The sequence below is a fragment of the Triticum aestivum genome, chromosome 6D (genome assembly GCF_018294505.1).
Source record: "Triticum aestivum cultivar Chinese Spring chromosome 6D, IWGSC CS RefSeq v2.1, whole genome shotgun sequence".
Taxonomy (NCBI): Eukaryota; Viridiplantae; Streptophyta; class Magnoliopsida; order Poales; family Poaceae; genus Triticum; species Triticum aestivum.
Window position 1 is genome coordinate 486,659,005 of NC_057811.1, and position 72,089 is coordinate 486,731,093.

The 72,089-nt window shown below is 43.0% G+C and overlaps 2 protein-coding genes across 3 annotated transcripts; one reads left to right on the forward strand and one right to left on the reverse strand.

Annotated features, from left to right (window-relative positions):
- The first annotated feature begins 21,446 nt into the window (after nucleotides 1-21,446).
- Nucleotides 21,447-28,062, forward strand: LOC123146265 (phosphatidylinositol 4-phosphate 5-kinase 9). 2 transcript variants are annotated; one of them, XM_044565884.1, is made up of 9 exons: nucleotides 21,447-21,719; nucleotides 23,178-24,454; nucleotides 24,806-24,973; nucleotides 25,189-25,354; nucleotides 25,485-25,595; nucleotides 25,697-25,884; nucleotides 26,347-26,504; nucleotides 27,083-27,248; nucleotides 27,352-28,062. In XM_044565884.1, the coding sequence occupies exons 2-9, from the start codon at nucleotides 23,235-23,237 to the stop codon at nucleotides 27,617-27,619; spliced, it is 2,445 nt and encodes an 814-aa protein (XP_044421819.1). In that variant the 5' UTR covers nucleotides 21,447-21,719; nucleotides 23,178-23,234; the 3' UTR covers nucleotides 27,620-28,062. The 2 variants fall into 2 exon arrangements, with proteins under 2 accessions (XP_044421819.1, XP_044421820.1); XM_044565885.1 differs by having other exon boundaries at nucleotides 21,447-21,714.
- An 893-nt stretch (nucleotides 28,063-28,955) lies between these two features.
- LOC123146267 (NAC domain-containing protein 78) lies at nucleotides 28,956-33,719 on the reverse strand. The gene is made up of 5 exons (XM_044565886.1): nucleotides 33,108-33,719; nucleotides 31,138-31,368; nucleotides 30,018-30,755; nucleotides 29,832-29,907; nucleotides 28,956-29,722 (listed from the first exon to the last, which is right to left on the reverse strand). Exons 1-5 carry the CDS (start codon nucleotides 33,573-33,575, stop codon nucleotides 29,307-29,309), a joined length of 1,929 nt encoding a protein of 642 aa, XP_044421821.1. The 5' UTR covers nucleotides 33,576-33,719; the 3' UTR covers nucleotides 28,956-29,306.
- Nucleotides 33,720-72,089: the final 38,370 nt, after the last annotated feature.

Genomic DNA, 72,089 nt, shown 5'->3' on the forward strand with positions numbered 1-72,089 from the left:
TTGGTAACTTGAGATCAATCTGAACAGCCTAACAACCGAATCCTCTTGTACCCTATGCAGAGGCATGCGCTTTAAGCCATCTTTTATGGTATTCAGAGCCAATTCCTGTTCCACATCTTCTCCGCCATGGCTAGCTCCAACTCCACCAACGTTGTGCCCACGCTCATCCCCATTGCTGACAAGCTTCACCACGGGAACATCCTGATATGGCGCGCCCAGACCATAGTCACCATATGTGGCACTCAGTTGGTCGTTTTTCTTCCCGAAGGTGTTGTCCTCTGTGCTCGCGGCGTCCTCGGTGTTAGACTTGTGGTTGTCAGACTTTACGTTGGTCTTGACTGCCTCTCTAGTTAGTTGATTTAGCTATGTCGTTTGCTTGTTCGGGCCAAGAACCCCTTATCTCTTCTTTCGCCGATTAAGGCATCCTGTTCACCCCATCTTGTGTTCGTGCATCTTCTACCAATGAAAGATACGTAAGCTTTGCGTATTTACGGAAAAATAAATTATGTTCCCATAGTCTAATGTTGTCCAATATTTTCAAAGATAACGAGAATTCCTTATGTTGCTATTTACAGTCTAAAAACACCAGCCCCATCCTCCGCGTCGTCTCCAAAGGCGACACGAGAGGATCCCAGATCTAGCATCGCCACTACTCTCCTCGTCCTCCCGCCTTCCCACGCTGTCGGGCTGAGCTTGGACGGCGAATGGCGGTCGCGGGATCCTCTACTTAATCGCGTCAGGATCCCTAGTGGGGGAGGCTCGTCCCATCCAATGGTGCGGTGCAGCGGCTTGGCTTCCTGGCAGGGCCTCCGGCGGGTAGTGACCGTGGTGTCTTTGTCGTTGGGGATCTGGAGCGGTGGCCCATTGGTCCTGCTCGGCGCATCGGGGTGGGGTGGCATCCTATCTCCGTCAGCTCTTCCCCATCCGAGATGGCTAAGCGCAGCCGATGGTGGCCGCCGCGTCGGTGCTGCAGCGGTGGGCGCTGGATATGGCCATTTTCGCTCGGTTTTGGCCTAACCCATCTGCAATGGCTGGTGATGAGGGGGCGGTGGCATTGCGTGACGATGGCGTGTTTGCCACAATGGAGGTGTGCGGACCAGTGGAGCGCTTTGCATGGGGGTGGTGGTTGTGTCTCTTCCAGGCGTAAACCTTGCCGACGTTTCATGGCCAGCGGCGGTGGCGACCGTGGGCATCACTATCCTTCTTCGTGGCGTCGCCGAGGAGATTTATGCTTCTTCAACTCTCGGGTCTAGATCTTCAGACGAAAGCCATGATCCTATTGTAGGTTTTGGTGGGCGGAGTCTCCAGCGTCTTATTCCCTCTTTGAGGCTCCATCTTTGAGATCTTGGTCCCCTTTGTGCTACGTGTAGGTTGGATGTGCACGACATCGTGCCCAACTGGCGGCGCGGTTGGTGTGCCGTTGCGGCTCATGTGGCAACGATGATGATGGCAAGTGGAGCAGGATCACGACATGTTCTTCGTCGTCAACCGTTTTGAACGTCCCTGAGCCTAAAATTGGGATTTTAAGCAATCCACTCCAAGATAGAGCAGAACGCTAGCGGTTGAACAACGCACTTACAGGTACCGTTAGTCAAACTTTTTACAACATTGAGTATGAATATCATCGTAGTTATCCGGATTGGAAATTTATAAATTACGGTTTGGTTTGTATTGAAGCTATTTATATAATACTATCTTCATTCCTAAATATAAGTCTTTTTAGATATTTCAATATGAACTATATACGAAGCAAAATGAGTGAAGCAATATAAACTATGTAATCCGTATTAAAATCTCTAAAAATATATAATTTTTTTTGTGGGAAAAAAGACATATATTTATAAATGGATGGAGTATCTTTGTATGTATTCTATGTATATTGATATTGCAGTATAGGACACTGGCCAAAAGTTAAACATCGTGCACAAAACGTTCCCTATCTGTATGACGGGTAGGGAGTAATTAGCTTGTTTGATGGATGGATCGATCTCACCAAACTGACGTATTGTTTACTGTACTTGCTAGTTGTACTACGATAGAGATGGGCTGGATCTCGTCTCGTGTGGATGATGATTGACTAGGAAGAGGGTGGAGAGGCAGCATGCAGCAACACGCGCGGCACGTGATGGAATAATGCCTGCCTTATGGGATGCACTGCCGTCTCCCCCACTGAAAACTGTCTGCCGGCGACGCTGTCAACCGAGATATATATATATGTGAACGCCGGCCGGATTCTTTGAAATCTACGCACCGGCAGAGACCGACGGGTCGCCTACGATACGGTCCACGAGAACCTTTGCATGCGTGCAAGCGATGGAAAGAAAAAAGGGCCAAACTCGACTGAGGAAAAGTTGTAGTGCCTAGATGGACCCATTTGGCTTCATTCCTTTGACACTCACGTACGTATGTACTCCTACCAAGTACCATCACCAAAGGTGGCAAAGTACATATATATGTTAGCGTGCGTGGGGTGTCGGTGGGTTGGTGCAGGAGACAACACTGCATGCCCACTGGCTACCTGATTTAGCAAGATGCATCATTGTTTTCCCGTTTAGGAAAAGGTGGCTAGCCACATGCTCCCTCCGTTCCATATGCGGTTCGTTAATGCTTCGATTTTTCGTTAAGCCTTCTTCACTGAAGTTGTGGATGGCTCGAGAACACGTACGTGATCTCAATGACAGTCGACAGCCGACTCAGCAGGAGGCCGGGTCAGCATGCAGCATGCATGCACGTGTGTGCCACGCAATGGAATAGTGTGCACTGCGGCTGCTCTCTCACTGAAACTATCGACGGCGACGCTGGCATCCGGTCATCCCACTAGTAGAAAAGGGGGCTTTTGTCCCGGTTGGTAAGGGCCTTTAGTCCCGGTTTTTGAACCGGGACTAAAGTGTCGTTACTAATGCCTCCCTCTTTAGTCCCGGTTCTTACATGAACCGGGACTAAAGGCCGTCCACGTGGACGCAGCCTGGAGCTCCACCTTTAGTCCCGGTTGGTGTTACCAACCGGGACTAAAGGAAATTTTATGATATTTTTTTTGAAATTTTTGATTTTTTTTAAAAAAAATTGATTTTCAAATTTCTGAATTATTTTAACCTCTAATCTCTAATCACCACCCCTCATCACTGCTCAATTTATCCTCTAATCTCTAATCACCCCTCATCATTTCAAATCATCTAACTTCCCGGATGATCACCCATCCTCTCACTACTCCAGCCTGAGCACGCTTAACTTCCGGGTTCTACTCTCCCTCGTTTCCAAGTCTGCACTTGTTGTTTTCCTGACAATAGTAAGATGTCAATTCTATTAACCCTCAGGAATTTAGCTTGAGCATGAAGTGACACATTTCACTGTTTGAGTTTGAAACTATTGTTTTAAAAAACAATAATTATTTAGTAACACTAATATTTCTGGAATAATTAGTTTGACCATTGTTTGACCATAGTTTGACCACAGTTTGACCACAGTTTGACCAAATTTGACCAAAATTCAAAAAACTGAAATAATTATTTAGTAACACTAATATTCTAGAATAATTAGTTTGACCATTGTTTGACCACAGTTTGACCACAATTTGAAATTTTTTGAATTTTTTTGCCTCTCCAGATCTTAAAAGCCCCGTATCTTTTTTTCTGTTAGGTTTCTGAGGATTTTGAAAATGGTTAACGGGGTTCCCCCGATTAAATTCGGATGTAACTTTTCGAGTAGATGATTTTTCATATAAAAAACTTTTTCATCCGAATTCGTATGCAAAAGTTATGCCCATTTTAAGAAATTCCAGAGAGATTTTGCAAATAAAGTCGAAATTCATATTTGTTAATTTTCCCAACAACTAGACCACATATCACATGGGAAACTTATTTTATTTTATTTTTTGACGTTTCCATCATTTTCTTTTGTTTTTTCTAAAACTGAAAAGGCGGTCCACCGGGGGGGTAGAGTTTGAAAATGGGCCCTTTAGTACCGGTTCATGCATGAACCGGTACTAATGCCTCAAAGCCCATTAGTACTGGTTGGTGGCTCGAACCGGTACTAAAGGTTAGACCTTTAGTTCCGGTTGGTGCCACCAACCGGTACTAATGGCATCGCACCCTTTAGTCCCGGTTCGTGACACCAACCGGGACTAATGCCTTAGCCGCACGAACCGGGACCAATACTCACATTAGTCCCGGTTCGTGACTGAACCGGGACTAATGTAAAAATTGCCCTGTGACGAAAGCCCTGTTTTGTACTAGTGTCCGGACGCCGGCCGGGGAAGCCGCATATTTTCCCAGTTGCATTTGACCCGCCAGCGTATGGGTTTTTGCTTTTCTTTTTCGAACACTCATATGAGTTTGCTTAAAAGGTGTACCACGATCGATGAGAACCTTCCATGCATGCATGGGAAATAAATAAATAAAAAGGAGCCACGTATCATCATGCAGATCAGTCGACTTAGAAAAGGGTGTAGCACTGCTAGCTAGCCCTGTTGGGTTAGTTTCTTGACACGTATACTATCGGCAAAAGCGTTCCACTTTTGCCGTTTTCGGTGCTCCACTCCACTCTTGCATATCGGCAGTTGTGGGTAGGTGTAGGTGACTAGCGCAACCACCATGGATCGGATATCATCTTTTCCTAGAGAAAGCAAGCCAGATATTGTCCTTCTCGCCACCATCACGCAAGGTAACTAAACATGGCAATGTCCTTCAGAGGGCTGTGTGCATTATTTATCATTCAATAATGCCCTCCTTAGCCTACCAAAAATTAATTCGTTGTTTTGGTTACTGATAAGATTTCTAAAAATGCAAATTAGGATCGACAATTCCTTTTGTTACGGTACGTATACTTATAAGATCCCAACGAAATCACACGTTGTGAAATTTGCTTTCATTTCTGAGAAGTTTCACAAATAAGATTTCAATTGATTGTTTTGCAAAGATATTTACACTAGAAGCTTTAAAAAGATGTAAAGAGGAAGGGCCATGCATGTAAAGTATCTGAATGGCACGCGCCTATGTGCACTAGTTTCATGTCGTGTGTGCTACAAGATACGTCATGCAACGTACAACGGTACGAACGATCAAGACAAATCTAAGCATATGTGCTTGTTCCATTTGTCTCCGAAAGTGTCACGGATAGCGTCTTCTCTGTATAAAAAGCAAAATAGATATTCTCCTTTAGTTTGTAGATATTGCCCTAGTACCCCCCCCCCCCCCCCCCCAATTGGGCCAACTTGGCTCCTAAAGTATGTGAGATCAATGCCTTTTGCACATCCATTTCAACATACCGCATTTGATTTGATTGATTAATTCATGTGCTGGCACTACTCCGAGTAAACAAGAAATCAAAACCTTAATGAAGATGTGAAGTGCATATCAAGATAACATAGGAATATGTCAGTTGTTTACGCATGCCTTATTACAAGCACTTTGTTTATGTATCCTTGTCTCGGTTTTTGTTGCTTAGGTGCGTCACATATATTCCTTCCCTCCTACGCAATTCCTTTGCCATTTAAATGTAGTAGCTCAACAATTAATTAAACCCATAATCAATTTATTCATTACTTAACCAGATATTGTATATAAACAATTTGCAAAGAGTCGTGCTATGCGAACGACAAAACGGCACACGATACCTTCATGACGATAAAACCCAGTCGGTCATGCGTAGGATTGAAAGGGCACCGATTGCTGGATTTGCTAGTCGTGCAAAAATTGTGCATTAAAGTGTCATGTGTGGAGCAGTTTCGTTTTGCAAAAGATATTGTTTGAACTAACCAACAAATGGCAACTGCTCAACTGATAAATTTAACCATCGATTAAGAATTTCATTGTCGAGATTGATAGTTATCAGTCCGTGACTAAGCAATAACTATAGTATGAAAACTTAAATCGCATCCTTATTATGCTTTGTAAGGCAACATCCAGGACATACTCTAGGGCGGCATGCATTTAAATCATATCCTTAGTTAGCAAAAGTGGGGACCACTTCTGCCGTCCCATTTTTGTTGTTCTTGGCCCATGTCAAACATGCGTATGATCACTACGTGTTGGTGCAGGCGACATCACTGCATACGCACTAGCTACTTGATTAAGCAAGTTATAATATGTTCCAGCCCCACGCATATATAGGGAAAGGTAGCCATCATGGCAGAGATCCTCAAAAGGGCATTTTGTGTTGCTACAGTGTGCTCGTATGATCCAAGCAAAATCGCCATTCATGAATATTGCTACGTCTTCCCAAAAAGTTTCACACTTATGATTTCGATTTATCGAATGTTTTGCAAAAGAAATTATAATCAGCTTTAAAGGAAATGAAGAGAAAATCCTACATGCCTCCCCGGATGACGTGTGCACGTAGGAATATGTGCACCAACTATGTGTTAACTGTGTTGCAAGATGCCCCATGAAACAAACAAGGGTATGATCGATCGAGGCAAACCCAAGCATATGTGCCTCTTCTATTTGTTTCTCTGAAAGTGCAGCGGATAACATAGTTTAGTCAAGAGAAGATATTCTTCTTTCATTTTCGAATGATGCCCTACTCACTAAACAATTTTAGATAGGTAGACATGTATTATTCTCCACATGGGAAACTTGACCAGTAAAGTATATGAGATCGATGCTTTGCATCTTCCTTTCCCAACAAGTCGTATTTGATTTGATTGATTAACCATGTAATGCCAGCACTCCAAGTAAGCAACAAACCTTAATTAATATGTGAAGCACTATCAAGATAACCAAGGAATATTTCAGTTGTTTATGTGTGTCTTATTCGATCCACTTTATTTATGTAGACTTGTTTCATTTTTGGTTGCTTGTTGCTTCATAGATTTTCCGACCCTCGTAGCCAATTCCTTTTCCCTATAACCTTAGTAGTTCAATAGTTAATTAAACCCATTTATTCATCCAATCGTTAGTTAACCAACCAAGTAATAATTTTTTGATGCATTTAATATATCAAACTACCAATTTATTTCATCCAATCATCAACTAATTAAATCCATTAATTAACCCATTAAACATAGTACAAAAGATATTATTTCCAATAACAAGCAAATGCCAGCTGCCCAACTGATAAATTTAACCATCGATTAGGATTGTCGTTGTCAAGATGGGTAGTATAGTCTATGACTAAGCGATTACTACTGTAGTATAGAAAATTTAAATAAAATCATTATTATGCTTTGTACAAGCAACATCGATGACATAGTTTAGTGTGGCATGCATTTTTTTTCTTAATTCTCATCACGTACGATAGTGCTAGCAGTTGGATATTGCTAAATTGATGAATTATGAGAAAGAAGCTTTGATCGTTTTGAACTTTTTCCATCTCACAACCAATGTTTGGAATGAAATATTAATCAAATTAATATTGTATCCAGCACACAGTTTTGAAATTTTATGTTTTCAATCACACTCTAGCCTAACAAGATTATGAAGTGTTCTAGAGAAATTTACATACACATCCTTTGTGGTCCACTAAATCTGAATATTCATAATGTAGTAAACAATCAAAGATCACAAACTTCTCAAATTAATTTCTACATGATTTCAATGGGTAAATATAAATAGTAAAAAAAATAACTATTGGTAGTACATGTACTGAACCATTTCAAGCTAGATGGTTGGAAGATTGTTATCACTATGGAATCTAGGATTTGAAGCATATACTCCTACAAACAAAATATCTTCACCCGATGTATGTTGTTGTCATCGAGATAACTTCCTTTTTCTTAGGTTGAACCCCCGGCCTCTGCATCATTGTGTTACACACGGCCATTGTTATTAATTATTAATCAGAGTACACAACAACGGCACTTATAGCGGAACCATTACAAGAAAACAGGGCCGGCTCTGGCCCTAGGCGAACATGGGCGACGCCCAAGGGCCCATGTTTGGGGGGGGGGGGCATCACCACATATGTGTATGTATACCTCCTGCTTTTATACGGGCTGAAAAAAGGTTTGTGCTAAAGGGCCCAGCGGAAAAGGCCCCTGATCGGGAGAGGAAAAGGTACAGTATCGATCGACCAGGCACGCGGACGTCTCGCCTCCTGGTTCGCTTGTCTGTTCGACTTCGACGCCTCGCCTCGGCCGCCTGCCTGCGTCGCTGCGCGGTTGCGCCTCCGGCCCTGACCCTCGAGATCCTGCAGTGGAGATCGCCCAGGCCGTGAATCCGTCTCCCTAATCGCCCATTCACCCTGCTCTGCTTTGCTCAAGGAGACAAGGAGTCAAGGTAATCTGAAGTTTTGAACACTGCGTACATACATATTTGACTAGTGCCCTAGTCCTCTTAGATCAGCTGATCTGATTATTCTTTAAAATCTTAGGTGTTACAATGCCACCAAGACAAAAGTCCGGTGCCGAGAAAAGAAAAGAAAAAAAACGAGAGAATCAACTCATTGAAAAACAAAGAGGTTCTTTAAATATGTTCTTTCCAGTGGTAACTAGTGTTGATAATCAAAGGCAAGAATCTGAACCGGGACAAGATGATGATCATAATTCAAATGATGATCCTGAAGTCAACGAACATTCCTTGGATGACAGTAAGTAACTAACTAGCGTCGATTTTTGTAGAAGTGAGTAAGTAAGTGACAACATATTGTTGTATTTAAATGCAGATATTGATGCTGATGTTAATGAGGACAACACGGGAAAGGAAAATTCGCAGCCTTCACCTGATGCTCGGAATGGTGATGAACAAGATGATTCTCTTTTATCTATATATGATCCTAGGACATGGGATAATCTTGATAATCGGAAAAGGGACATTTTAATTGAAAAGGGGCCGGTGAGAGAATTGGGCTTGGAGTTCCCTGCCCGCCCTGATGATGTCGAAGGTAGACGTTTTTCATATGCTTACTATTCCAGAAAATTAGCTAATAAAGAGGTTATGGACAGAAAGTGGTTGGTTTACTCTAAAGAGTTGGACAAAGTTTTTTGTTTTGCCTGCAAGTTGTTCAAATCAAACCAGAGCAGGTCTTTGCTAGCGTCTGATGGATTAAGGGACTGGAAGCGTCTCAGTGGAAGACTCCAAGAACATGAGAGCAGTGTTGAGCATTTAACAAACATGAACACATGGAATGATCTAAGGTTGAGGTTAAGCAAAAATCAAACAAGTGATGAGGACATGCAGCGGGAGATTGCAAAGGAAAAGGAGCGGTGGAGACAAGTTTTGCTAAGAATAATTTCTGCAGTGAAGTTTCTTGCAAAACGTAATTTGGCATTTCGAGGAACAAAGGGGAAGTTGTATGAAGATAATAATGGTAATTTTTTGGGCACGGTTGAAATGATTGCTGAATTCGATCATGTGATGCAAGAACATATTAGGCGCATTCAAAGTAATGAAATACATCATCATTATCTTGGCCACACTATTCAGAATGAGTTGATTTCTCTCCTTGCTGATGCCGTGAAAAAGGTTATCTTACGCACCATCAAGGATGCCAAGTATTTCTCTGTTATATTGGACTGTACCCCGGATGTGAGCCATGAAGAGCAAATGACGCTAATTGTGCGTTGTGTCAATATGTCAAGTAACATTCCGAGAGTGGAGGAGTTTTTCCTAGAGTTCTTAAAGGTTGGTGACACATCAGGATTGGGTCTTTTTAATGTACTGATGGATACATTGGATTCTTTTGATTTGAATGTCGCCGATGTGAGAGGGCAAGGTTATGACAATGGCTCCAACATGAAGGGAAAAAATCAAGGTGTTCAGACTCGATTGCTCAAAGTTAACCCCAAAGCATTATACATGCCATGTGCATGTCATAGTTTGAATCTCACTCTTTGCGACATGGCGAAATCTTGCGAACAAGCTATTTCATTTTTTGGCATTATACAACGTATATACGTATTGTTTGCACGTTCTACTAAAAGGTGGAAGATTTTGCTTGATAATGTTCCAAATCTGACTCTCAAACCTTTATCTAATACTCGTTGGGAGAGTAGAATAAAGAGTGTGCAACCTATAAGGTACCAAACTCAGCAAGTAAGATCAGCTTTGAAGGAACTAGAGAAGTCTTCTACTGATGATCCAGCTGCAGTAAGTGATGCTCAATCTTTGTTCAGTGCACTTGGGAAATTTGAGACTTTGGTTGGTATGGTTATTTGGCATGATATTTTATTTTCTGTCAATATGGTGAGCAAAAAGTTACAGGAAAAAATTGTGTGCATCGATGCTACTCTCAAACACATTGAAGGGGTCATTTCATATTTTGAGAAGTATAGAGATGAAGGCTTCTATTCTAGTATTGAGAGTGCCAAACTCATTGCAGCGAATATGGACATAGAGCCAAAATTTCGTACAAAACGTCAAAGTAAAAGGAAGAGGCATTTTGATGAAATCAATGATGTAGATGAAGATCCACAACTGTCAGCTATTGAATCCTTCAGAGTTACTTACTTTCTTGTCATTGTTGACACTGCAATTGCTTCATTGAATAGTCGATTTGAGTAGCTGAAGGCATTTGAAAAGGTGTTTGGTTTCTTATTCAACTCAAATAAGTTGAAGTCATTGGACGATAGTAATCTACGAAAATCTTGCACTATTTTTGCACAAACTTTTACTCATGAAAAGTCACATGATGTTGACCTTGATGATTTTTTCTCTGAGTTAAAAGTGTTGAAGGTAACTTTGCCAGATGATTTGATGTCAGCACCTGAGATTCTTCAATTTGTTACAGCTGTCGGTTGCTATCCAAATGTGTCAGTTGCTTATCGGATCCTCTTGACTATACCGGTGACTGTAGCCTCAGCTGAAAGAAGTTTCTCTAAGCTGAAACTACTGAAAAATTGTTTGAGGTCAACTATGTTACAAGAGAGATTGAATGGCTTCGCTACATGTTGTATTGAGAAGGATATCTTGGACAGAATTGATCTTGATACTCTCATCAATGATTTTGCATCTCGAAATGCTCGAAGAAGTTTTTTTGTGAAAAACTGATGTATTATTGTCGATGAACTCAAGTACTTGGTTCTTATTTGAGGTAATCAAACTAGCAGCGAAAAGTATTTGTTATATTTTGCTACTCTTTTATTCCTTCTGCCATGATATGACATAACTTAAGCGCTTATCAGTTACTTATAGACGTCTCTAAATAAGAATGTGTGGTTAGATGTAAACTTTAATATTTTGCGCCTATATATCTATAGATGTGTACATATATTATCAGTGTAGGGGCCTATTTTTAACTTCGCCCTAGGGCCCCGCAAAATATAGAGCCGGCCATGCAAGAAAATTGAATAAAACACCTACGACTAAGTCAACTTCTTTCGCATCAACGTCTTCAAGGAGGGGCACACGCCCTCACGCCATCGTTGCCACGTCCGACATAGATAGATGAATAAATCACAAAATTGTCCAATTCCAATTTCCAATGGAGTGGGTGGTGATGTTTGTCGACGCCTACGCGGCTAGACACCCTGAAATCCTTTTTTGTGGCCGGAATTACCTAAAAAGCAATATGTATTGACTTAATCTTGCTGGATATATACTTATTTAATCTCTACATGATGAAATAAGACTTTTCTACTATGTGCAAGCCAAATTAATCTCATCCTTGGACAGTTGCCAAAATATCTGGAAGCCTTTTGCATGAAGAAAAGACACATGTGTGCATGCATAAGATATTTATCCATCGATGATAGCCTTAATCGCTGGACCATGTCCTAATCATGTACTAGCATTAGTGGCATTGTTAACCTGATCGTAAACCCTATCTAAGCCTTAATCTAATCCCTCTGTTGGCCAATGATATGATGCCGACCCTTGCTTGGGATATGAATTAATGTGTTGGCTCTTGCACTACGTCCACTAGCATGTGGGCCCCATTGTTCTGATCTTTTCGTTGAAAGAGGTGTTTTGACTCATGATGGGTTGAGCCAAGTTGACCCACTGAATGCCAATAAGATGCATCGAACGGGATAAACAAAGTCAAGATATGTGTAACACTAGAAGCAAGCCAGTAGTCAAACAACAACGTGCACGTACCTAGTACCTAGTCAAGGTGTGTGTATCTTCACAGAATGGAAAATTCATCGGTGAGTAGTATCATAGATGGTCCCGTGTTAGTTTTCATGCCGCAATATGATTTACCATTGTAGCTAGGCTGCAAAAAAAAACTGGCATGCCAACGCTATTTTCTCAAATTTATTTCATTTATCTTGCCAACATTGATTAAACAGGGACAACCAAAGTATTTGCTAGCCAAAGTTTCGATGGGTTGGTTTATACTCAAAATAAAATACTGATTAACCTTGCAAGAATATAGACGGGCTTGGGCCTACATACCTTGTCTCCGGCCACCATGTTTTCTCCGAAGGGTGAAGGCGGGGCGTCTCCCAAGATAAACAAATAAAATATTAGTTCATGTAGATCTAGGCAGGAGCTAGTTAGCAAATACTATTACAGCAAATCTGGGTTCATCTGAATCAGTGGCCGTAGAGTTCACCGCCAGTTAATTGATAACAGTAAAGTCCCTCCCGCAAAAAAAAACAAAAAAAAAAACAGTAAAGCCCCAATCCCATCATCTACTAGCTAATTAGGTTCTGGTCCTGAGGAAACTATCCAGCTAGCTGCTGATGATTGTAATTCTATGAGTTGAGTAATACAAGTTATTCACCCGCAAAAAAAAAGATTACTCCAGTTCGCATGAAAACTGCAAAAATTCAGGGCAACCATTGATCGATCGAAGACACTGCACGGATGACGTATGATCAATCGGTCGATAACAACCTTTCATACCATGTACAGGTTGATTGCTTGTTGACACTAGTCCTGGCCATCTCCGGCCCGGCCATGTCGGCCCACCCAGGCCCGGTCCTAAAATCCAGGGCCTAGGCCCGATGGGCTTGCCCGTGGGCCAGGCTTGGGCCTGAGTTTTGAGCCCACCAGCAGGGCCTAGACGGGCTTGGGCTTGGCATATTGGCATTTTAAGGAAGAGGCCCAGCCCGCGGCCCTAAGCACTAAGGGCTTTTCAGGGCTTTTTACCAGATGGGCCGGGCTTGGGCTTGAAAAGTAGGCCCGATGGGAGGGCCTGGGCCTCAGTTTTCTGCCGTGGGCTTTTTTAGGCCCGGCCCAAGCCCGGCCCATGGCCAGGTATAGTTGACACATACTTAAGTACCATCAGCAAAAGTGCTCTATGTACGTACTCCTGCCGTTTAATTTCCATCGGTGTAGGTTACACTACCGCATGTGCACTTGCTACCTATCATCTTTTTCGATCTAGTTAGGGAAAGTTATCAGCCAGATCGATATTCTTTTCCGGCACTATCATGTTACTACTCCATCCAATTCCACAACAAGTGAATCTTTAAAAAAATGCTGTAGTTTTGACATGTCGTTTCTACCGCGGTATATGCATATGAAATTCTTGAAAATGGCAAGGTTTTAAAATTTTGACCGGGGATATCTCAATAGTGCCACTTATTTATAGACGGAAGGAAGAACATTATAGCAATCTCCACTACTATAGAAGGGCGAGTTTAATGGATCCAAATAATCTCCACCATCGAGAGCCCTTGATCTAACGTTCAATATCGCTCTACTGATGTATGATGTGCTCAAAACATTTAGCGCCTAGTGCTTCACAATTACTGGACCATTACTGCCGTAATTACTACCTAGCAGCATTTGGATTAATTTCTTGACACGTATGTACCATTAGCAAAAGTGTTCCCTCCACTTTAGAGGTGTTCATTGGTGGCAATATCAGTATGCCAGTGTAGTTGTCTAGGTTGGTGCAAGTGACAGCACTATATGCGCACTAGCTACCAGATTAAGCAAGATATCATCCTTTTTCGGTTTTCCCTTCTAGGAAAAGGTAGCTAGCGAGATATTGTAGCATGTGCCCTTTCCACCAAATAGCCAAACATGGAGGTGATCCTGAAAAGGGATGTGCATGCCTTATATTTTTTTTTTACTAAAATGTACTTACTCCTTGGTCCCTCAAAGTTCAATTCTTCGTTTTATCGTTGACATGATCCTCCAAACATAACTTTGGTCAACAAATCGTGTTGCTATAATATACTAACATGTTCTTTTTGTGGAAACTGTACATGATATTCACGAATGTAGTACTTTCTTTTCCAAAAAGTTTCACATGTACGATTTAAATCAATTGTTATGCAAAAGTACTCATGATCAATTTGTTTAAAAAGTGAAGAGAAAAAAGGTTGTGTGCTTACGTGGATGGTGTGCACACCTTGGAATATGTGCTCCATCTACGTGTTGTGTCTGCTGCAAGATGCCCCATGAAACGGACAAGGGTACAATCGATCGAGGCAAACCTGCGCATATGTGCCTCTTCCATTTCTTTCTCCGAAAGTGCAGTGGATAGCGTCTTTTCAATATGAAATACAAAAAATACACTCTCCTCTCGTTTCTAAACACTTTCCTATATAGTTATAGGTCTGAATTATTCTCGAGACGGGGCAACTGGCCCATAAAAGTATATGAGATCGAGGCTTTTGCACTTCCCTTCCCAACAAATCACATTGATTGATCCCGGTGGCGCCGCCACCCTAATTAAACAACAGATCAAAATCTTTTTTTTAGAATCAGCAGATCAAAATCTTAATTAGGATGCCAAGCAGATAACAAGGTATCAAATGAATATTTTAATATGACACCTTTTTTGGATCAAAAGACCTCCAGTTCCATTTCCTTGAAATGAGGAGTTTCTCAACTATACAAGGATTAATGATTGCATGGCCAGAAACAGCACGGACAAAAACTGGGTTAATCCCTCACAAATTAGTGACCACATACAAAGATTGATCATTATACGGGCCAGAGTTATGCATTTGCCAAACCATCTGATCAGGCCACAGATAAGTTATCAAAACCTTAATAAAACAATAATTATACATTCTAATCATGAATATCTTAGACATGCTAGAAGCCAAGCAAAACTAAATCATGGGCGTTCTAATAGGTGAGTTGAGTTCATTGGGTTTTTCACCTATGCCAATGATCGCAAAAAGGGTGTAATTAATAATGTTATTTCAACGCTTTGTCTCGTCGTTGCACCGTACTTTCACGACTTAATTTGAGGGCATGTTTCGATTGACATCCATAGTGTGCCACGCTTCTCTACTTAGATTGTCATAATCACATACCTCGCTTGTTATAGACTGAATTGCTATCCAATTTTGCCACAAATGTGATTACCAATTTGATCATCACAGAAACTGTGGCATGCTACCCTTATTATGACACAAAAGTGTAACAAAACGTGGAGGGCGACCAAATATGCCCTTAATAATTGAAAGGACAGGTAGAGATGGCTTGGAAGCATGATCTCAATGACAATCGACCATCGATCCACAGAACACGCGCGCGGGCTGGGTCAGCACGCAGCATTAGTGGCAGTGCATCACGTGTGCCGCGCGATCGAATAGTGCGCGCCCTGATGATAGGATGTACAGCCCTCTCCCACTGAAACTGTCGACGGTGACGCTGGCAAAATATATATCCGGCCGGGCGTCCGGGCTGGCACCATGAACCGACGGACGCGTGGATCGCACGTGTACCTATGGCCGTACGCCGGCCGGGCAAGCCGCGCATTTTCCCGGTTGCATTTTCTGGATCATGCATGCTTACCAGTGTGTGGGCTGCTGCAGACGACACCACTGCATGCGCGCTAGCTGAGCTACCATGGATATCACATTTTTTTTTCCTGGAAAAAGCAATCCAAATATTATGCTTTCCGCTACTATCACGCAGCGTAACCAAACATGGCAATGATCTTCAAATGGTTGTGTACGTGCATTTTTTTTTTTGCTACTAAATACACTCCTTGGTTTCCAAAGCTTACTCCGTTGTTGTTTCGATCGTTGATAGTATGATCTTCAAAGCGCAACTTTTTTAAAACAAATTTTGCTGTTACAGTATAGGTATATACATTTCTAAGACGCGGACAAAATCACACGCCATGAAAGGTACTTTTCCAAGAAGTTTCACACGAAAGATTTAAGTCAACTGATTTGCAAAAGATATTTACAATTGAAGCTTCAAAAAGAACTGAATACTGAACAGATAGAGACCACTTATGTAAAGTACTAGTGGATGGCGCACGCCTGGAATATGTGCACCAGCTACGTGTTAAGTGTGCTGGAGGATGCCCCATGAGACAGACAAGGGTATGATCGATCAAGACAAACCTAAGCATATGTGTGCTTCTTTCATTTCTTTCTTCAAAAGTGCAGCGAATAGCGTCTTCTCGGTATGAAAAGCAAAAAAGATATTCTCCTTTTGTTTGTAAATATTGCCCTACTGCCATACACAACTTTAGATAGGTAGACATGTATTATTCTTCGAAAATGGGACAACTTGACCCGTAAAATGTATGAGATCGATGCCTCTTGCATCTCCCTTTCCTAACTAATCGTATTTTATTTGATTGATTGACAGGCGATGATGCCGCCGCTCCAAGAAAGCAACAACAATTCAAAATATTAATTAAGATTCCAAGTACATTGCAAGATAACAAAGGAATATTTGAGTTATCTGTGCTCCAAGCACTTTGTTTTATGTATACTTGTTTCCAGTTTGTTGCTCACATGCGTCACGTATATTCCTTTCTCCTACTCAATTCCTCTAGCCTTAACATACAATTAAAAAAATTAATTAATCCCTTTATCCTACTCAATTCCTTTGGCCATAAGATACGGTTAAATAATTAATTAATTTGTGTCTCCTAGTCAATTCCTCTAGCCTTTAGATACAGTTAAATAACTAATTAAATCATTAAGTTTCTAGCCATTTCATGATTGTATATATGTATGTTTGCACTAATTAGTTGTTCAACAAGAGGTGGATGGACAACCGAGGAAGTTAGTTTAACTGTTCATATAGTAACATCGTCGTAGCGGCGGGTTGCTATAGTTCGTAACTAACTAAGCAATTACTTTAGTAGTATCGGAAAATTAAAATCGTCTCATTATTCTGCTACTAAAGTAACATACATATACGTACAATTCCGTGGTATGTATTTTTTTTCTTAGTTATCATCATGTATGGTTGTGCTAGCAAGTTGACAAATTTACACAAATTTTGGGCGTCCGAGAGGAATATTCATAAGACGGTAAGTAGACAAACTTCAAATTAATATATACATGACTTTTAATGCACTGATTGAATTAAATATTAAAAGATACACCTATAACCAATGGTAATAAAACTAGTGAACCAACATGTCAATCTAGATGGCTGGAATTGTTTCCACGATGGAATCTATTGGGGGTCCGAAGCATATACTAACACTAGCAAAAATATCTTCACCCAGTGTCCGTTGTTGTCCATACTCTACAATATTTTATAAGTCTAAGAAGAGTCGCTAAGATGCGAGTACGATTTTAAATTTCGCGTCGTCATTGTTTTACCCCTTAATGACTATGCACAACTAATTTAGTGCAGAGTAGTTAAGAAGAACATACGGACCAACACGAGTCATCAAGAGACACATGAAGAACCGGTCCAATTGTCTAAATTCCTTCAAGATGGGTAGTTATGCATGAGCGATGATGACTGATACATAAGCGCCATAAAATGCTTGCTCCTGATCTTTTTTATTCTTCTTCTACATAACTCTCGTAAGCAATATGCAAATCATTAATATTGCTTGTTGATGAATCATAAGCTTTCTTAATCGGGTTGGCGCGGTGTGCCATGATTTTGGTACTATGTGCAATCCAAATTAATTTCCTACTTCGACAAGGGAGAGAAGATACTTATGTGTGCATGCATGAGACCATATCCTAATCATGTGGTATTAATGGCGTTGTTAACTTCATCCTAAACCCTAACCTTAATTTAACCAGCCAATCCCTCTGTTGGCCAAATATATGATGTTGACCTTTGTTTGGAATACCAATTATCTTGTTATCTCTTGTGCTACGTCCACTGGCATGTGGGCCCCATGATTCTAATCTTTTCGTTGAAAGAGGAGTTTTGACTCTTGATGGGGTGTGGCAAGTTGATGACCCAATAGGATGCATCGAACGAGATAAAAAAAGTGAGATATGCATAGTATATTAGAAACGGGCTAGTTGTCAAACAACAAGATGTGCGTACCTAGTCATAGATGCGTGTATCTCCGCACAAAGGAAAATTGTTTGGGGTGGGGGTGGGGGGTATTATCACAGATTGTCTCGTATTAGTTTTTAGGCCGCGATATGATTTACTCTTGTAGCTAGGTTGCCAAATTTTTGGCAATGCCAATGCTCTTTTTTCAATTTTAGTCCATTTTTCTTACGAACATTGGTTAATCATGGGCAGCCATTAACCAAAAAATTGCTAGCCAAAGTTTTAAAGCTTTATAGTAAAAACTTTATAAGCAGGGCTCTCTCTATGTTGAAAACAACAACTTGTAAGGTTCGAGGGAGTATAAGAAAACACCAACACCTACCCATGATTCCAAAAGGTGCAAAAGAGAAATCTTGTATGGTGTGAGCGCTTCGGCATATGTTCACCAGCTACGTGTCATGTATGCTGCAAAATGCCCACGAAAAGGACAAAGTATGACCAATCGAAGCAGATCCAAAGAGTATTATCTCTTCCATTCTTTTTCTCCGAAAGTGCAACAGATAGTGACTTTTCTGTATAAAAAATAAAATAAAATCTTCTTCTTTCCTAAGTCCTGCCATACTTAACTTTAGATAGATATATATTTTTTGTGTGGAGCAACTTGACCCGTAAAGTATATGAGATCGATGCCTTTTGATTACTCACATTTGATTAATCCAGGTGTTGCCACCACTCCAATATAAGCAACAAATCAGGACGTTAATTAACTCGGCAATCGAAGTGCAGAATTGATGCGATGTAATTACAGATTGATGAATGTTTAACTCTGAAAAGAGATCGACGAACATAATTTATTTTGGTTGATTAGTTCCTTTTTTTTGCAAGGATGGTTGATTAGTTCCTTACACTTGTTTCGGTTTTGTTACCTGTGTACGTTTGCATATGTATTCATTTTCTCCTGCTCAATCCTTTGGTAAATTAGATGTATTTTAAGTAACCATGAACTACCACAAGTTGGTCTAATCTGTTAGGTAGCTAACCAGCAACGAATGCAAATTTCTTGTTGGTAGCTAACCAGGCTCACCGTTTGGTGTTTACCATCCAAGTGCCATCTGTGGTTCCTAGCTAATGTTAATTGTACGCCATTGTGCACAGTGCACACATCTGCAAAAACAAAAAATTGTTTGGCCTAATTTAAATCTTGGTTGGTAGCGCACAAGTGGCAGGATGGCCGACGGAGAAATTAGCAGCCATTGATTGGAATATCGCGGTCGCCATGCACCAGTAACCAGATAACTACTTATTCTAATTTAATATTTCCTCCGCCCCATAATATAAGATTGCAAAACGATATTATATTATGAGACAGAGGGGGTAAAAATTAAAGTGTATCATTGCACGGCTCTGTGGTTGCTAAATTCAATTTTTAGAAGAAAAAAACTCACCGGTACTATTTAAACTAATGAATTAGGCATAAAGCTTTATCTGTTTCAGGTTTTTCGGTTGATCTGTCATTTCGTAAAAAGCGTATACGTACGTACTCCTGCCAGCAAATTATCTTTGGAGATGATGTCTACTGATGTCTACCATGTATGTATTCAAAGGTAACAAAAGTGGTCCTTGAGATGCCGGCAATATAATATCTTACAGTTCATGTCATCTGCTTTGTTTTTCATTACCAAAGCACATATACATAATTTAACCGCCTATCAACAACACAGTAACCAACGCAAGAGGTCTATTGAGACATACGAACAACCGAGCCAACTAATTAAGCTCCATTCCAAACTCCAATGAGATAACGGTGGCGGTGGTGATAACGACGATGACCATGGCGATTAATATAATCAACAGACGGTAATTTACATGCCATGAAATATGAGCCACGTCCTTTTCTTCTCCTCTGTTGCTCTTTGTTACCTAATATAGCAAGCTTTGCTTCCTTAATCTTGCCTGTTTGTTAACGATAGTATCTCTTGATTAAGTCTGAGTTTGCGGCGTACCACGATTGGTTTTTCCGCGACTCGTGGCAAAACATTTCTTCTTTGATATTGCACAAAAACTCTACATGGCTCCGCGTTAAGACAAGGAGAATACAATTAAGATTACCGTCGAGGAACATAAAAATGAATATTGCTACATGCATGCATGAGATTTATGTCCATCCATCAATCGGAATGGTGTCGATAATTTACTGTTAATGATGCAAGTATTAGTACCAATAGTTTTTGCGAATATTAGTGTCAATAGTTAACTTGGTCCTAAACCCGATCTAACGGGTTAATGAAGCCAGTGTTGGGCAGTGATATGATGTCGACACATGCGTCCATTCCAACCACTTGCATGTGGGCAGTGGCGAGGGAAGGAGCTGTGGACATCTTTTTCTGTTGAAGGGGATGGTTTGACTCATGATGAGTGGATGCAAGTTGACCTGCTGAGTGCCAATAGGATATACAGTGTGCCTCGAACGGGGTACTGCACGCAACAAATTTAAGTTTATAATACTCCTCATAACTTTCCGTTATAGTGTTATATGGTACTTGGTCCCATCCGTGACAGTTAGTTGTACTGTTTGTCAAAGAAATTTTATGGCCATCCTTGTAGAAGGCATAACTTTTCTCCAAAAAATCCAGCACGAGCACTGACTAATTGTTTCGAAAGTAGAAACGTGTAGTATAAACAGTTAAAGTATGTAAGGAAAACATGTTGTCGCGAAGAACATTGTAGGTAGAAACCGTGCGGAATGTAAACTGCTCACACCAGCGTTCAGATCGCGATGCATCGTTGCTCTTTACTGCTGAATGATATCTCTTCACGAACTATATATAGCCCAAACACGGGCTTCCTCCGTCCCTGATTTAATTGACGCCATCGTAATTTTGACCGTAGATTTCACTAGTAAAATAGTACAAGTCATGTTCACAAAAAAAAATCATTATATGGCTGGATTTATGTCCAGCAGAAGTTTTGAATGATACAATTTGGCATGACATATAGCATTTTGTTGTTAATTAAATTTATAATTAAAATTTGACATGGATGCAAGAGGACTAAATAATAAACCAGGACGACGCAAGTAGACTTGTACTAGTCCTCCCTCGGATCCTAGTTTAGTGGGTTGGGCGGTGTGTGGAGGGTAAAAAAATAATAGCCCTCGTCCCTGCTGTGCTGCTGGCCCGACTGATGGATCCTGGCAGGAGGTAGCTGACAGATCCTGGCAGGATCATCGACCAAAGGCAAAGCCAAAGCCAAAGTAAATCTACCACAGTGCACTAGTACTAATATTGAATAAGCAAGTCCCAGTCACTAGTTAATCATGCAGGCGGGCTAGTTAATTAAGCCGGGCGGGCGGGCCTAAAAGATCCAGCCAGCAACAGCGGCGGGCGGGCAGGAGCGCAGCGAGGAAGGACTAGTACTAGTACTAGTACAACAGCAGTAGGAGTAGTACTTTAGGCCTTTAGGGAAGGAGCCACATTTCACACTCACGTCGTCATTCCCTTCCGCCCGCGGCCTCCCTCCGACTCCACTCGATCGATCAGCCGCCCCCTCCCCTCCTCCTCCCCACGCTCACGCGTCGTCGTCGTCGTCGTCGTCCGCGCTCGGAATCCCCACCCCATCCCCGGTTGGTGCCCCGAATCGCTCGCGCGCGGCCGCCGCCCCTGTCCTGCAACCAACGCGGCAACCGCCCGCTGATCCCCGCTACGCTACGGTACGGTACGACAACCCCCTCTCCCCGCTTGCTCACGCCTCGATCCGCTTTTGCCTCCTACGCGCCCAACGGAACGGGGCCTCGTCGTGGCGGCTGGATTCGTCCAATCCCCTCCCCGCCCGGCCGGTCGCGTCTCGCGGGGGTCCGTCTCCGTCGGTTTCTGTTCCATCATCCGCGACCACGGCGGGCAAGCAAAGGTAGCCAATCGTGTGTTGATTTGGTGCGGATATCGATTGATCCCCTGTGCTGGACTGGACTGGACTGGATTGGATTGGCGGCGGGCGTCTACTCTGATGAACCCCCTCCCCGTCACTTGCCTCTGTTTTATTTACTATTTATTTAGACTAGTTTTTAACCACTTATTTGCTTCTGTCCCCCCTGGGGTGGGATTTGTTCGTTCGTGGATGACCACTGGTAATACGCTTTTTTTACCGGATAATCATGTTTTCGCACGGACGGATATCAAACAAACAAGTATCGGTTGGTCCAGTCCGGTGATACAAGATCGGCGGTGGGCCTATGGTCCTCCACCAGTTCGCTCCATGTCTATTCCGTCCATGGGGGTTTGTTTCTGAACAAGCACTGATAATCCACTTTACTGTACTATGCATGATCCAATGATGGATTGCTGGGTGGGTGGGTGGCCCTACGCCTACGGTCATCAATCACTTCGCCTTGTTTCTAGTCTAGCTATTTGTTTATGGACATACATAAGCACTAGTAGTAGTATAGTAGTAATACACTTTGATGTTTTGGGACTCTTTCTGGTACGGATATAATATGATCCAATGATAGATAGATAGATAGATAGATAGATAGATTGGTGGGTGGTGGACCTCTGATCCTCAATTCAGTTGAAATAAGCTCTGTTTTATCTCTAGCTATTTGGTTTCGTCTTCTGCCCGTGCTCTGAATTTGATTCATTCTCTCGCTCCAGCGTCAGTCCGGCTTCTTAGCTTGGATCTAAAACCGTGCCAATTGAGCCGGCTTCCACACGCAGCAGGGGCTGATTGCCACCACTCCGTGTGAAGATAATATAAGGGCCTCTGCCCACTTTGACTAGCATATTCAGGTGGAGGGACTCCTCCCCCGTGATTTCTCAAAAAAAAGAAAAAAAAGGCCTCTCCTCTCCATGGTTTTGTGCCACATCTTTCACTCATGTTTTTATGCTGGATTGTGCTCTGGGGGCTGGGGCCCTATGTCTTGGTTCGACGAATTGGATATGTTTCAGTTCGGAATTCAGGGGACAGTGTGTGTGCGATTCAGAATTCAGACATGCGTGCTGTCATGTTGTACAGCTTTGGCTGTGGGTTTCGGTGCCTGCTTTGCATCATCCATGTACCCTGAAGTTTCACCCTATGACTATCTCTACTCTCGTGAGAATAACTTCTGAAAATCTTAAACAGTTCGCTTCACTGGACAGATGTTAAGTTACTGATGTATCTTGTCTAACTTCTGTGCAGATTGTGGTCTGAATATATCTCCTCCGTTTCTGTGGGCGAGTCCTGCTCTGGGTATGCATGACACCTCCAGTGGCCCTCCGGAACGAGCTACAGGGGGTCTCCAGTTCCGCAAGGGCTGATCTGTTCCGGGGCGCCAGTTGCAACATCGAGAGTGAGGTGCTGGCAACTTTGGCAAATGGCCAGGACCCACATGCTTCAGGAACAAACACCGGTTTCAGAGTCAGACACATTAGGCTCCCCAGCGGGGACACCTACTCCGGTACATTGTTGGGAAGCACGCCAGAAGGTTCAGGGCGGTATACCTGGTCAGATGGTACTATTTATGATGGCGAGTGGAGGACGGGGATGAGGCATGGGCAAGGAAAGACGCTGTGGCCTTCCGGAGCCAGCTATGAGGGCGAGTATGCCGGTGGGTACATATATGGTGAAGGCACGTACACTGGACAGGATAACATCGTCTACAAGGGACGGTGGAAGCTGAACCGTAAGCATGGTCTCGGATGCCAGACGTATCCTAATGGGGACATGTTCCAAGGTTCTTGGATTCAGGGAGAAATACAAGGTCACGGGAAATACACATGGGAAAATGGAAACACGTACACCGGCAATATGAAAAATGGCAAGATGTCCGGAAAGGGAACATTTACTTGGAAAAATGGTGATTCGTACGAAGGCAACTGGTTAGATGGCATGATGCATGGGTATGGTATCTATACATGGAGTGATTGCGGGTACTATGTCGGAACCTGGACCAGGGGATTGAAGGACGGGAAAGGTACATTATATCCTAGTGGTTGCAGAGTGCCTGCTGGTGATGAGCTTTATATAAAAAATCTAAGGAACAGAGGTGTGCTGCCTGACCCTAGAAGGCAGAATCATGGTTCACGCATACTTCACTCTTCCTCAGTTGACATGGGAAATATGAAGGTTGGCATAAATCGGGACTCTGCCTCGTCTAGAAGGAACTCAAGTGATTCAAGAAATGTGTCCTTGGAAAGAAGGTGGAGTCTTGAGGTAGCTATTGAGAAATTCATTGGAAATGAGAATAGTGAAACCTCTGAAAACATTGACGATTCTGAGTTGCCTATACTTGAAAGGGAATACATGCAAGGTGTTCTAATCAGCGAGGTAGTACTTGACAGGAGTTTTTCGGGCTCATCCAAGAAGGCAAAGCGCCGGCAGAAGAAGACGGTGAGAGAGACTAAAAAACCCGGAGAGGCAATAATTAAGGGTCATAGAAGCTATGATCTAATGCTAAGCTTGCAGCTTGGAATCAGGTAATGCCTCCAGTGCTGCTCCTCTCATTGAATGTATGATTTGAAGCGTTGATAAATAGCTCGCTTTTCATGTACTGCCTGGTAAATGAGTCTAGTCATCTACCTTGTAATTGCATTTATAGTGCGATTCTAGCAAAAGTTTGACAACAAATTATTAGTGCAAGACTTCGCTGTGCTAGCTGGTGGTCCTTACCAGATCTCTAGTCCAGCAGCTTTGCAACCAGCAGCTTTTATTGCCTCTTAGGAACTGATGGAACATATGCATTTTAAATTGATAACAGAGCATGATGTTGAAACATCTGGCATTCACAAGTATATGTTCTGTAATGTTCATTCTGCTATTGTGTTTAGGTACACAGTTGGAAAGATAACACCCATTCAAAAACGTGAAGTTCGTGCTTCAGATTTTGGTCCAAGAGCAAGTTTCTGGATGAACTTCCCAAAGGAAGGATCACGACTTACTCCTTCGCATCCTGCAGAGGATTTTAAATGGAAGGACTATTGTCCCATGGTTTTCAGGTTCGTCATACTGATTGACCTTTCATGCCTGTATGTATATCTGAGTGAGGAGCGCTTATTCATGCAGTCATTTAAATTTTTGTTTACTTACCTAACATAATTTTTTAATTTGGACATCTAAATTCCCTTGCGAAGTATATCTTCTCATTATTTTCTAATTCATATACTTTTCTGCTGCATTCCTCAACTATAAAAGTCTCATTTCATTTATGTAGAAACTTGAGGGAGATGTTCAAGATTGATGCTGCAGATTATATGATCTCCATATGTGGGAATTCTGCACTTAGGGAGCTATCTTCTCCTGGAAAGAGTGGAAGTGTATTCTTCCTATCGCAAGATGATCGGTTCATGATTAAGACTCTCCGAAAATCTGAAGTCCAGGTACCTTTTTCTATCTGGACTTCTCATAATTTTGGTAGGAATTATGTATTTAGCTTGTTCAGTGCTTTACTGATTTATATATCATGTAGTAGTAGTGTAATTTGAATGTTTCATGACTCTGATTCTGCAGGTTCTTTTACGAATGCTTCCAAACTATTATAATCATGTCCATACTTACGAGAACACACTCATAACTAAGTTTTTTGGCCTGCACAGGGTAAAACCTTCTAGTGGTCAAAAGGTAATATCATCAACTTATGCACACATCTCTTTTGAGATTTTCCTTGTTCACGTTCCTATTTATGGAGTAACAAACCTTGTTTATTGTTTGCAAATTTGCAGTTCCGTTTTGTTGTAATGGGAAATATGTTCTGCACAGAATTGAGAATTCACCGCAGATTTGATTTGAAAGGTTCATCCTTAGGCCGTTCTACTGACAAAATTGAAATCGACGAGAACACAACTCTGAAGGATTTGGATCTGAACTACTCCTTTTATCTGGAACCTTCCTGGCGAGAGGCTCTACTTAAGTGAGCGCGGTTACTCTGAAAATCGTCTTTTCTTACTAAGATATGGTTTTGTGGCATAACTGCATTGTATTTGGTGATGTGTTTCCCGTTGCGTTGTTGTTCAGCTAGTATATAATAAATATAGATGTTGAAATTAAGTGTATTGTTACTTGCTGAAATATGTCATCACCTTGTTAGCAAAGATAGAGATGATAGATATAAAAAATATTATGAAGAGATTTCTCTTAAAATATGCAGTTAACGTCCAGTACAGTGTGTGTTGTAGTCATTTTTCAGATTTCTGTGCAGAATTTGCCTAAAAGTATTTTTGCACCAATTGACCAAGAAATGTGCAATGTTTCTGCTCTCATTTTGTATCATAGCATTATTGTGTTTGCTTTTCTCCCTGAGAGCACTTATGCAGTATGATCAAGTTTCACCTCATTATAGTGTTTCATGCGTTGTCGTTCTTCTTCTTTTCAGGCAGATAAAGACCGACAGCGAATTTCTGAAGTCACAACGGATAATGGATTACAGTCTACTGCTTGGTGTCCATTACAGAGCTCCTCAGCATCTACGAACACGTGCTTCATATCGTCGAACCATGACAGCAGAGAGATTGACAGTTCTTTCAGAGGAAGGTAAAACACACCTTTACCTGCCGGTTAATGGGTTCTATCAACATGTTACTACTTCTATGGGATATATGTTATTTTTTTAAGTTCCAGTGATCTTCTTTGCGGGTATAATAACATTGCAGCTATTCATAGTACTAACCCATTTGCTTTAGAGTAGATCCGCCAGTGGGTGTCATAGTGTCACTACCCGATCATAGCATGTTTTGTGCCCATTCGTCGTGTCACTGGGTTTTTCAGCAGGCCGTCACTGGTGTTCTGGATGAGAGTGCTTTCATTGAGCTGTGCATGTGGTTCATGATCCTAACCGCCCATAAAAATAACCCAACAGACCCGTGCGCGAACTTTGTACCCGTTGTCCGTGGATAGATCTCGTTGAGTCAGGTTGCTGTCAGTTGTGTCTTCCAAGGGATACATGCTGAGACGCACAAATTAATCTGATACTTGCTCCTTCATGTGATATGCCATGTTCTTTTTCTTTTTTCTGTTGTATATTTACTGCCTGCAGTTCTATGCTCAATTCTTGTTAATGATATGACCGGGAGAACATATTTTCATCGTCCACAATGATCTTTCTTGTACAGATGCCCAGGAGGATGATGCTTTTAACTACCCAGAAGGATTGGTTCTGGTTCAAAGAGCAAACGACGAGAACAGTGTGGTCGTTGGGCCTCACATAAGGGGAAGCCGATTGCGGTCCTCGGCTGCTGGATTTGGGGAAGTAGATCTCCTGCTTCCTGGCACAGCTAGGTGAGGGTCATTTCTATCACTACTCCTGTAACAGATATGGCTCTGAACCAACACACACAGAGTGGGAGCTTTTGGTGACTGGGCACCTCCCTTTTTTTGGCAGGGTTCAGATCCAGCTGGGGGTGAACATGCCGGCGAGGGCGGAGCAGATCCCCAAGGAGGATGACAGCAAGTCGTTCTACGAGGTGTATGACGTGGTGCTCTACCTGGGCATCATCGACATCCTGCAGGAGTACAACATCACCAAGAAGATCGAGCACGCCGTCAAGTCGATGCAGTACGACTCGGTCTCCATCTCCGCGGTCGACCCCGAGTTCTACTCGGAGCGCTTCCTCAAGTTCATCCAGACCGTCTTCCCCGAGAACTCGTAGCGCCTCGGCCAACCATTATCAACCGTCACTCCAGTGAACGCTCCAGCCCCTGCCATGGCATGCCTGATCTTCCGCCACTGGCGGGCCTGTGTACAGAATGAGGAATGAGGGCATCCGCAGAGAGTCTTCTGGGGAGCTGGATTTTTTTCAAGCATAAGCACAAACCATGTCTTTATTCTGGGAATAAAGGTGGCATGGCTGGGGTTATGGAGCATGGAGAATCCACCGACGTCCTGCTGTGGAAGAGAAGATGAGCATCCGACTTTCTGCGCGAATATATGTGTCCGTCGAGATCAGGAGCGATGTGGTGGGCATCTGGAAGAATAGATCCTTGGTCTACTTTTGTTGTTCGTTTCTTTGAAAGCAGCTTTGCTACTAGTGTTCACTAGGGACACACCTGTATAAAGAACCACTACCCAAAGATGAAAACTGAATTTCCAACACGATTGCTGCCACCGGAAATGCTCTACCGTTCTTGCAAGAGGCAGGGTTTGGACTCCAGACTGCCTCCCTACATGCTTCCTTGCCACGACGGCAGGAAGAACTTGAGCTGTTCTGTAAGCACCCAAAACTAAATAACATGGCAAGATATGAAAGCAGATTTGTAGCACCCGGGTGCTCCACACCCTTATACGAACATTAAATTTAAAAAAATACCAAGAAATTAAAAAAAAATCTGAGATTTTGGGATAGAGAACCTGGGGTCCCGATCTACTTCCGTGTGACATTTCGTTAAAAAAATACCAGGAAACGTATTCGTGGCAAAAATAACAAAAAAATTCAATGTATAGAACAAAACTGTTTGGATGGATTTTTGTTCGGACAATATTTCCTTCGCCACGGATACGTTTCCTGGTAATTTTTCACAAAATTTCACACAGGAGCAGATTGAGAACCCACGTTTCATATCCCCAAATTTTAGATTCTTTTTAAAAAAAATTCGTTTTTTAGATTAATATTCGTATAGGGGTGTGGAGCACCCAGGAGCTCCTGTATATTTTCCAGCAAGATATGACCTACATCGGCAATCTCTAAAACAGAGCTCCGCCCTGCCATGTCATCGTAGGAGCAATGGACTCAAAAGGAAGCAAGGAGACGAGAGGAACAACGTTCATGCAAAAACTCCCCATCATTTCCCTCTTCCATGGCCTTCATGGCGATCTATATGTCAACAGGTAACCACAAGATCGGATGCCGATCTATATACCGACAGGTAACCACAAGATCGGATGCTTCCATGCAAAAACGAACATCTACAATCTTTCGTTGTTGTGAATGCAGACAACACTGGTAAAAAGCCAACTGCATCCAGCATTGGTGCCTAAGAGACAGAAAATCAACACGCCAAACAACCAAGAGATACCATGGTTTATAATCAATGTTACATCGTTCGGGTTTCCAAACACTCTGAGCAGCGACCAAATAAACAGAACAAATTACAGGTCCTAGGATGAATCACAAAGGTCCCAGCACCGAGCGCGTGCAAAGCGACCGTGCTTTCTCCAGTTCGAGAGATTATTTGCTTTTACTATACCTTTCACCAAGTCAGGATCATATGACATGACAAACTAAGTGCGTAAAAGTAAAACTGTCCTCGAGTCGTTTGCTCCCACGCCGTCGTCGAGGGGGCGCCATGTATAGTTCCGCTAAACAAGAATAAGAACGGCCCCGAGGGCGGGCTCTTAACTTACCTGCTGTAGATGCAGGACCCTACTTTGAAACTCAACATGAGGATCATGGCCGAGACAAAGAAGAGGTATAGGCCGCCGCGCAGCACCGTCGGCACGGCGCTCACCCGTGTGGTGGCTGGCTCGTCGCCAAAACTAATGGACTTCGTTGACACGTTGCTCTCCACGGTGAAAGAAAGGAGCAGGTTGAAGACTCCGTTCTTCTGCAGTGGCCAGCTGCCCTCGTTGCCGGTGAAACTGTGGTCGCCGAGCTGGACAATGCCCGCCGTGACACGAATCTGACTAGGCCCGCTGAGCGCAGCGATGGATTTTCCTGTGGTTGGCGGGAATTCCGAAGCCATTGCAGGTGGGGCTGGGTATGAACCCAGCATGTTTGTGAAGTATCTTTTGCCAGCATTGTCATCCATTGGCACATCTGGAGCAACAAAATACACAGAATTTCATAAATGGTGAGTTTGTCCAGTGTGTATTCACCGATTGCCCAAGAATCTGGAGGCACAGAACTGAATATCTTAAAACTGTACCTGGAACCATGGTGTCTGGATAAAGGTTCTCACGGGAAGCAGACGAAGACGCGCCATATTGAGCCTTTGCTTCATCCTGCAGAGAAGTAGCACCATAGGTGATCACCAGCAACTAATTATTAGCCTAGACTTTTTGTTTAGTAGGAATATAAAGTAAGAGAAACTTGTTACTGTTCTGAAGCATACCTTTTGGTCAAAGTTCGATGCTGCTGGAAGTTGAGAATTAGAGCCGTCAACTGGGCCCAAAAGATCTAAACTGAAATCGTTATCTGAGGCATTTAAGAGAGCCATGATATCATCATCCTCAAAGAGAGAAATGTCATCCACATTTACATAATCATCCTTCCCATTTTCCCATTTGTGATCGCTTGATGCCTCATAAAACGGCGCATTGTCGTCCAATTGCTGTGGAAATGGCAGACCATTGGTTGGCAAATACAAGTTCTGCTCATCTGAAGGACAAGCTTGCTGCAGTCCTGAATACAAGTTCTGGTCATCTGAAGGACAAGCTTGCTGCTGCCCTGAATACGCATTGGTACCATTTCCTGTGTCGGAGAACTCCTCAGCACTAAGAGCCCGATAGGCATGGTTTCGATTACCATAAGTTCTCATAGGATAATATGCCTGATCACCATTTGATGGGTCACTAAACATGATAGGGCCAGCCTGACGTACATATCCATCATCTTGATTTGGGCATCCAGACAAATCCGCAAGACTGAAATGATCATCAAGGGGACTCTGCTCTTCACGTTCACCTGTATTGTCAACACTGACATCTGACACAGGCTCCTGCAAAATCTCGTCCAGAGGAACATCACCGTCAGCATGGCTGACCATGCCAGTCTCATTAAAATCTTGAGCTTGGGGAGGAGCGATTGCTTGGAGAGGAGCAATTTCTTGTGGGATGAGCACTTCTGGGGTCTGAATGATGGAAAACAGTAACAAAGTAAATATTGGTGTGTTCAAACACAAACAACAGAAAATGGTTCACAGAGCACTGGATAGTTGGTAACAGGAACAATTTCCACACAATAGGCGGAATGGTACCTATGCACAGGAAAATGTCAATAATGAAAAATAGAAGAATTTGTATGATATATGCAACCTAATTAGTTTTCAGTGTCAACTTGAGTGAAGACTGGGTTCAGCAGCCAACTAAAGAGGCATACATGTAATATAGTTAATTAGCTATAAACTATTATCGTTCGGTGGTAAACAGACACGGTCACATGTGAACTGGGCTCTAGTTTCCGAGCCTAGCAAACTAATATCTCACAGAAGGATAACAAAGACATGATCTTACTTGCACAAGCTCATTAATTCCAGAAAATATGTGCTCATCTTCCACATTCGATTCCGCACTAGCAGTATCTGTGATCGCAAGCATTTCAGTGGATGTACCACTGGTAGGTGTATTCTCAATTGCATCATCCTCGTCTTCCCATTCCTCCTCCATGTATGGTGCACCATACTGTGCTCCATTCTGAGGCCCAGATCCAACCTTCTGGAAGATTCTACACACCACATGCATATCCTGCACACCCAGAAGGGGAATAAACATCATAACATCAGAGAAATTCTGCATTTTAACCGCACACAAAATGGGAAAGCTCCCAGAAACATGTGACAATAGCATGCGCACAATAATGCGTGCTACAAAGTTATTGTTCGAGAACCAAAGAGAAGGACAAACATTGTTTCAGATCAATGTTGTCAAGTACAAGGAATATGTACAGTGAGTTGATCGCATTAAGTAGCTTAAAGAAAACTAATCAATATCATCATGACATAACATTAAGCAAGAGAAGCAATTAACTGCGTGCAAAGCATGTTCCGAGCCATCTAACCAGGTAAAACCAAATTTGTCATCTGCAAAGATCATCTCCTTCATTATGATACTACTGATGCTACAGAACTGGAACAAGAAAACTGACGCAAAAGACCTCCTCTACACTTTCATGCTTTAGTGAGGGGTCTTCACCTAAGAATTGAGATTTCAGGAAATACCACTTTGATGAGTGATATTTGCTGAATTCCCCTCCCATGGTGAGGCTCCACTCCATGCAAGATAGAGCTAGATACAAGGTTTTTGAGTCGCCGACTAATCGCCGACTAATCGCCAAGTCGTTGGAGCGAGGTTGGCTTGCGCAGGCGACTTGGCTTGAGGAGCGAGTCGCGCAGCTGGTAGGCTAGTCGACGACTAGTCGGGCGACTAGGACCTCAGAGGAGGGCGGCTTGCTTCAGCAAGGCCAAGGGAGGGAAGACTGGGAAGGTGAGGAGGCCAGAGTTCGAGGGAGGGGAGGAGGAGACGAAGCTGGAGAGTGCGCCGCCTGTACGAGGAGAAGCACGGAAGAGACGAAGGAGAAAGGCACATGGGAGAGCAGATGCACGGTCCAGATTAGAGCATATGGACGGTTGGGATTTTATTTGGAAGCTAGGGTTACATAATGGGCCTATTGGGCCAGCTCTCTAGCACGAAACAGAGGAGGAGCAAGACGCGTGCTCCCATCCCACATCAGAATCGCCGCCTCCATTGATCCTACGAGCTGCTGCTGCCTTCTCCGAACTGAAGTATCCTCCAAGCAGCTGCCTTCCCCCTCCTCCGCCTGCAACAGCACCTCTTCCCCCTCCTCCTCCTCCTCTTAACACCTGGGGCGACTTGGGGCGATTAATCACGACGAGTCGCAGACTAATCGCAGCGAGCCACTAGTCGGAGGCATGGCGACTCGACTTGGCTAGGCGACTCAAAAACCTTGGCTAGATAGTGAATCATCAAACTAAAACCCACTCTAGCAATTATACAAGATCCATCCTCTGAAAAACACAACCTTCTGGTCAAGAATTACTAAGATTGCAGAGCTAGGCTGTTGAAAATCAAAGCATAGCCAACTCTGGTAAGCATATCAGGTCCATCCTCATCACTAATAACACCAAGACCAGCCGCACATCACAAACACAACCTTCTGGTCAAGAATTACTAAGATTTTAGAGCTAGACAGTCCATCCTCATGGCTACTAACACCGAGACTGTCAAATTCAGTGTGGATTCACATTGCAGGCTACAGCAAACTTAACACAGCATCCCCTGCTTTCTCAGGGGATGATTATCTAGGAAACGATTGCTAAATCTGTAAACTTTAGATTGTCAACTAACCACCCACGACCCACTATAGCAAGTAAATCAATCAGGTTCATCCTCAGACAGGGCTGCATGACAACAAACTTAGCAGCGGCAACAGGAGGAGATTGGGGGGGGGGGGGCGACGGAGGCACCTGGGGCCCGTCGTTGTCGAGGAGGCGGTACTCGTGCATGACCCAGTTGGTGCGGTCGCCCTTGGGGGCGCGGCCGGCGTGGAAGACGAGCGTCTTCTTCATGCCGACGGCGCGGCCGCGGTGGAACACCTCGCGGTCCTTGCCGGTGGTCTTCCAGTACCCGCGCGGGGTGGCGCGGTTGGTGCGGTTGCCGGGGCCCCCGCGGCCGCCGGCGCCGGCGCCGGCCACCTTGCGGTCGAGGCGCGCGAAGAAGTACCACTGCGCGTCGCGGCTGCGGATGCGCGAGAGCGGGGGCAGGTCCCAGGGCTCGAGCCGGTAGAGGTCGACCTCGGCGATGGCGTCGATCCGGAGGCGGCGGCCGAGGACGCGGCGGCGCAGGTAGTAGGAGACGAGCTCCTCGTCCGTCGGGTGGAAGCGGAAGCCCGGCGCCATCGGCACCTCCTCTGCTGGCGGCGGCGAGCCGGCCATCGGATCCAGTGATCGACCGGTCGGCGGGGAATTTGGGTCGGGGGCTTAGGATCGATCTAGGGTTTGGTTTGGGTTGGTTGGAGGTGGAGGGGAGCACGAGGAGGCAGGGAGGAAAGAAGAAGAGGAAGAAAAGTCGGCCTCTTTGGTTGGGAAGGAGGCGTGGAAGAAAAGGGGACGCGTCCTCTCCCCCTTTTTTTTCTTTTCTTTTTTTTTGATGATGAAAATTTACGTCTGGTGCTTGTTGTTCTGGAAGGCTCTCGTGCGTTTTACTAGTACGGTTTGGTTTGATTGGAACGTGATACTGTCTTCGATTTGGATGAGGACTGACCTGTTTTGTTTATGTGTCCTTTTATATGTGATATATAAATATAAACACTGAGCAGATATTACTCCCTCCGTCTCACAATATAGTGCGCCCGCGCTTCCCAAGATTTAAATTTGACCGTAAATTTAACCAACGAGACCGACTGCGGCGGGAGCAAAAATTATACCACTTTTGTTCCCGCCGCGGCCGGTCTTGTTGGTTAAATTTAAAAGCACTAAGAACACATCATAAAGCACTACTCCCTCCGTCCTTTGAAGCACATCATAAAGCACATGTCTTGTCTCATATGAAGCGGAAGCCCGACGCCATCAGCACCTCCGCCGCCGTCGAGGGCGGCGACGACGAGCTCATCGGGTCCAGCGGGCGTTCGATCAGTCGATCTAGGGCTTTGGGGCGGTCGGCGGGGCTGGGATCTGGGTCGATCGCTCGTGGGGTGCGGGGATTCTAGTCTGGGCTTTGGCGAGGAACGATGAGGGAGGAGGCGTGGAAGAAAAAGGGCAGAGTAAATCGTCTTCTACTTGTTCACGAAGCTTCACGTCTTCTTTTTGTTTTTTCTACTATATGGAAGCCCCGCCGTCAGCTACTTATTCACGAGCACCTGCCAGCGAGGAGAAGGGGCCCGCCGTCACCGGCTCCGCTTGGGCTTTGCCCATCGGAGACCACCGGCGACGGTGAGGTAGAAGGAGAATGGAAGGGGAGCGCTGGAGTGGCGTGGGGAGTCGCCGCCGCCCATGTCGCCTCGGGAGGGCCCCGCATGGGGGTGAAGAGATTTTTTCTTAGGTTCGAAGAAAAAACAGTGTTGAAATACAACCAGAACACGTGAGGCGTCCATATAGTAGAAAAAAGAAAAAAATACATGAAGCTTCGTGAACAAGTAGAAGACGATCATCGGGTATTGTACAAACTCTTGATTTCTTCGCACCTTGAAGGCTCACAAGTGGCTCCTAACCATCTAGGAGGCGCACGCAGTAATAAGCAAAGAAAAGTCACTTGGATGAAATCATCAAAAGATCTTCAATCGATTGTCTCAACTTCTCAAGAATCCATAAGATTCTCTCGCACGCGCACATAGAACCAAAGGATAGAACAAGAGAGATTTAGCACAAACGAATGAGTTCAGAAAAAAGGCGAGCTTGACCTGCAAATTCTCAATTTTATGCTTTGGAAATTGTCTCAAGACGTCCACCCACTCAAGGACTGTGGGGCATATTCATAAAAAAGAGAAAGTTGACTGTTACACGGGGAAAATCAACTATCACGGAAATACCAAATGTTTTTTAGTAGAACAAGACTTGTTCAATATTTGAACGGTCAGGTATGAAAAATAACTTCCCCAAAAGTTTTTGGAATTGGGGGTACTGGGATGTCCATAAGGCCTCTTAGAAATCCAAATATTCCGAGGTATAGAAAACAGGAGCTCCTTCGTGCATGAAGGAGTAACTTACTCGAAGGCACAATAGAAACGAGTCATAAAGGTATTAGGGTCGAGTTGCCCAGAGACCTTATAGGTTCAAATGTACCGGCGGTCCTCTAACCACACGCCACGACAAATGGTCGCCCACTTCCCAAGCAATGAGAAGTTGTGAAAGCCAGTGGCGAGAGGGAATGATGGAAAATAGAGATTTCTAGGTGGTCAATGGAAGTTTGAGTCAAGTATACCGCTAGTGCAGCGACACCATCAAAATTATCTGCCATTATGATTCGTGAATTTTATTGTACTATTTTTAAATATAAAGAAAATATGTGGGGCCTTCCTGTTGGGAAACGTTGCATGGAAAACAAAAAAAATTTACGCACACGCAAGATCTATCCATGGAGATGCATGGCAACGAGAGGGGAGAATGTGTCTACGTACCCTCGTAGACCGTAAGCGGAAGCGTTTGTTAACGCGGTTGATGTAGTCGAACTTCTTCGCGCTCTAACCGATCAAGTACCGAACGTACGACACCTCCATGTTCTACACACGTTCAGCTCGGTGACGTCCTCCGCCTTCTTGATGCAGCAAGACGGCGAGGTAGTGGATGAGTTCCGACAGCACGACGGCATGGTGATGGTGATCGTGAAGTGATCTCCGCAGGGCTTTGCCTAAGCACCACAAAAATATGACCGGGGGTGTAAATGGTGGAGGGGGCGCCGCACACGGCTAAGCAATTGATCTGTTGTTTGCTAGGCGCCCCCTCCCACATATATATATAGGTGGGAGGGAGGGAGCAGCAGCCAAAGGAGGCGCCCAAGTAAGAGGAATCCTACTTGGGGTCCCTCCCAAGCCGCGCCCCCTTTCCTTATTTGGAGTGCGGGGAAAGGCAGGGGAGGGTGGCGCGCCCCCGGCCTTTTCCTTTCTCCCATGAGAGGGAAAGGCAGGAGGGGCTGGCCAAACAAGTGAGGGGGCGCACCAGCCCCCGTGTGGGCTGGTCTGTCCCCTCCTTTGGCCCATAAGGCCCATAACTTGTCGGGGGGGGGGGGGGGGGGGGTGCCCGGAACCCATTCCGGTAACTCGATTCCTTCCCGGTACGTCCCGAAACACTTCAGGTGTTCAAATACCATCGTCCTATATATAAATCTTTACCTCTCGACCATTTCGAGACTCCTCGTCATGTCCGTGATCTCATCCAGGACTCCGAACAACATTTGGTAACCAAAACATATAACTCATATAACACTATATCGTCAACGAACGTTAAGCATGCGGACCCTACGGGTTTGAGAACTATGTAGACATGACCGAGACACCTCTCCGGTCAATAACCAATAGCGGAACCTGGATTCCCATATGGCTCCTACATATTCTACGAAGATCTTTATCGGTCGAACCGTTATGACAACATACGTAATTCCCTTTGTCCATCGGCATGTTACTTGCCCGAGATTCGATCGTCGGTATCTTCATACCTAGTTCAATCTCATTAACGGCAAGTTTTTTTACTCGTTCCGTAATACATCACCTTGTGACTAACTCCTTAGTCATTTGCTAGCAAGCTTATGATGTTTATTACCGAGAGGGCCCAGAGATACCTCTCCGATACTCGGAGTGACAAATCCTAATCTCGATCTATGCCAACTCAACGAACACCTTCGGAGATACCTGTAGAGCATCTTTATGATCACCTATTTACGTTGTGACGTTTCATAGCACACAAGGTATTCCTCCGGTATCCGGGAGTTGCATAATCTCATAGTCGAAGGAATATGTATTTGACATGAAGAAAGCAATAGCAATAAACTGAACGATCATTATGCTAAGCTAACGGATGGGTCTTGTCCATCACATCATTCTTCTAATGATGTGATCCAGTTATCAAATGACAACCCATGTATATGTTTAGAAAACCTTAACCATCTTTGATCAACGAGCTAGTCTAGTAGAGGCTTACTAGGGACACGGTATTTGTTTATGTATTCACACATGTATTTAAGTTTTCGATCAATACAATTCTAGCATGAGTAATAAACCTTTATCATTAATAAGGAAATATAATATAAAATAACAACTTTATTATTGCCTCTAGGGCATATTTCCTTCACTTCCCTACCATTTCTTAGTAACAACAAAATCTAGAACATTTGTAAAGATATTTGAGAGACATGTACACTACAAATCTCTCTACCAACTATTGTTCAAAAATTACTAATATGGATACCATGACATTTGAATGCATTATAATACATCTCCTGATACATAATTTTCCACAAAATAATCCATTTTATCTTTACTATTTGTCTTATATCTAAGTGAGATGGAACTAAACAAAAGGGTTTGTAGGAAATGTCTCAAACTAAAGTCAATGAAAGACACTAGAATAACATTTGTTGTAAAAAAAGTATGATTTCAATTTGGAACCATTGTGTTTGCAATTATATAGACATACATTTTTTAACACACAACACTGTGTTAGTATTTAGTGACATGAGTATGTGATTAGTTATAAAAACTGTGAAAGAAAAAATATAGTTAGGTCTTAATCGAGAGAATCGATCATAAATGGATAAAAGATTAGTATAAAAATTATAATCAAGTCAACTGAATATGAATTGAGGAATTTGGAAATGTATATTGCAATCGGTTGATCTGAGGTTTGGGATGGTCAGCGGGACTAGGATCTGGGACGATCGTGAAATTTGGTCTAGGGTTTGGTGGGGAACACGAGAGAAAGGCAGGGGAGGAAGAAGAATAGGAAGTGAGCCGGCCATCGGGCGGGTGCTCTAGGGTTCGGGGCGGTCAGCGGGGCTGGGATCTGGCCGATCGCGTGTGGGGTGCGGGGATTCTGGGCTAGGGTTTGGTGAGGAACGCGAGAGGCAGGAGAAAGAAGAAGGGAAGGGGAGGATGTGTGGAAGAAAAGGGGCTAAGTAAATTGTCTTCTACTTGTTCTCGAAGCTTCATTTCTTTTTTCTTTTTTTCTATCTACATGGAAGCCTCACGTGTTCTGTTTGTATTCCAATACTTTTTTTTCAAAGCTAAGAAAAAATCGTGTAGGTCCCTTTTCTATCTATATGGAAGCCTCAGGTCTTACCAAAGCATGTATAACTGAAATAAACAAATGAAATGACAAATCAAGTATTTCAGCTCTTTGGATTAGCAACAAACTTGTAGCTAATCAAATTTATAGTGATTTGGTAATACCCTCTCATGATATAGAAAATTATGTTGCATCCATGGATCAAAATAAATCCATGGAGGGTAATTGATCATACCTAGGGATGAATTCCATGGCAAAGGCATCAATGGCATGGTTGAAGAAAATTGATGATGTGCTAACCAAAGATTTTGATGTTGTGATGCACACCTTCGGCTTAATTGTTTGTTGCTTCCATCCTTCGCTCTCTTCACTTTTATTGTACTTCTTGTAATGGAAGCTTGCACATAATTCTTATTTTGGGTACTTCCTTTCGAAACCCATGCCATATTCCTTTCCTCAAGTTCTTGTGCACTAAGTTTTTGCAATTTCTTCTTTTGCCAATATGATAAGCCGAGTGGGCACCCCAGCTGTGATTTTGTTTGAAGCAATGGCAACTCTTGTTTTACCTTGTGCACTCTCAACTTCTTCTCTCCAGATTTGGCACTTGATTGACTTGCCTCATCGCCTTTAGTAGCCAATGTCAACACTATAATTGGCTCTTTTTCATTTGAGATCAAATCTGAAGTAGCACTCTTACGACCATCTTTTTTAACACAGTAAACTTGCTTGACCACCTCTTTCTTGTTCCTTGAGCTCCGGACCTATTCCTTATGATTGAAACGGTCTTGGACATGTGATTGTTCATCAAATGTTGATCTTCTTGGAGCTGCATAATGTTGGTGAGACGGTCTAAAATAAGATGGATTATGAGCCCCTGTATCATACATGTCCCATGATGGATATGGATTTACATGAGCATAGGAAGGTATCCACGACATTGGCATCGGCGGCCCAAAGTAAGGATATGAATATGCTGCATTGAGATTCTCACTTTGCCAATACCGATCCTTGGATTTGCGCCTAGGGGGGATCTTGATGCTTTTGAATTACTTGACCGATAAGCACTTTTCTCTTCACTCTTCTTTTGATATTTATCTAATAGTTGTGCAAAAGTGACTTTGGATTTTTTGTGCTTGTGCTTACTGCGGCCTTTATCTCCTTTGGCTTGACTTGCATCGATCTTTGGATTTTCTTGTTGCCCCCCAGTCCTTGGCATCTTCATTGTAGCTTCGATGGAATTCTCACCATAAAGATTATGTTCATTGTGCTCTTCAACAACTCGTTTACTTGAAAGGTTGATCCCATCACCTGCAGTTTCTACCTTCTCTTTAAACCGATCGGTTTGAAGCAGCCGATGCAAAAACTGTTTGCCATCAGGACCAATTGGAATAGTCTGGTCATCTCTTGGTGTTTCAACAAATTTCAATCTCCTCTTTCAATGGCCGATTTAACTATTTCACGAAACATGTTGCAATCCTCAAAACTATGCTTGAACGAATCATGCAACTTACAATACATTCGTCCTTGGATAGATGGCTTGACATGGTGATCAAGAATTCTAAAATAATTATTTCTCAATAACAAATCAAAGATTTGATCACACATGTTTGAATTGAAGGTATAGTTTTCATTCTCTAGCCGATCTTGTTGTGAGAACGGCTTTGGAATTGAGCAAACGAATGGTTCAGATTTGACATCTTCCCATTCGGCTCAAATTTTTTTTTTGCATTCTCTTCCCGATGTCATTGGATAAGATATTATACTAGCATCGGTTTTCTCAAAAGAACCTAAACTTGACTTTATTTTTTTGAAACAAAAATATTTGAAATATACATGCCTCAGTTGAGACCAAGTGTAAGCCAAGTAAGAAATAAGAAAACCTACCCAAATAGATATGAACTTTAGATAAAGCAATAGGGAAAGCCTTGGCTGCAATAATATGTCACTATCGGTCTTTGTAAATGGCATAATGGGTTGACCGATATGCTCTGTAACAATTTTTGTGCTAACAAGTAAATTACCCTTCTTCATTCGTCTTTCAAAATTACTTGTGAGAATTTTTGTAATAGATGCATCAACAATAAAGTTGTGACCAAATATGAAAATAGGTAAATTACTTGCTAGACATGCCTCTTGAAATATGTTGGGAAAGCATGATGGTGGTGTGACTTGAACAATATCGTGATTCACTTCTGGATGGCTTCCCAACACCTCGTCGCCCTCTTTTTCTTGATTCAGTGCATCATTACATTGAAGATCTTTGTCAACCAAACTTTGTTCGGCTATATGTTCTCGCTCTTGAAGCTCGTCAATTTCTATGGCACGAAACTCATAGGGCAGGAAGTAGGTTCCATTAACTTCAGAAAAATCAAGCATGGTCGTTTTGCTATTCTGCCATGCCCTTTCTCAGTACTACTTGCCTCTTTGGATTTGATGGATTCGGAATATATACTACTTGATTCGGCTCTTTCAACCAAAGCACTTTCATGTTTCGAATCATTCTTCTTTTCATTGATACTATCAATTGGAAATGATTCTTTTATCTGAGCCAATTATTTTTCTATTTGTTTCTGGCGGCGAGCGGCAAAATTGGTTTTCATATTTTTCTCAATTTCAGTCCACTCCGGATATGATTGCCCCCAATGCTTTTAGATTCTTTCGGCAATGACATATGGGTGTTGCCGAAACTTTGCAATTGTGTAGGGGATGTATAATATGATATTGTACTAGGTGAAGGCATATGCATTGTTGTAGAACCATATTTTTGCTCGCCAATTCTATCAATTGGCAAAGAATCATCTTATTGCAAACTCTAGCTTTTATTGCATTATAATCAGGAACTAACCCCTTATCATGCTCTTCAAGGCAAAGAGCACTAATCTTGTTATTTTGGGCTATATCCCTTTTTAATGTAGCCACTACCCATTCTGTAAGGGATTGCTCCACAATACTTCTAGATTCTTTCGACAGTAAGGTGTTGCTGAAATTATGCAATCGTGTAGAGGATGCATTATATGCTACAATATTAGATGATGGCATGTTCACTCCTGCAAATTTTTCACTTATTTGGCTATGACCAAGAAGATGCAGAGCCGAATTATGAGCATCTACAGTTGTATACGATGCCAAAAATTTGCTAACATGAGGTGTAGCATATGACGGTTGAGAGTAATTGACTGAATAGCTAGTAGTAGCATGGCCAATTCTCCTACCCATCGGCATGGTTGGACTAGTATATTGCAAATTAGTTGTCGATGAATAAAAAGAAGAAACACTTTGTCGCATGTTATTGGAAGTTCCTATAGGAGGTGTTTCAACTTGATTGACCAAACTCATCATGTTGTTCATCAGCATAACAATTTCTTGGGTTGCTGATGCATGAGAGTTGGAGTACATATGGTGCATTTTACTAGTATCATAAGAAGTTGAAGAATGTAAATTACTTTGAATCGGCCTTTGCACGTAATTAGATGCATGATTAAAAAAACTAGGCTGGCCGATAGAGTACACTCATTGAACGATCTAGTAACACCATATGAATTATTTGCATCTACAGTAGGGAATTGGGTATTCATATTACCTTTGTAGATTGCAGAACCTAGATGACAATCTCTTTGTAGCAAGAACAGGCTGGAGACCGTTCAAAGCTTCGATCCCCAGCGGAGTCGCCCAAAAGTGTGTTCGCACACGAACACATCACCGTGTACCCTCGACGCCGGGGGTGATGCACCGCAGCTCACATCGAAGGAGACCCGGCCGAAAGCGTGGTACGCAAGCAATCCGGCGGGCACTTTTGTAGACCCGAGACCCCTCTTGCCCGGCAGGGACCCCGTCAGGGCTTGCACCGGCTATGGGCTGCCCTAAGTCGACCTGATCGCCCCTAGGGCCTCGTGGATCGCTGCCCTCCTTCACAAAGAACGAACAAAGAACGAGGAAGAAGAAGAACAAATGAGAAGGTAAAAGTAAAGATAAAAGATGATATTTTGATTGTTCAATTGTGTGTTTTTGAATCAGCCATCACCTCTCATCTATTTATGAGGCGGCTGGACTTCCCGTACAAGAAAAAGACTAAAAATTCCGTCCAAAATATCAAAAACCCTAACCTAACTCGGACAGGAATCTTTGGCAATTTTCGGATGAACTCGGAGCCACCGATTGGTTTGCTTCTGTCCCACCGAGTGAATGTTGCCAACCTTCTGCAAACTTTTGTAATTTTCTGGATCAACTCGGTCTCACCGATTCAAATCAACTCGGTCGGTCCGAAATGACTCTGCAGTTTCTGTTATTGACCTTGTTTTGCCTCCACAGGTTGCATACAAACTCCGATTAAGACGAATTTTATATTAAAATCAACCGTTTCGACGAGACGCACAACTTTCATGTTGAAGCTTTTTCCATATGAGGCCATATTAATTGAGTTTGTGTCCATTTTATAATCTGATGTCAATATGAGCATCTCTGAACTTGTCATAACTTTTGCATCCGAGATCCATATGAGGCCATATTATTTGGGTTTTTTTAATTTCTGTGCCCCTGGTTCCTTAGTTCTACTCATTCATCCCCACGATCTTAATTTTTGCTCACTTTTCCCCACTCCCTTGGCTGAAACCCTCAGAACTGGTCACAGCGGACGTTGCCGTCGGGTCAATGGCTTGACCATTAACTCTGACGAGTGGGGCCGTATAGGGACGAGTCCACATTTCGGCCGTTATGTGCTAACCAGTGGGGCCGCAAAACTGACACTCACTGTAGGTTCCCCTCACTGTAACCTGAATCAGATTGTCTCGCTTCCGCGCCGCCCCCTCTGCCACCGTCGTGCCGCCTCTGCCATCGTCATGCCGCCTCCGTCGCATCTACCCTCTCTCCCCATCTAGGATTAGGAAGCGATGTCGGGGGAGCACCCCGTCCGGCCCATCGACCGTGGAGATGATTGGGTCGAATCAGAGGCGGATAATTCATGGATTCCACCTGGGTAAGCATCGTTTTGCTCTCAAGTTGATTAGGAGATCCATAAATTAGGCTGTATTTGACCACCGTTAGCGTGAATCAGTGCAATTTATCTAAAAATTTCCGACCTAATTGTGCCCTTTATCTTATCTCAATCGAATAGGGTTGATCCTGCACTTGCTTTTCAGCTGGCGGTTAGAATGGAAACTAGCGAGCTGCGTGGAACTAAATCGTGTCTGATCTCTGGGTTTTTCTATCCTAAAGTGGTAGAAACCAACATTTCGTTCACAGATTTCCGCGAGGCACTCTGTTGTGAGTATCCATGGAGCCCTGCCGATGTTGTTGAACTGAGATATTTCGAGAGTACCGAGCAGAGATTTGTCCCATTAACTTGTGATGAGCATCTGGGATTGCTATTTAGTTTGAATGCTGATAGCCGTTTTGGTAAAATCCATATTGGTGTGCTTCAAGCACACAAACAACGTATCCCAAAGGAGAAGGATGTTCAGACATCATCTGTCTCTGCTAATAGTGAGCGTCCTCGCACTCCTTGTAGGTCGAGAGCAAGTAAACTTAGTGGTTCTGAGAGCCACAACATGTCGGTTGCCGCTAATTCTGCCACTTCTCCTCTCCCTTTTGCACCTGATGTAGAAGTAGATGCAGAGCCTGACGAGGAAGTACCTCGACATGTTGATGAGGATGAGATTCTTTTCCCTGAACTGGTAGATAGAGTTAGTCAACAGGCAGTGGAAGATGAATATGCAGAGGAGCCTAGCAGCCGTGCTAGATTTGATGACACTTACGATGAAGAGAGGGAGGAGAACATCGACTCCTTAGTTTTACAAGAATATGATGTTGAGGACATGCCAACAATTGATTGGAACAGAGAGAATCCTGAGCTTACTCCAGGAACCGTATTCGAATCGATGGTGGACTGTCATAATGCAGTGACTACATATTGCATTCTCACTTAAAACTCCTATGAGGTTGATAGGAGTGAGCCAAGAAGATTCACTGTTCATTGCCCTTATGATAGGTGTAGGTTGCATGCATCCACTATGCTAAAGAGCAAATTGATTCAGGTATTACAACAGAATCTTTTTATCAGATTATTTATCCATTCTATATTCAGATCATGTGTACTGTTTCTTAATTGTATTTGACATCATTTTTCATTTTGTTTCAGATAAAAAGCAACCCACACGGGCACACTTGCCCACCTGGAGGGGGGGGGGAGGACAAATCTAAGCTTGCAAAGACTAGGTGGGTGGCAGATGCAATCTTGGATTGGGTGAGGGAAACACCAACAATTGGTCCAACAACACTCCATGGGAAGCTATTTGAGAAGTACAATATTAATATACCTTACATGAGTATTTTCTATGCTAAGGAAAGGGCTCTTGATAGGATTAATGGTCCATGGAATGAGATTTTTAAGTTGCTTCACACCTTCAAAGCTGAAGTGGAGACGACTAGTCCAGGGAGTGTTTTAGAGATTGACATGTTGGGGATCGTAGCAGAAATCAAAAAATTTCTACGCTTCACCAAGATCCATCTATGGAGTTTACTAGCAACGAGAAGGAAGGAGTGCATCTACATACCCTTGTAGATCGCGAGCGGAAGCGTTCAAGTGAACGGGGTTGATGGAGTCGTACTCGTCGTGATCCAAATCACCGATGACCGAGCGCCGAACGGACGGCACCTCCGCGTTCAACACACGTACGGAGCAGCGACGTCTCCTCCTTCTTGATCCAGCAAGGGGGAAGGAGAGGTTGATGGAGATCCAGCAGCACGACTGCGTGGTGGTGGAAGTAGCGGGGATCCCGGCAGGGCTTCACCAAGCGCAAGCGGGAGGGAGAGGGAGGCGCCAGGGGCTAGGGTACTGCTGCCCTCCCTCCCCCACTATTTATAGGGGTCCTGGGGGGGGGGCGCCGGCCCCCTGGAGATCCCATCTGAGGGGGGGGGGGGGCGGCGGCCAAGGGGGGTGGCTTGCCCCCCAAGCCAAGTGGGGCGCCCCCCACCCGTAGGGTTTCCAACCCTAGGCGCAGGGGAGGCCCAGGGGGGCGCCTCAGCCCACTAGGGGCTGGTTCCCCTCCCACTTCAGCCCATGGGACCCTCCGGGATAGGTGGCCCCACCCGGTGGACCCCCGGGACCCTTCCCGTGGTCCCGGTACAATACCGATAACCCCCGAAACTTTCCCGGTGCCCGAAACTGGACTTCCTATATATAATTCTTCACCTCCGGACCATTCCGGAACTCCTCGTGACGTCCGGGATCTCATCCGGGACTCCAAACAACTTTCGGGTTTCCGCATACTAATATCTCTACAACCCTAGCGTCACCGAACCTTAAGTGTGTAGACCCTACGGGTTCGGGAGACATGCAGACATGACCGAGACGCCTCTCCGGTCAATAACCAACAGCGGGATCTGGATACCCATGTTGGCTCCCACATGTTCCACGATGATCTCATCGGATGAACCACGATGTCGAGGATTCAATCAATCCCGTATACAATTCCCTTTGTCAATCGGTACGTTACTTGCCCGAGATTCAATCGTCGGTATCCCAATACCTTGTTCAATCTCGTTACCGGCAAGTCACTTTACTCGTACCGTAATGCATGATCCCGTGGCTAACTCCTTAGTCACATTGAGCTCATTATGATGATGCATTATCGAGTGGGCCCAAAGATACCTCTCCGTCATACGGAGTGACAAATCCCAGTCTCGATCCATGCCAACCCAACAGACACTTTCGGAGATACCCGTAGTGCACCTTTATAGTCACCCAGTTACGTTGTGACGTTTGGTACACCCAAAGCACTCCTACGGTATCCGGGAGTTGCACGATCTCATGGTCTAAGGAAATGATACTTGACATTGGAAAAGCTCTAGCAAACGAACTACACGATCTTTTGTGCTATGCTTAGGATTGGGTCTTGTCCATCACATCATTCTCCTAATGATGTGATCCCGTTATCAATGACATCCAATGTCCATAGTCAGGAAACCATGACCATCTGTTGATCAACGAGCTAGTCAACTAGAGGCTCACTAGGGACATGTTGTGGTCTATGTATTCACACATGTATTACGATTTCCGGATAACACAATTATAGCATGAACAATAGACAATTATCATGAACAAGGAAATATAATAATAACCATTTTATTATTGCCTCTAGGGCATATTTCCAACAGTCTCCCACTTGCACTAGAGTCAATAATCTAGTTACATTGTGATGAATCGAACACCCATAGAGTTCTGGTGTTGATCATGTTTTGCTCTAGGGAGAGGTTTAGTCAACGGATCTGCTACATTCAGGTCCGTATGTACTTTACAAATATCTATGTCTCCATTCTGAACACTTTCACGAATGGAGTTGAAGCGACGCTTGATATGCCTGGTCTTCTTGTGAAACCTGGGCTCCTTGGCAAGGGCAATAGCTCCAGTGTTGTCACAGAAGAGAGTCATCGGGCCCGACGCATTGGGAATCACCCCTAGGTCGGTAATGAACTCCTTCATCCAGATTGCTTCTTGCGCTGCCTCTGAGGCCGCCATGTACTCCGCTTCACATGTAGATCCCGCCATGACGCTTTGCTTGCAACTGCACCAGCTTACTGCCCCTCCATTCAAAATATACCCGTATCCGGTTTGTGACTTCGAGTCATCCAGATCTGTGTCGAAGCTAGCGTCGACGTAACCCTTTACGACGAGCTCTTCGTCACCTCCATAAACGAGAAACATATCCTTAGTCCTCTTCAGGTACTTCAGGATATTCTTGACCGCTGTCCAGTGTTCCATGCCGGGATTACTTTGGTACCTTCCTACCAAACTTACGGCAAGGTTTACATCAGGTCTGGTACACAACATGGCATACATAATAGACCCTATGGCTGAGGCATAGGGGATGACACTCATCTTTTCTCTATCTTCTGCCGTGGTCGGGCATTGAGCCGTGCTCAATTGCACACCTTGCAATACAGGCAAGAACCCCTTCTTGGACTGATCCATATTGAACTTCTTCAATATCTTGTCAAGGTACGTACTCTGTGAAAGACCAATGAGGCGTCTTGATCTATCTCTATAGATCTTGATGCCTAATATATAAGCAGCTTCTCCAAGGTCCTTCATTGAAAAACACTTATTCAAGTAGGCCTTTATACTTTCCAAGAATTCTATATCATTTCCCATCAATAGTATGTCATCCACATATAATATGAGAAATGTTACAGAGCTCCCACTCACTTTCTTGTAAACACAGGCTTCTCCATAAGTCTGTGTAAATCCAAACGCTTTGATCATCTCATCAAATCGAATGTTCCAACTCCGAGATGCTTGCACCAGCCCATAGATGGAGCGCTGGAGCTTGTATACCTTGTTAGCATTCTTAGGATCGACAAAACCTTCCGGCTGCATCATATACAATTCTTCCTTAAGAAAGCCATTAAGGAATGCCGTTTTGACGTCCATTTGCCATATCTCATAATCATAGAATGCGGCAATTGCTAACATGATTCGGACGGACTTCAGCTTCGCTATGGGTGAGAAAGTCTCATCGTAGTCAACCCCTTGAACTTGTCGATAACCCTTAGCGACAAGTCGAGCTTTATAGATGGTAACATTACCATCCGCGTCCGTCTTCTTCTTAAAGATCCATTTGTTTTCTATTGCTCGCCGATCATCGGGCAAGTCTGTCAAAGTCCACACTTTGTTTCCATACATGGATCCTATCTCGGATTTCATGGCTTCTAGCCATTTGTCGGAATCTGGGCCCGCCATCGCTTCTTCATAGTTCGAAGGTTCACCGTTGTCTAACAACATGATTTCCAGGACAGGGTTGTCGTACCACTCTGGTGCGGAACGTGTCCTTGTGGACCTACGAAGTTCAGCAGTAACTTGATCCAAAGCTTCATGATCATCATCATTAACTTCCTCCCCAGTCGGTGTAGTCACCACAGGAACATCTTCCCGCGCTGCGCTACTTTCCGGTTCGGAAGGGGTGACTATCACCTCATCAAGTTCCACTTTCCTCCCACTCACTTCTTTCGAGAGAAACTCTTTCTCCAGAAAGGACCCGTTCTTAGCAACAAAGATCTTGCCTTCGGATTTGAGGTAGAAGGTATACCCAATGATTTCCTTAGGGTATCCTATGAAGACGCATTTTTCCGACTTGGGTTCGAGCTTTTCAGGTTGAAGTTTCTTGACATAAGCATCGCATCCCCAAACTTTTAGAAACGACAGCTTAGGTTTCTTCCCAAACCATAATTCATACAGTGTCGTATCGACGGATTTCGACGGAGCCCTATTTAAAGTGAATGCGGCAGTCTCTAAAGCATAGCCCCAAAATGAGAGCGGTAGATCGGTAAGAGACATCATAGATCGCACCATATCCAATAGAGTGCGATTACGACGTTCGGACACACCATTTCGCTGAGGTGTTCCAGGCGGCGTGAGTTGTGAAACGATTCCACATTCCCTTAAGTGCGTACCAAATTCGTGACTCAAATATTCTCCCCCACGATCTGATCGTAGGAACTTTATTTTTCTGTCACGTTGATTCTCAACCTCACTCTGAAATTCCTTGAACTTTTCAAAGGTCTCAGACTTGTGTTTCATTAGGTAGACATACCCATATCTACTCAAGTCATCAGTGAGAGTGAGAACATAACGATAGCCTCCGCAAGCCGCAACACTCAGTGGACCGCACACATCAGTATGTATGATTTCTAATAAGTTGGTTGCTCGCTCCATTGTTCCGGAGAACGGAGTCTTGGTCATTTTGCCCATGAGGCATGGTTCGCATGTGTCAAATGATTCGTAATCAAGAGACTCCAAAAGTCCATCTGCATGGAGCTTCTTCATGCGCTTGACACCAATGTGACCAAGGCGGCAGTGCCACAAGTATGTGGGACTATCGTTATCAACTTTACATCTTTTGGTATTCACACTATGAATATGTGTAACATCACGTTCGAGATTCATTAAGAATAAACCATTGACCAGCGGGGCATGACCATAAAACATATCTCTCATATAAATAGAACAACCATTATTCTCGGATTTAAATGAGTAGCCATCTCGCATTAAACGAGATCCAGATACAATGTTCATGCTCAAAGCTGGCACTAAATAACAATTATTGAGGTTTAAAACTAATCCCGTAGGTAAATGTAGAGGTAGCGTGCCGACGGCGATCACATCGACCTTGGAACCATTCCCGACGCGCATCGTCACCTCGTCCTTCGCCAGTCTCCGCTTATTCCGCAGCTCCTGTTTTGAGTTACAAATATGAGCAACCGCACCGGTATCAAATACCCAGGAGCTACTACGAGTACTGGTAAGGTACACATCAATTACATGTATATCACATATACCTTTGGTGTTGCCGGCCTTCTTGTCCGCTAAGTATTTGGGGCAGTTCCGCTTCCAGTGACCACTTCCCTTGCAATAAAATCACTCAGTCTCAGGCTTGGGTCCATTCTTTGACTTCTTCCCGGCAACTGGCTTACCGGGCGCGGCAACTCCCTTGCCGTCCTTCTTGAAGTTCTTCTTACCCTTGCCTTTCTTGAACTTAGTGGTTTTATTCACCATCAACACTTGATGTTCCTTTTTGATCTCCACCTCCGCTGATTTCAGCATTGAATATACCTCAGGAATGGTCTTTTCCATCCCCTGCATATTGAAGTTCATCACAAAGCTCTTGTAGCTTGGTGGAAGCGACTGAAGGATTCTGTCAATGACCGCGTCATCCGGGAGATTAACTCCCAGCTGAGACAAGCGGTTGTGTAACCCAGACATTTTGAGTATGTGCTCACTGACAGAACTATTTTCCTCCATTTTACAACTGAAGAACTTGTCGGAGACTTCATATCTCTCGACCCGGGCATGAGCTTGGAAAACCATTTTCAGCTCTTCGAACATCTCATATGCTCCATGTTTCTCAAAACGCTTTTGGAGCCCCGGTTCTAAGCTGTAAAGCATGCCGCACTGAACGAGGGAGTAATCATCAGCACGTGATTGCCAAGCGTTCATAACGTCTTGGTTCTCTAGGATGGGTGCTTCACCTAGCGGTGCTTCTAGGACATAATCTTTCTTGGCAGCTATGAGGATGATCCTCAGGTTCCGGACCCAGTCCGTATAGTTGCTGCCATCATCTTTCAGCTTGGTTTTCTCTAGGAACGCGTTGAAGTTGAGGGCAACGTGGGCCATATGATCTACAAGACATATTGTAAAGATTTTAGACTAAGTTCATGATAATTAAGTTCATCTAATTAAATTATTCAATGAACTCCCACTCAGATAGACATCTCTCCAGTCATCTAAGTGAAACATGATCCCAGTTAACTAGGCCGTGTCCGATCATCACGTGAGACGGACTAGTCAAGATCGGTGAACATCTTCATGTTGATCGTATCTTCTATACGACTCATGCTCGACCTTTCGGTCTTCCGTGTTCTGAGGCCATGTCTGTACATGCTAGGCTCGTCAAGTCAACCTAAGTGTATTGCGTGTGTTCCGAGGCCATGTCTGTACATGCTAGGCTCGTCAACACCCGTTGTATGCGAACGTTAGAATCTATCACACCCGATCATCACGTGGTGCTTCGAAACAACGAACCTTTGCAACGGTGCACAGTTAGGGGGAACACTTTCTTGAAATTATTATAAGGGATCATCTTACTTACTACCGTCATTCTAAGCAAATAAGATGTAAAACATGATAAACATCACATGCAATCAAATAGTGACATGATATGGCCAATATCATTTTGCTCCTTTGATCTCCATCTTCGGGGCGCCATGATCATCTTTGTCACCGGCATGACACCATAATCTCCATCATCATGATCTCCATCATCGTGTCTTCATGAAGTTGTCACGCCAACGATTACTTCTACTTACATGGCTAACGTGTTTAGCAATAAAGTAAAGTAATTTACATGGCGTTATTCAATGACACGCAGGTCATACAAAAAATAAAGACAACTCCTATGGCTCCTGCCGGTTGTCATACTCATCGACATGCAAGTCGTGATTCCTATTACAAGAACATGATCAATCTCATACATCACATATATCTCATTCATCACATCCTTTTGGCCATATCACATCACAAGGCATATGCTGCAAAAACAAGTTAGACGTCCTCTAATTGTTGTTGCAAGTTTTTACGTGGCTTCTATAGGTTTCTAGCAAGAACATTTCTTACCTACGTTGAAACCACAACATGATATGCCAATTTCTATTTACCCTTCATAAGGACCCTTTTCATCGAATCCGTTCCGACTAAAGTGGGAGAGACAGACACCCGCTAGCCACCTTATGCAACTAGTGCATGTCAGTCGGTGGAACCTGTCTCACGTAAGCGTACGTGTAAGGTCGGTCCGGGCCGCTTCATCCCACGATGCCACTGAATCAAGATAAGACTAGTAGTGGCAAGTAACTTGACAAAATCGATGCCCACAACAACTTGTGTTCTACTCATTCATAGAAACTACGCATAGACCTAGCTCATGATGCCACTATTGGGGATCGTTGCAGAATTTAAAATTTTCTACGCATCACCAAGATCAATCCATGGAGAAACTAGCAACGAGAGAGAGGGGAGTGCATCTTCATACCCTTGAAGATCACGATGCGGAAGCGTTGCAATAACGCGGATGAAGGAGTCGTACTCGTAGCGATTCAAATCGCGGTGCATTCCGATCTAAGCGCCGAACAATGGCACCTCCGCGTTCAACACACGTGCAGCCCGGTGACATCTCCCGCGCCTTGATCCAGCAAGGAGGAGGGAGAGGTTGAGGAAGAAGGCTCCAGCAGCAGCACGATGGCGTCGTGGTGGTTATCCGGCAGGGCTTCGCCAAGCACAAACGGAGGAGGAGAGGTGTTGGAGAGGGGGAGGGATGCGCCTTGGATGTGGTGCGGCTGCCCTCCCTCCTCCCCTCTATTTATAGGGTGAAGGGGGAAGGGGGCCGACCCCTCTAGATGAGATCTAGAGGGGGGCGGCGGCCAAGGGGAGGGGGCTTGCCCCCCAAGCCAAGGGGGGCGCCCCCTTTAGGCCCCCCAACCCTAGGCGCATGGGCCCTAGGGGGTGGCGCCCAGCCCACTTAGGGGTTGGTTCCCTTACACATACAACCCATAGGGCCCTCCGGGGCAGGTGAACCCTCCCGGTGGACCCCTGGAACCCCTCCGGTGGTCCCGGTACAATACCGGTAAACCCCCGAATACTTCCAGTGACCGTATGATGACTTCTCATATATAAATCTTCACCTCCGGACTATTCTAGAACTCCTCATGACATCCAGTATCTCATCCGAGACTCCGAACAATATTCGGTAACCACGTACAAATCTTCCGTATAACCCTAGCATCATCGAACCTTAAGTGTGTAGACCCTACGGGTTCGGGAATCATGCAGACATGACCGAGATAGCTCTCTGACCAATAACCAACTGCGGGATCTGGATACCCATGTTGGCTCCCACATGTTCCACGATGATCTCATCAGATGAACCATGATGTCAAGGATTCAAGTAATCACGTATACAATTTCCTTTGTTAATCGATACGTTACTTGCCCGAGATTCGATCCTCGGTATCCCAATACCTCGTTCAATCTCGTTACAGGCAAGTCACTTTGCTCGCTCCGTAATGCATGATTCCGTGACCAACTACTTAGTAACATTGAGCTCATTATGATGATGCATTACCGAGTGGGCTCATAGATACCTCTTCGTCATACGGAGTGACAAATCCCACTCTCGATTCGCGCCAACCCAACAGACACTCTCGGAGATACCTGTAGTGCACCTTTATAGCCACCCAGTTACGTTGTGACGTTTGGTACACCCAAAGCACTCCTACGGTATCCGGGAGTTGCACGATCTCATGGTCTAAGGAAATGATACTTGACATTGGAAAGCTCTAGCAAACGAACTACACGATCTTTTGTGCTATGCTTAGGATTGGGTCTTGTCCATCACATCATTCTCCTAATGATGTGATCCCGTTATCAATGACATCCAATGTCCATAGTCAGGAAACCATGACCATCTGTTGATCAACGAGCTAGTCAACTAGAGGCTCACTAGGGACATGTTGTGGTCTATGTGTTCACACATGTATTACGATTTCCGAATAACACAATTATAGCATGAACAATAGACAATTATCATGAACAAGGAAATATAATAATAACATTTTATTATTGCCTCTAGGGCATATTTCCAACATGACAAGCATACAGTTAAGTACAAATTAAAAGGGAAGGCACTGGAGAAGGAGTGCTTTAGGAGGGCTTTTGTTTGTTTCAAGGCTTGCTGGCAGGGGTTTCTGGATGGTTGTAGGCCCTATTTGGCTGTTGATGCAACTACTTTGAATGGAAGATGGAGAGGCCAGCTAGCAGCAGCTTCTGCAGTTGATGGACACAACTGGCTATTCCCAGTTGCATTTGGTGTGTTGGAGGTAGAGTCCGAGGAGAGTTGGGTCTGGTTTCTGTAGCAGTTGCGCAACATTATAGGTACACCCTCAGGTTTAGTTATACACACAGATGCTTGCAAGGGTTTAGAAACTCCAGTAGAAATTGTATTCCCTGGAGTGGAACATAGGGAATGTATGCGACACCTAGCGCAGAATTTTAAAAAGAAATTCAGAGGCAAAGTTTATGATGAGAACCTATGGCCAGCATCATACACATGCAGCTTGAGGAAGCATGAGCACCATTTGAGAGTGTTGTATGCTCACAATCCTTTGGTGAAGGAGTACATGGATGAACATCATGGAAAGTTGTGGTCAAGAAGCAAATTCAATGAAATCTGCAAAGTAGACTATGTGACCAATAACCTCGCTGAGTGTTTCAATGCAAAGTTCAAGTCAGTGAAATGGCTTTTGTTGTGGCAAGCATTTGATAAGATCAGGCAGATGATCATGATAAAGATGGCTCATCATAAAAGAATTGCAAAAACACAATATGTTGGCCATCTTATGCTCCCATCTCTGATTAAGGCATTGCATGCCAAGGCAAGAGGACTAAGGATGAAATGCATTCGACCGTTGACATACGAGGCTGAGGTGACATACACTGACAGTAAAAATAGGGAATGGAGATATCTAGTGAACCTTGCAACTAATGAATGCAGTTGTAGGCAATGGCAGATCCGCGGGAAGCTGTGCATGCATGCCCTACATCTCATGACTGTATTGGAGGTGAAGATGGTGTAGTTGATCAGTATTGCCCTGAATATTTCTCTGTTGCCAAATTTAGGGCTGCTTATGCTGAAAATGTGCCTGCACTCTTGGGAAAAGACCAATGGAACATAGTAGACCCAGGGTTCAAACTCTGTTCTCCTGTACTGACTAGACCACCAGGAAGACCAAGGAAAAAGAGGATAAGAGCCGGTGAAGAGGGCCGCGTAAAAAATAACATAAGTGCAAAAGATGTGGTATCCTAGGGCATATTGCTAGGCTTGTACCAATCCAGTTGATGCATCATTTGGAGAAGAGGAACAATGGGCAGAAGCAAATGCAGAGGAGAATGCAGCAACAGACGAGAATGGAGCAAGTTTAGAGGAGAATGCAGCAACAGAGGAGAATGTAGCAAGTTTAGAGGAGAATGCAGCAACAGAGGAGAATGAAGCAACTGAAGTAGCAGCGAGGTACATGTGCAACCTTTCCCCTTTTTGCATTTGTTCTATTTTTCATCAATGGCTAAGCTCAATTTGACCCAGGTTATAGGTTAATTAGAGGCACAAGACAGAAAAGACCAAGAGAGGAAGAAACTTCATCGGTTGAACCATCATCTGATGCAGAATTTGAAACCATGGCTTATGAAGGTTTTCAAGCTATAAGAGAGGAGGAAGTTATTTTGTCTGAAGTTACTTTAAGGATTAGTGAACCCACAGATGACCGTCAAGTGGTCATCACTTGCTCGGTTAGTCAACAAAACCGCCACCACCAGAAGTGAAGATCAGAAGCAACAAGACAAAGCTTTCAAAAGCACGAATCATCCCAGCCAGGGAAACCAGAAGCAAGACGGTTAACCCATCCCGGAACACAAGGAGCAAGGCAAAGATTTGAATTTGAACTTGAATGGAAGTCATAAACTTTGAACTTTAAGGATTTGTAATAAGAATTCTGTTGTCAATTTGAACTTTGAACTACTGCGAAAACTTGTAAGGTGTAATAATTATATTTGTAATTTGATGTGAAATTTGAGGTAGAATACAAAACTGAGGCAAAATTTGAATTTTAGGCACACTTTGAATTTGAACCAACACTTGAAGTCCATTCCCGTGTGGTGTGAGTTGCAAAGTTTGTTGAACTATTATAAACGTTAGGTGATCAATTCAATCTCTTTTGCTGGTAAAACTTGTAGTCATGAGAATGTGCTCCAAATGAGCTCCCAAGCTAGGGTAAACAACCCCATTTGTAATCAAGTTTTTTTGACCTACTCCAAATGAGCCGAATATTTTTATTAACACCTATTCAATCTATATAGTGTAGATTCGAAGAATCACTATTTATTGAATTAATCTTTCTATTTTTACATTTTTTTGAAACAAATATACTTTAATAGAAAACCATTAGAAACACGTTTAGAATATGAAAATGGAAAACTAAGTTCAAATCCTTCTTATTCACTTCGAAATCAAGCTTTGGTGATTTTTTTTAAATTTTCAAAAACCGGAGGGAACCCTACCTCCTCTCCTTGGTCTCTATGAAATGTTGTACGTGATAGCTCATATGTGTGAAGGTTTTTTCATGAAAATGTCCATAGACAAAGTTTATGATTTTTAGTGGGTAACATGTCACACAAGACAACATTGTGCGTAGGTTTTATATTTTTTTGATTTTTTTAAATTAATGGTGCTCATTTGACCTCGATCGTGCTAGCTAGATTTTTTTCGTAAATGTCCGTATACCAAGTTTAGTATTTTTCCTCGTTAGTGTGTCTTATAAAACGACGATTGATGAAGGTTTCATATTTTTTCAATTTTTTTAAAAATAGTTATGCTCAGTCAAAGCCTTGGAAACCCCGTTGACCAGCTCAAAACCCCTCTAAACCCCGCGGGGTTTCACCTAACCCTAGCTCCAAATGTCAGCCGTCCGATCATACCCTAGCGCCAAGCGACAGCCCTCGGATGTGGTCTTCTAGAAGGAATTCCAAGGGCAGGCCGCGTGCAGGCTCCATGCCGTTGGATCACATGGACGGCTCCGCATCGTTGGATCGTGGGGCGATCCGCGAGACTTGTTGGTTGTGCCTCCCCTTTCTTCTGCTGCTTATTCTATGGCGACGAGAGGAGCCACTCCTCCTCTGCTTCTTCTTCTCCAGCGACGATCATCGCCACTCCTCTGCTTCTTCTTCTCCGGTGACTATGGGCGATATGTCGAGCTCCACTTCAGCCTCCCGCCCCTCGTGGACCTAGTATGGTCCACTTCCCATGGAGCGATGTCCTGACTGCCCACGCAGCGCGCCACTGATACGGTTGACTTCGAATTAGGTCAAGAATGGCAACTATGGGCGCGAGTTCGTGAAATGCGAGAGCAAGCCAGAGGGGCAGTTTAGATCTCATGATTTTTCTCTGATTTCTTTTTCTATTTGCTTTTAATTTTTTATCTGGAATTTAGGGTTCATGTTTTTCGTTTCAGATCGTGAAGAAATGCACACATTTTGAATGGCTGGATGACTACGTTAAGCGGATTCAATTCAATGGGGCCCCAACCCGGGAGCTCAATCTGCCGTCAACACCAATGAATTTGGTCTCTAAAAGTGCTGCTCTGACAGTTGGGGATGCAGATCTGAAGGGGGAATTAAAGAAGATGAACAAGAACTTGAAGCAGATGATTCAATTGAACAAGCAGGCGAATCTGATAGCTTTAGGATTTTATCCCTTTTATTTTTGTGTAGTTGCTCTAGGATTTGCTTACTTGCTGGTCATCACTCGTTAAAGATGTTATTAGTGTGGTGTCATGTGCTCTAGGATTTGGTTAAATTTGTGGATCATGTGCTATACGATTTGCTTAAATCTGTGGATCATGTGTTCTATGCTCTGTGTTGCTTAATTTGTGGATCATGTCAGTTTTGTACACTTTTAGTTTCTTCAGTTTCGTCAGACAACATTGACCGCAGAAGAAAAAAAACATAGTTCTAGGGCCCAAATTGAAACCCTTGAAACTAAGCTCTGGTTGGGCCGTCTCATTGTGTTGAGTGTCGAAGTCCCACAAAGATAAAAGAGGCCTAGAAAATAGTGCATGCACTGGCTCTGTTTTTTCCTTGATTATTGCCATGGTAAATCAAATTATTGCCATGCCAAACAAAAATACTTCCTCCTTCTCAGTTTATAGGACATGCACGTAGTTTTAGGTTAACAATTTAACTAGCTAAATATGTATTATATGTGATGAAAAATATATGTTTAGAAACTACATCCGCTTAAGTATCTAGTGACATATTTTTGGTGACATATTACACATATTTAATTAGTCAAATCGATGACCTAGAACCACATGCATGCCCTATAAACCGATACGGAGGGAGTAGTGCATATGGTAAATCGATTTATTGTTGGACTTGCCCATGTCAAATTTATTTGCACATATTGTGGCAATTTCCTTCTGTATATAGCCTACGGCACAACACTTTGCTTGATTTTTTTAGAGCATGTCAGACTTAATTATGTAGATCATGATATCCATCTGAAACCACGTCTAAAATAAAGTCTGGTGGCACCATTAGCCACCATATCCATCTAGAGAGCATGTCTAGGGATCGGCTACGACACCATATCTATCTAGAAAGCACGTCTACGGCTCAGCTACAACACCATATCCATCTACCGATATCTCATGTAGCAAGCATACATCCATAACATAGAAATTAGCAACCATAGCATACTTCTTACATAAAACATAGGGTGCCCTAAACCATAGCATATGCCACAAACTATACAAAAGTTAGCTTGTTTTTGTTCATACAATATATGGAATAGGGCCACCAACAATTCAAAAAAATATTGGTTTTCATTGAGGGATACCCTTTCATTGATTGATTTAGCAGAAGGGCTCGTGTACAGCACCATATCCATCTAGCGATATCTCACGTCAAATAAGATAGAAATAGCAAGCAAAACACAGATAACCAATGACATATCAAATAGGATCAAATAAGGGTAGCAAGCATAACATAGTTCTTAGGGGATAACACGACAGAGATTAAAAGTTCACGGTACAACCAACGACATAATAAGATAGAAATATATAAAAGATAAAAATCCCTAACACCCTAGGGTAAGACAAGCTCATGAGACCGAGCCTTCACCACTAGCTTCACTGCGCCTCCTCTTGACTGCTCCTCTTCTCCATGTTGTCCTGGCCGATGTAGTAGGGGAGGTTGTGCATACCGCCGCGGGTGCGAAAGATGCAGTCAAAGTTTGTGAAGATGTTGTGGGTTGTGAATGCGATGAATTCGCATCCACACCAAAACACCTTGCCGAGGAGGTAGTACGCATCAAATCTGTTGGTGAAGGTGATGGTGAGCCCTATCGGCGGTGTCCTGGAGTTTGGACGCACTTCCTCCAGTCGGAACATCACCGGCGAGCTCATCGGGAGGTGGGCGAAGCCTGCACAGAGGAACCACTCGGCAAACCGCCTTGCACCCCTCTAGTGTGAGAACGCCCACACGCGGAGCGTCCTCTCCGTGACGAAGCCGACCGGATACCGTCTCTCCAGCATGGTTGGTGGGAGCTTGAAGGTGGGGTTGTTGTACTACATCCTCGCCTTGCTTTGAGAGTGCCCTGGGTTTGGTTGAAGAAGAGAAGGGGGCGGTGCAAATCGATGTGTGGAGAATAGGTCGAGGGGTGGTGGTTTAAATAGGGAAAGGTGAAGGGAAGGGGAGTGGCACCGGCCGCGCTTTGGATTTGCTACGTTCAAACGAGCCGCGTCGATCGATATGCCACTTTAATTGCCAACGGGTTTTAATTGCCACGTTGAATAGATGCGGGTGGATCAAAAAGTGTGAAACTGATCTACATCAAGGAGACACGCGTGGGAGATGAGACGAACCAGCGGCAACGGCTCCCGTGAAAAAGAGGCCGGTCAGCGCATCGTGGCGGCGGGCAGCGGCGCATGCAGGTAGGCTAGTTACGTGCATGCATACCAGCCTAGCTAGGCATGTCGTACATACATAACAGGCTTCTGGCATTGCGTCCCGCGCACGGCCCAACAGTCTAACGACGGCCCAACGGGCGAACAGCGGCACCGTCCCGACGGGCGACACAGTCAACGTGGCCCCACTCGTTAGAGTTAATGGCCAAAGCACGGACCCGACGGCATCCACCGTTTGTGACCAGCTCTGAGGGTTTCGGGAAAGGGAGTGGGAAAAGTGAGAAAAAGTTAAGAACGTGGGGATGAATGAGTATGGCTAAGGAACCAGGGGCACAGATGTAAAAATCCCTTATTTCTCAACAACAAATCAAAGATTTGATCACACATGTTTGAATTGAAGGTATAGTTTTCATTCTCTAGCCGATCTTGTTGTGAGAACGGCTTTGGAATTGAGCAAACCAATGGTTCACATTTGACATCTCCCCATTCGGCTCAAAATTTTCTTTTGCATTCTCTTCCTGATGTCATTGGATAAGATATTATACTAGCATCGATTTTCTCAAAAGAACCTAAACTTGACTTCATTTTTCTGAAACAAAAATATTTAAAATATACTTGCCTCAGTTGAGACCAAGTGTAAGCCAAGTAAGCAATAAGAAAAGCTACCCAAATAGATATGAACTTTAGATAAAGCAATAGGGAAAGCCTTGGCTGCAATAATATGTCACTATCGGTCTTTGTAAATAGCGTAATGGGTTGACCGATATGCTCTGTAACAATTTTTGTGTTAACAAGTAAATTACCCTTCTTCATTGGTCTTTCAAAATTACTTGTGAGAATTTTTGTAATAGATGCATCAACAATAAAGTTGTGACCAAATATGAAAATAGGTAAATTACTTGCTAGACATACCTCTTGAAATATGTTGGGAAAGCATGATGGTGGTGTGACTTGAACAATATCGTGATTCACTTCTGGATGGCTTCCCAACACCTCGTCGCCCTCTTTTTCTTGATTCAGTGCATCATTACATTGAAGATCTTTGTCAACCAAACTTTGTTCGGCTATATGTTCTCGCTCTTGAAGCTCATCAATTTCTATGGCACGAAACTCATAGGGCAGGAAGTAGGTTCCATTAACTTCAGAAAAATCAAGCATGGTCGTTTTGCTATTCTGCCATGCCCTTTCTCAGTACTACTTGCCTCTTTGGATTTGATGGATTCGGAATATATACTACTTGATTCGGCTCTTTCAACCAAAGCACTTTCATGTTTCGAATCATTCTTCTTTTCATTGATACTATCAATTGGAAATGATTCTTTTATCTGAGCCAATTATTTTTCTATTTGTTTCTGGCGGCGAGCGGCAAAATTGGTTTTCATATTTTTCTCAATTTCAGTCCACTCCGGATATGATTGCCCCCAATGCTTTTAGATTCTTTCGGCAATGACATATGGGTGTTGCCGAAACTTTGCAATTGGGTAGGGGATGTATAATATGATATAGTACTAGGTGAAGGCATATGCATTGTTGTAGAACCATATTTTTGCTCGCCAATTCTATCAATTGGCAAAGAATCATCTTCTTGCAAACTCTAGCTTTTATTGCATTATAATCAGGAACTAACCCCTTATCATGCTCTTCAAGGCAAAGAGCACTAATCTTGTTATTTTGGGCTATATCCCTTTTTAATGTAGCCACTTCCCATTATGTAAGGGATTGCTCCACAATACTTCTAGATTCTTTCGACAGTAAGGTGTTGCCGAAATTATGCAATCGTGTAGCCGATGCATTATATGCTACAATATTAGATGATGGCATGTTCACTCCTGCAAAATTTTCACTTATTTGGCTATGACCAAGAAGATGCAGAGCCGAATTATGAGCATCTATAGTTGTATACGATGCCACAAAATTGCTAACATGAGGTGTAGCATATGACGGTTGAGAGTAACTGGCTGAATAGCTAGTTGTAGCATGGCCAATTCTCCTACCCATCGGCATGGTTGGACTAGTATATTGCAAATTAGTTGTCGATGAATAAAAAGAAGAAACACTTTGTCGCATGTTATTGGAAGTTCCTACAGGAGGCGTTTCAACTTGATTGACCAAACTCATCATGATATTCATCGGCATAACAATTTCTGGGGTTGCTGTTGCATGAGAGTTGGAGTACATATGGTGCATTTTACTAGTATCATAAGAAGTTGAAGAATGTAAATTACTTTGAATCGGTCTTTGTACGTAATTAGATGCATTATAAAAAAACTAGGGCTGGCCGATAGAGTACACTCATTGAACGATCTAGTAACACCATATGAATTATTTGCATCTACAGTACGGAATTGGGTATTCATATTACCTTTGTAGATTGCAGACCCTAGATGACAATCACTTTGTAGCAAGAACAGGCTGGAGACCGTTCAAAGCTTTGATCCCAGCAGAGTCGCCAAAAAGTGTGTTCACACACGAACACGTCTCCGTGTACCCTCGACGCCGGGGGTGATGCACCGAGCTCACATCGAAGGAGACCCGGCCGGAAGCGCGGTACGCAAGCAATCCGGCGGGCACTTTTGTAGACCCGAAACCCCTCTTGCCCGGGAGGGACCCTGTCAGGGCTTGCAGCGGCTATGGGCTGCCCTAAGTTGACCTGATCACCCCTAGGGCCTCGTGGATCGCTGCCCTCCTTCACAAAGAATGAACGAAGAACGAGGAAGAAGAAGAACAAGGGAGAAGGTAAAAGTAAAGGTAAAAGATGATATTTTGATTGTTCAATTGTGTGTTTTTGAATCGGCCATCACCTCTCATCTATTTATGAGGCGGCTGGACTTCCCGTACAAGAAAAAGACTAAAAATTTCGTCCAAAATATCAAAAACCCTAACCTAACTCGGACAGGAATCTTTGGCAATTTTCGGATGAACTCGGAGCCACCGATTGGTTTGCTTCTGTCCCACCGAGTGAATGTTGCCAACCTTCTGTAATTTTTTGGATCAACTCGGTCTCACCGAGTCAAATCAACTCGGTCGGTTTGAAATGACTCTGTAGCTTCTGTTATTGACCTTGTTTTGCCTCCACAGGTTGCATACGGACTCCGATTAAGATGAATTCTATATTAAAATCAACCGATTCGATGAGACGGACAACTTTCATGTTGAAACTTTTTCCATATGAGGCCATATTAATTGAGTTTATGGCCAGTCTATAATCTGATGTCAATATGAGCATCTTGAACTTATCATAACTTTTGCATCCGAGCTCCATTTTAGACCATCGTCATATCCATCTTGATATTCTCGAAGGGAACCATCCCATGGTGACTTTCAATCATAAGTTTGAATTAGTCTTGACATAGCTTTAAGCAACTTTTATGATTATGCCACTTTTGAGCGTCAATAGGGAGGCGTGGAAGAAAAGGACACGCGTAAATCCTCCCTCCTCTACTTGTTCTGGAAGTTTCTTTTCTTCTTCTTCTTTTTTAAGAAAAAAGAGGGAAGCTTGACGTGTTATGGTTTAATTGGACCATGATATTGTTTTCAACCTGAATACAACTTCTCTATCTTTTTCTTTTCTTTTTGAGCCATATATCTTCTCTTTCTATTTTATCTCTTCTTCTATCTATAATATTTAAAAAATAGTACTCCCTCCGTCCCATAATATAAGAACGTTTTTGACACTACACTAGTGTAAAAAACGTTCTTATATTATGGGACGTGATACGTCTGCAACGTATCTATAATTTATGAAGTATTCATGCTGTTTTATTATCATTCTTGGATGTTTTACAATCATTTTGTACCAACTTTATATCATTTTTTGGGACTAACCTATTGACCCAGTGCCCAGTGCCAGTTGCTGTTTTTTGCTTGTTTTTTACATCGCAGGAAATCAATATCAAACGGAGTCCAAACACTACGAAACTTTTTGGAGAATTTTTATGGACCAGAACACCCAGGATGGGCCAGAGCAGCACATGGGGGTTGCCCCGAGGGGGGCACAACCCACCAGGGCGCGCCCAGGTGGGTTGTGCCCACCTCGGTGGCCTCCCGCACCCCCTCTTCACCCTATAAATTCACAAATATTCCAAAACCCTTCTGGGTAGCCCTAGATTAGAAGTTCCGCCGCCGTAAGGCTCTGTAGCCACCGAAAACCAATCTAGACCCTGTCCGGCACCCTGTCGGAGGGGGGAATCATCACCGGTGGCCATCTTCATCATCCCGACGGCCACCACGATGAGGAGGGAGTAGTCCACCCTCGGGGCCGAGGGTTTGTACCAGTAGCTATGTGTCTAATCTCTCTCTCTCTCTCTCGTGTTCTTGAGATGTCACGATCTTGATGTATCGTGGGCTTTGTTAATGTAGTCGGATCATATGGTGTTTTCCCCTCTCTATCTTGTTGTGGTGAATTGAGTTTTTCCCTTTGAGATTTCGTTGTTATCGGATTGAATACTTTTATGGATTTGAGAACACTAGATATATGTCTTGCAATTGAATACTCATGGTGACAATGGGGTATCCTATTGATTTACTTGATATATGTTTTGGCACTCAACTCGCGGATTCCCGAGGTGACATTGGGGTAATCTTTGCATAGGGGTTGATGCACGCTCTTGTCTTTAGTTTCTCCGGTAGAAATCTCATTGCACTCTTTGAAGTTCTTTGTGTTGGATTGAGTATTATGAATATGAATTTGCTTTGGTGTTATTTTTGTACGAACTCTAGGATAGATCGAACGGAAAGAATAGCTTTGTGTTATTTTAGTACGAACTCTTGAATAGATCGAACGGAAAGAATAGCTTTGAGGTGGTTTCATACCCTACAAACAATTTATTCTTATGTTCTCCGCTAGATAGGAACTTTGGAGTGATTCTTCATCACACTTTGAGGGATGGTTATATGATCTAACTATATTAGCATTGTTGAGAGATTGCACTAGCGAAAGTACGGACCCTAGGCCTTGTTTCTAAGCATTGCAATACCGTTTTTGTGCCTGTTTACTATTTGCTACCTTGCTGTTTTTATTTATTCAGTTTATAAAAATATATTTCTACCATCAATATTACACTTTTATCACCATCTCTTCGCCGAACTAGTGCACCTATACAATTTTCCATTGTATTGCGTGTGTTGGGGACACAATAGATTTCTTGTATTTGGTTGCAGGGTTGTTCGAGAGAGACCATCTTCATCCTACTCCTCCCACGGATTGATAAACCTTAGGTCATCCACTTGAGGGAAAATTGCTACTGTCCTACAAAACTCTGCGCTTGGAGGCCCAACACGAGTCTACAAGAATAAAGTTGCGTAGTAGACATCAAGCTCTTTTCTGGCGCCGTTGCCGAGGAGGCGAGTGCATGAAGGTATATCTTTAGATCTTGCAATTGAATCTTTTAGTTTCTTGTTTTATCACTAGTTTGGTCTATATATAAAAAGAAAACTAAAAAAAGTTGGAATTGAGGTTGCGTCATATTATTGATCATCTGTATAATATCTTTCTTGAAAATGATGGATCGGAAAATTGTGCTCAATTGTTAGAAGAAGAAGTCAATAAAATGTTTGGCACAAAATATTTGAATGATGAGCATGATTGCAATGTTGCTAGTATGAATTCTTTGAATATCCATGATGCTAATGATATGCAAAGCCATAAGCTTGGGGATGCTATGTTTGATGAAGAAGATATTTTTAGTCCCCCAAGTTTTGATGATAAAATTTATTATGATGAATGCATGCCTCCTATTTATGATGATTATATTGATGAAAGTGGATTCGGAGAGGTCATGACTTTATTTAATGATGATTCCACTATGTTGGAAGAGGCGTCAATTGATTATGATAACAAAGTTGCTATCTATGATGATTATGATGATGACATGTATGCTATATTGAATAATGATAACCGTGAAACTTGTCATCATGATTTTAATTTTCAATCACATGATAGTTATTTTGTTGAGTTTGTTCCCACCACTATTGATGAGAATAAATGTTCTTATGTGGAGAGTAATAAAATTTCTATGCTTATGCATCATGAAAAAACTGCTTTATGTGATAGTTATATTGTTGAATTCATTCATGATGCTACTGAAAATTATTATGAGAGAGGAACATATGCTTGTAGGTATTGCAATAATATCAAGTTTCCTCTCTATGTGTTGAAAATCTTGAAGTTGCACTTGTTTTGCCTTCCTATGCTAGTTGATTCTTGCTCCCACAAATTGTTTGCTCACAAAATCCCTATGCATAGTAAGTGGGTTAGACTTAAATGTTCTTGCCATGCGATTCATGATGCTCTTGTTATGTTTCAATCCTTATCTTTTATGCGAGCATCATTGAACTCATCATGCCTAGCTAAAAGGCATTAAAGAAAAGCGCTTGTTGGGAGACAACCCAACACTTTTACCTACTTTTTTTGTGTGTTCACATGATTATGATACTGTAGTAATAATGTTTTATTGCTTTTGTTTCAATAAAGTTCCAAGTAAAGCCTTTGGGATAGTGTGGATGATAGTGACTTGAATCTGTGCAAAAACAGAAACTTTTGCGCTCAGTCCAGGAAATTTGAAAATTCACTGGAATGTGATTTTTATCTGAATGTTTTACAGGTGATAGATATACAAATTCTCTACGTTGTCCTATTTTTTCAGAATTTTTTGAGTAGCAGAAGTATGGTTGGAGTACAGATTACTACAGGCTGTTCTGTTTTTGACAGATTCTGTTTTCAATGCATAGTTTGCTTGTTTTCTAGTTTCTATGGCTTATATTGCTGAATATAAATTGTGGAAATTATATGCTACAGTAGGCATTGTGTGGAAACAATTATTAATCTTGTCTTTGACAGTACCAAAGTAAAATGGTTTCCTCTTTATCATACTAACCTATCTCACGAAGTTCCGTTAAGTTTTGTGTGATTGAAGTTTTCAAGTTTTGGGTGAGATATCAATATGAGGAGAATAAGGAGTGACAAGACCCTAATCTTGGGGATGCACAAGGCACCCCAAGGTAATATTCAAGGAAGATCCAAGCAACTAAGCTTGGGGATGCCCGGAAGGCATCCCCTCTTTCGTCTCCAGCATTATCGGTAACCTCACTTGGAGCTATGTTTTCATTCGTCACATGCTATGTGTTTTACTTGGAGCGTCAATTTATTTTGTTAGGATTTTCTTGCTGTTACTTAGAATAATTTTTTGCATCTTTCTTTTCAATAAAAATGTCAAGGATAGCCTTTACCATGCTTATTTTGGAAGTATACATGTTGTTGTTTCAAAACAGAAAATTTATCGCTGTTGCAAAAATTCCCTAGAAAAGTCAGAATGTGATAAAATGTTGAAACATTTTGCATAATAAGCTCTGGTAAATTTTCTACAGTGTGGTAAATTTTCATAATTTTTGGAGTTAGCGAAGTATGATGAATTTTGCATTCTTTACAGACTGTACTGTTTTGGCAGATTGCTGTTATGGTTGCATTGTTTGCATATGTTTGCTTGTTTAATGATTCTATTCGAGGATAGGAGTATTAAATATGCAGAGGCATTTAGTATGCAATGTCGAATAATAATTTTTTTGATTTTCTATAGTAGAGAATGATAAGGTTTTTGCATTGGTTTATACAAACTCACGAGTTCTTGTAGAGTTTTGTGTGGATGAAGTTTTTAAGATTTAGGGAAACCGTGGTATAAAAGGAATTAAGGAGACACAAAAGCTCAAGCTTGGGGATGCCCAAGGCATCCCAAGATAATATTTCAAGAAGTCTCAAGCATCTAAGCTTGGGGATGCCCCGGTAGGCATGGCACCTTTCTTCTTCAACAATTATCGGTTAGTATCGGTTGAACCTAAATTTTTGGTTCTTCACATGATGTGTGCTATTCTTGGAGTGTCATTTTATTTTGTTTTTGCTTGTTATTTTAATAAAATACTTAGATCTGAAACTTTTAAATAAGAGAGAGTCCTCACATAGCTATTTATTTACTTAACTACTCGCATGATCTTCACTTATATCTTTTTGGAGTAGTTGATCATTTACTCTTGTGCTTCACTTATATCCTATGAGTAAATTGTTGAATAAATTGAATGTAATGAAGTTCAAATTATATGTTCATATCATGCCTGGTGGTAGCTTCACATTGGGTTTAGAAAGTGAAATCTTTTGAGGCTTGACAATCACAATATTGGTCATACAAGCAATTCACGAATGATTAGTAGAATAAAGAGAACTTTCACATGCAAATACACTATCTTGGAAATCTTTTGTGATTGTGAGCCCCCATCAAAATATTATATGCCAAAATTGTTGACGTTGGACAAGGAAGACAACGTAATGATTTATGTTTGTTCATATTAACATAGAAGTTATATTGTCATAGATCCTTCAACATGTGGTGCTTGCCCCCCATCTTTGCTAGCCAAAAATTCCGCACCAAGTAGAGATACTACTTGTGCATCCAAAAACCCTTAAACCCAAATCATATCTTCAAGAGTCCACCATACCTACCTAAGGATTGAGTCAGATCCTTCAAGTAAGTTGTCATCGATGCAATAAGGCAATAAAAATTGCTTCTAAAAGTGTGAGATCATTTAGTGTAAGAGAAAATTGAGCATTATACGAACTTGTGATGGTAAAGAATAAAAGCGACAGACTGCATAATAAAGGTTACCATCACAAGGGGCAATATAGCGTGATGTTCTTTTGCACTAAGGGGTTGAGCATACAAACAAATAAGCGCATGGCAACCTCTGCCTCCCTCTGCGAAGGGCCTATCTTTTACTTTATGTATTTACTTTTATGCAAGAGTCAAAGTTTTTCTCTCTATTCCTTTTTATTTTTCTCCTTTGGCAAGCATCATGTGGTGAGGAAAGATCTAGGCACATATGTCCAGTTGAATATGGGTAGCATGAGTTATTATTGTTGACATCACCCTTGAGGTGAATACGTTGGGAGGCGAAACTATAAGCCCCTATCTTTCTATGTGTCTGGTTGAAACGTTTTGCTCATGTGTATGCGGTGAGTGTTAGCAATCATAGAAGACTATATGATTGTTGAGTATGTGGAGCTCTTACTTAAACTTTGTTGAATAAGTTGAATTGCAGTTGCTTGGTGACTGAGAACATAGGTTGTTGAGTTTCAAGAGAATTCATTGTTTGAACCTTAACATGTGAATTGGTTGCTACTTTAACATGAAATTTTTTATAAGAAAGAATTGCTGTTATGATGCTAGGAAAAGTGATTGAAATTATCATTGATCAAACTTATGCACTTTGCTAGCATTCACACTTCATAAATTATTTCTTTTATCATTCACCTACTCGAGGACGAGTAGGAATTAAGCTTGGGGATGCTGATACGTCTGAAACGTATCTATGCTTTATGAAGTATTCATGCTGTTTTATTACCATTCTTTGATGTTTTACAATCATTTTATAGAAGCTTTATATCATTTTTGGGACTAACCTATTGACCCAGTGCCCAGTGCCAGTTGCTGTTTTTTGCTTGTTTTTTACATTGCAGGAAATCAATATCAAACGGAGTCCAAACACTACGAAACTTTTTGGAGAATTTTTATGGTCCAGAACACCCAGGATGGGCCAGAGCAGCACCTGGGGGGTGCCCTGATGGGGGCACAACACACCAAGGCACGCCTGGGCCCCCTGGCGCGCCCAGGTGGGTTGCGCCCACCTCGATGGCCTCCCGCACCCCCTCTTCGCCCTATAAATTCACAAATATTCCAAAACCCTTAGGGGTAGCCCTAGATCAGAAGTTCTGCCGCCGCAAGGCTCTGTAGCCACCGAAAACCAATCTAGACCCTTTCCGGCACCCTGCCGGAGGGGGGAATCATCATCGGTGGCATCTTCATCATCACGGCGGCCACCACGATGAGGAGGGAGTAGTCCACCCTCGGGGTTGAGGGTTTGTACCAGTAGCTATGTGTTTAATCTCTCTCTCTCTCTCTCTCTCTCTCTCTCTCTCTCGTGTTCTTGAGATGTCACGATCTTGATCTATCGCGGGCTTTGTTAATATAGTCGGATCATATGGTGTTTTCCCCTCTCTATCTTGTTGTGATGAATTGAGTTTTTCCCTTTGAGATTTTGTTGTTATCGGATTGAATACTTTTAAGGATTTGAGAACACTTGATATATGTCTTGCAATTGAATACTCGTGGTGACAATGGGGTGTCATATTGATTCACTTGATATATGTTTTGGCGCTCAACTCACGGATTCCCGAGGTGACATTGGGGTAATATTTGCAGAGGGGTTGATGCATGCTCTTGTCTTTAGTTTCTCTGGTAGAAATCTCGGGGCACTGTTTGAAGTTCTTTGTGTTGGATTGAGTATTATGAATATGAATTTGCTTTGGTGTTATTTTTGTACCAACTCTAGGATAGATCGAACAGAAAGAATAGCTTTGTATTATTTTAGTACGAACTCTTGAATAGATCGAACGGAAAGAATAGCTTTGAGGTGGTTTCGTACCCTATAAACAATTTATTCTTATGTTCTGCGCTAGATAGGAACTTTGGAGTGATTCTTCATCGCACTTTGAGGGATGGTTATATGATCCAATTATATTACACTAGTAGGAAAAGGGGCTTTTACCCCGGTTTGTAAGGGCCTTTTGTCCCGGTTCTCGAACCGGGACTAAAGGGTCGTTACTAAAGCCCTAACCCTTTAGTCCCGGTTCTTACACGAACCGGGACAAAAGGTCCTCCACGTGGCCGCTGCTGCCAGCCCAGGCAGGGGGGCCTTTGGTCCCGGTTGGTGCCACCAACCGGGACCAATAGGCAGGGCCTTTTGTCCCGGTTGGTGTCACCAACCGGGACCAATAGGCATCCATGCGTCAGCAGCTGGCAGGAGTTGAGGTTTTTGTTTTTTTGAAAGGGGGTGGTTTAGGGGTTTTGGGGGGTTAATTTAGGTGTTTCATATATTGTGTTAGCTAGCTAATTAATAGAGAGAAGTGTCCTCTCTTATCTCCGTGCTTGGTCGACGCTACGTACTATATACGTATGGAGAGGAGTAGACACGCTAGCTAGTAATCAAATGAAGGAAACAGAAGATCGTCATGAACATATGCATACAGAGAGAAGTGATATCGACCACCTCTCCTTTTCCGAGATATTGGTCGAACAACAAGTTCTCGTATATCTATCCGACACTACCGGCTACATATATACAATAATTATCTCTTACAATACAATCTTCTAATTAAATTGTAGGAACACAGGGTCCACATAGTATTCTCCGTTTTCAGCGATCACGTGGTCAAGGAAGAAAGCCGCCAATTCCTCTTGAATTCCTCGCATATGATCTGGTGCTAGGAGTTCATCCCGCTTCCGAAACATCTAATTTGAAGAAGGGGGTCAATACATATATATATGAATAAATGAAACTCAACACAAATGAAGGTAATAAAATAAAATTGTGAATATTATTGCTTACGCACTTCATATTGTTCTTCAGTGTAGCCCCGCTCACAGGTCGTGTAGCGGATGGACTCGCAAACGTAGTATCCACAGTAATTATTCCCGGGTTCCTGCCACAACCACTTTACAAGAAATAGAGGTCAATCAAACTGATAAGCAAGCATGCTAAATGGTATTGATGAAACTAGCGCTTGAATCACTAGGAGATGCGCGGAACATGGTACTATAGTACTTACTTTCGGGTGATTAAATTGCAGCTTCTTCGGTAGTCCCGGAGCTTTTGTGGTGAATTTTCTCCAAACCCTGCCAGACAAAGAAAACAATTACTTGATATCAGGAAATGAACAAAGTTGCTGATATGGTGGATAATGATCGATTTAACTTACTTCTCGAGCATTTGAGTCATGTTCGCATAGTCCTGGGGATCTTTTTGTCTCGAGTCTAAGATGGTTACTACTCCCTGCTCAAGCTTAATCTCTAGGAGAATATAGTGGAAGCTGCGCATGCATGCATAATTCATCAATTACATTACCATAACCTGGACTAATAAGGGAAACCGAATATGCACAAGATAGTAACACTCACTTGAAGTTGTAAGGAAAGAGTATTATATCTTTGTTTTGATTTAATACCAACGATTGTAGCAAGTTGGCCTCGGCTTCTTTGGGATGTTTTTCAACCGTATATGCATCTATGACATTTGTGTTAATGAACCCAATATCACCGATTTGTCTTTTCTTCAATTCGGCGATCTTCAATCTGCATAATATAGTGAGGATAATTATAAATACATGCAATGAAAGAGCGGACCTATAGAGAGACTTAATGACAGAAGTTGTACTACTTACAGACAGTAGCAAGTGATCGTTGTTTTATCGAGGGCCTTTTGATTGTAAAACTAGAAGGAATCCTCAAATGGAACATTCAACAGATCAATTCCAACGAGGTCATGCTCCGGTTTAACTCTCAGCGTCAAAGTATTCATCCCATCAGACTCTCTGCAGGTTTTCATGTACCAATCATGTAGTCTTCGCATCATCGTTGTTAGAGATCTTTCATCTTTGACGAGAGGCTTCCCGTAATGGTATTTGTGTTCGTCCACCTCCATGATTTCATAATGTACATCGTCGGGCAGGTAATCTCCAAGATTGCTATAACCGGGCACCATACTCGGATCATTAGCGACGATGTCTTTTGACACCTTGAGCGGGGGGCACGATTGGTTCGCTTGTTCGCCGAGCTGGGCAATTTTTTCCCAGCTCGTCGT

What these genes read in the sequence shown, in the direction of transcription:
- LOC123146265 (XM_044565884.1), top strand. Translation starts at nt 23,235, where the DNA reads ATGACACCTCCAGTGGCCCTCCGGAACGAGCTACAGGGGGTCTCCAGT. An exon ending in GACAGTTCTTTCAGAGGAAG is followed by an intron (nt 26,505 to 27,082) that starts GTAAAACACACC and finishes TTTCTTGTACAG; the next exon opens with ATGCCCAGGAGGATGATGCT. An exon ending in CTGCTTCCTGGCACAGCTAG is followed by an intron (nt 27,249 to 27,351) that starts GTGAGGGTCATT and finishes TTTTTTTGGCAG; the next exon opens with GGTTCAGATCCAGCTGGGGG.
- LOC123146267 (XM_044565886.1), bottom strand. Translation starts at nt 33,575, where the DNA reads ATGGCCGGCTCGCCGCCGCCAGCAGAGGAGGTGCCGATGGCGCCGGGC. An exon ending in TCGACAACGACGGGCCCCAG is followed by an intron (nt 31,369 to 33,107) that starts GTGCCTCCGTCG and finishes CTGGGTGTGCAG; the next exon opens with GATATGCATGTGGTGTGTAG. An exon ending in TCCAGACACCATGGTTCCAG is followed by an intron (nt 29,723 to 29,831) that starts GTACAGTTTTAA and finishes TTGTTGCTCCAG; the next exon opens with ATGTGCCAATGGATGACAAT.